This window comes from Taudactylus pleione, unplaced genomic scaffold, assembly GCF_031769625.1.
Source record: "Taudactylus pleione unplaced genomic scaffold, aTauple2 ptg000435l, whole genome shotgun sequence".
Lineage (NCBI taxonomy): Eukaryota > Metazoa > Chordata > Amphibia > Anura > Myobatrachidae > Taudactylus > Taudactylus pleione.
The window spans coordinates 989,334-1,061,422 of NW_028284837.1; the positions used below are offsets into that span (position 1 = coordinate 989,334).

The 72,089-nt window shown below is 43.6% G+C and overlaps 1 protein-coding gene across 1 annotated transcript; it reads right to left on the reverse strand.

Moving 5' to 3' along the window:
• Positions 1-9,336: 9,336 nt before the first annotated feature.
• On the reverse strand, positions 9,337-50,094 carry LOC148505879 (extracellular calcium-sensing receptor-like). The gene is made up of 6 exons (XM_088447597.1): positions 50,003-50,094; positions 45,808-46,099; positions 24,391-25,218; positions 22,737-22,964; positions 16,256-16,379; positions 9,337-10,271 (listed from the first exon to the last, which is right to left on the reverse strand). The coding sequence occupies exons 3-6, from the start codon at positions 25,174-25,176 to the stop codon at positions 9,337-9,339; spliced, it is 2,073 nt and encodes a 690-aa protein (XP_088303723.1). The 5' UTR covers positions 25,177-25,218; positions 45,808-46,099; positions 50,003-50,094.
• Between the last annotated feature and the right edge of the window lie 21,995 nt (positions 50,095-72,089).

Below are 72,089 nucleotides of genomic sequence, written 5' to 3' on the forward strand. Positions count from 1 at the left end.
AACTGTGAGAGACAGAATCAGAACAAATAATTCCAGAAATCACATTGTATGATTTTGAAAAAATGTATTTGTATATTCTTCGGAAAAAATATTTGGAGAGTCAAAAACTTTAACTCAATACTTTGTAAAGTAACTTTGGTTGGCAATTACAGACATCAAATGTTTCCTGTAGTTCTTGACCAGGTTTGCACACACTGCAGCAGGTATATTGGCCCACTCTTCAATGGAAATCTTCTCTAGATGTGTAATTTTTGGGGGCTGTTGCCAAGCAACACGGAATTTCAACTCCCTCCATAGATTTTCTATTGGGTTGAGGTCTGGAGACTGGCTAGGCCAATCCAGGACCTTGAAATGCATCTTACAGAGCCACTCCTTAGTTGCCCAGGCGGTGTGTTTGGGGTCATTGTCATGCTGCAAGACCCAGCCACAATGCACCTTCAATTCTCTTACTAAGGGAAGGAGGTTTTTGCCCAAAACGTCACAATACATGGCCCCATTCATCCTCTCCGTAATACGGATCAATCGTCCTGTCCCCTTTGCAAAAAAGCATCCCCAAAGCATGATGTTTCCACCCCCATGATTCACAGTGTATGGTGTTTTTGCAATGCCACTCATCATTCTTCTCCCTCCAAACACAGCGTGTGGAGTTTATACCAAAAGGTTCTATTTTGGTCTCAACTGACCACATGACATTCTCCCAATCCTCCTCTGGATCATCCAGATGGTCATGGGCAAACTTTAGATGGGCCTGGACATGTGCTGGCTTAAGCAGGGGGACCTTTTGGGTGCTGCAGGATTTGAATCCATGACGACGCAGTGTGTTACTAATAGTAACCTTTGTGACTGTGGTCCCAGCTCTGTTGAGGTCATTGACCAGGTCCCCTTGTGTAGTTCTGGGCTGATCCCTCACCATTCTCAAGATCATTGATAACCCCACGAGGTGAGATCTTGCATGGAGAAGGTCAGTGTTCTTGTATTTCTACCATTTTTTAATAATTGTGCCACAGTTGATCTCTTCTCACCAAGCTGCTTGCCTATTGTCGAGTAGCTCATCCCAGCCTTGTGCAGGTATACAATTTTGTCCCTGGTGTCCTTACACAGCTCTCTGGTCTTGGCCATGGTGGAGAGGTTGCAGTCTGACTGTTTGAGGGTGTGGACAGGCGTCTTTTATACAGTTAACCAGTTCAAACAGGTGCCATTAATACAGGTAACGAGTGGAGGATAGATGAGCTTCCTGAAGAAGTAGTAACAGGTCTGTGAAAGCCAGAATTCTTGCTGGTTGGTAGGTATCCAAATATTTTTTTCCGCAAAAATATACAAATAAATTGTTTAAAAAACATACAATGTGATTTCTGGAATTTTTTGTTCTGATTCTGTCTCTCACAGTTGAAGTGTGCCTATGATGGAAATTACAGACCTCTCTCATCTTTTAAAGTGCAAAAACTTGCACAATTGGTTTCTGTCTAAATAGTTTTTTGCAACACTGTATATATATATATATATATATATATATATATATATATATAGTGTCAGTTACATATGTCTATATATGGGCCTATCTGAGAGAAAACAGTTGTTTCATGGACAAATAAAAAAACTAAGGAAATTATAACAGATAAATGAATAACAATCACATTGTCTGTATACGCCTATATTAAATAGGAATATCTATGTTGTTGGTAAAAGAACACTAGATATAGTATTATTACTACATGAGGGGAGGGAAGAGCCTATATATAGAGAATTAGAATTATTAAGGAAACATCTTATACAGAAAATACGTGAACGATTCAACTCTGTTATCTCACAAAGGAAAATTCTTCAGTTTAACAGTCGTATTGTAGTTAAACCTATTGTTCTTATCTTTATCTTGAATAAGTCAAACTATATATAGAGAATGACATGAATCAATAATTAGCAGGATCAAATATTTTATCTTGGAAGATGTAATGCAGATGAAGAGTGGATCAGAAATCAGATAGTGAGGCCGGACAGCCTCTAAGATCTAAAATGTGAAACCTTTCCCTATCTAATAGACTTGAGTTCTACAGCCTCATTAAGGCCATCTGGAAAGATGGTGTTCAATTTGTACATCCAGAATAGTTCTTGTTGGCAAAGGCGTAGATATCTATCTCCACCTCTGTCGGTACTAGAGATGTATTCAGTTCCTACCAATTTCAAATGTCTAGGATCACTTGAATGTACTTCCAGAAAATGTCTTGAGACACTATGATTGGTCACCTGATTTGTGATGTCCCTACGGTGTTCTAGGAATCTCTTTTTGAGAGGGCGTGTAGTTCTGCCAACATAGAGGCAGGGACAGCTACAGGATAACACATAAATAACAAATTTTGTCTCAAAGTTAATAAATTATTTAATTTGAATGTGTTTCATCACTAGAAGCTTTAAAGTTTTTTATGAAGTTTTGTACATGAGAACATGTGATGCGTCGTTGTTTTCTGCATTTAAAGAAGCATTTTGGTCTGGTTGTTAGCAAAGAGTTAGATTCAGACTGACATGATAAAGTTTTTATATGACTTGGGGCTAATAGATTTCTTAAATTGATGTTCTTTTTATAAATAACTGTTGGGATCATTGGTATACAGTTGGTTAATAATGGATCATTCTTAAGGATGGAATATTTTTTTCTGTATAACTTTCTTTATATCTATTGATTTCCTATTATATTTAGATACAAAGATTAGTGAATCTTCTGATAAGGCTTTTTCTTTGTAGATTTTTGGTTTCATCTCTAGGAGTTCTGATGAATGTAGAGCTCTAACTTCTTCCATTTCTCTTTCTAAAAGTGGTTCTGGATAATTTATGTCCCTAAAATTGTTAATCATCTCTGTTGCCTGAATTTCAGAGGTGTCTTGTAATGAACAGTTCCTTTTAATTCTACATAGCTGTCCTTTCAGAATATTAGATTTCCATGGATGATGGTGTCCACTATGATAATGTAAGTAATTGTTTGCATCTGTAGGTTAATGAATATTTGAAGTTATGATTTTATTATCTATAATTTCTAAAGTTACATCCAAAAAATGAATAGTTGAGGTACTATAAGAATGGGTGAATGATAAATTATACATGTTGTTATTAAAATAATCAACAAATAATAGTGCCGAATCATGATCTCCGTTCCAGACTATGAAGAGGTCATCTATATACCATCCGTAGAGCACCAGGCTTGCAGTGAAAGGGCCAACCCCCACGTGGCGAGACTCAAAGTCCCCCATGTAGAGGCTGGCATAACTCAGTGCGCATCGCAGTCCCCATGGTTTATAAATAAAAAATGTTTTGAAATAAAAAATTATTATTTTCCAATATAAATTGTATTCAATCTAAAATTAAACTTCTGTGTGATTCGGTTAGATCACCATCCTCATCTAGTCTGGAATGGATGGTGGACAAACCTAAATGGTGAGGTATATTAGTGTACAGTGCTGTGACATCTAAAGTCAAAAACGCATAACAGTCTAACCAAACTATATTGTGAATTTTATTAAGAAAGTGAGTTGTGTCTATAATATGTGAATTGAGAGTGGATACTCATGTTTGTAAAAAAAAATATCAACATAATAAGAAAGTTTAGTGGTAAGTGAATTAACTCCAGAAATAATAAGTCGACCTGGGGGTACAGTGAGGGATTTGTGTAGTTTAGATAAGTGATAAAAAATTGGGATTATGGGGAACGGGTTAAATAGGAATCTTCTCTCTTCTTTGGTTATAATGCCTTTGCTCATAACAACGTCAAGGATCTTTAACAAATCATCCAGGAAAACTCTGGTAGGGTTAGAATCAAGTACTCTGTAGAAATGATTATCTTTTAATTCTCTTAATGCTTCATTTATATAGTGTTCCCTATTCATCACCACCAAACCTCCACCTTTGTCAGCTTCTCTGATGACAATTGAGCTGTCTTTAGATAACTTTTTCAAGGCTTTTGTTTCCCATTTGTTAAGATTTCTTTTAGATTTTTCTTTTTTTGAAAACATAGCCCTAAAATCCTCTAAAGTTGTTTTATAGAATAAATTAATATTATTTGTCTAAGCAAACATGGGAAAGAATTCAGATTTGTTCCGGAATTTATTTGTATTTCTCGTTTCATATTTGGGGCTTATAGAATCGTGAAATGGGGAATGTATGTCTTCATGTAAATTTGATTCTCTTTGTAGTTCTTTTAAAATCCCTAGAGATTCTGTATCTATTGAATCTAGACATATAGGTCTCCCTACTTCTTTATTCTGTTTTAATGATTTGTTACATAAATATCTCCTGTGGCAGAGGGATCTTGTAAATCTATTGAGCTCTACAAATAGGTCAAATATATTAGGTTCTGCCATTGGAGAGATTTAAAGCCCCTTGCCCAGGACTGAAATTTCCTCTACACTTAGTTTCCTGGATGACAGATTAAAGATACCTGTTTTTTTTTATTTTTCTGTTGTATATATCGTCCTCCTCTACATCCTCTAAACTTTCTATTCTTGATCTTTTTTGGTTGTATTGATGTGGATGCCCCTTCCAATGTGTGGCCCTGGTGTGGTATAAAAAATGTTGTTTAGTCTCTCCTGTTCTTTCTTTATTTTCTCTTTGATATAGAGATTCCTTATGGTGGGCACCCAATCCTGAATTTGATCCTGAATAGGGGGATTAGAGTAACTAATTTTCCTTTTTGAATGGTGTGTCTGTATAGGAGATTAGTTCAAGTGGCGAATTTTGAATTGTTCACTGTGATCCCTAGATCTTGTTCTTTTGGAGTATGGTCTGTGGTCAGGTTTGGAGAATGATCTGGATCTCATCCCTTTACGGAAGGATCTGACTTCTCCCCTTTTATAATCTTCACGATCTCTATTAATTTTTTTCTTTTTATTTTCTACTAAAACTCTCTCATATTCCTCTACCCTGTTGTTAATAATATGATCATTTTCCTCATAGTTTTCTTGGTCCTTGTATGTCTAGTTTATTTTTGAGTAAGTCTATTTCCTTTTCCAATTCTTTAGCTTTATTACGTCTATACTTTACTAAAAGGTTCATTAGTTTAAATGAACAATTATCTAAAATACTGTTCCATTCCTCTAGTAAGGTTGCATCATTTTCAAAAATAGATTATTTAACTACTCTCAGACCTCTTGGAATCATGTGACTATCTATATACCTTTGGAGGTGAATACTAACAAACCAGTGTCGCATTTCTGCTTTTAAAGGTTCTCTAATGTATAAAAATCTCTGGTAAGGTCTGGAGAGATTGTTCTGTATTCTGTTGAAATCTTTGGATCTAACATGGACATATAGGATTGTCTATGATTGTTTCTATCTTCTACACACCTAAACTGGGTCATGGTTGCTGACAATCTATTACCAATACAAAACAGAAAGAAAACCCAATAAATGAGATGGCGCTAGCCAATCAAACCAGTGAGAGTGTGTAACAATAGCAAATAATGTGACTTCATATTTTCTTCCGATTTACTCTTATCTATGGACCCTGGCTCTGGTCATGGGACATTATGGTTAATTATGTGAATTTTAGAAATGTGATACTATTACCTGCTTATTAAATAACAAAGAACGTGAGATCACGTGACACTTAGTAACGTGACATCACCACGTGATATAATTTGTCCCTATAGCGTCTGGTTGCTCAGTAACATATGATGAAGGGTCACGTGACACTTGGTAACATGATATTATCACATGATTAAATAGCTCCTAGAGCATCCGATTGCCAAGCAACACATGACGCGAGATCATGTGACATTTAACACTCCAACTAACGTGACTGATAGATTACTATCAGCTGATAAACATTTCTCAATTATATATGGAGCCAGCGAATAAACTAAATAATGTTAATTGGATAACCTGAAGGTAATGTTTAATGTGTGTGAAAGATATGTAACATAGACCCGAAACAAAGGTATTTTCTATCGATATCAGAGATCCACTTCAAGTGACTGTAGAATGTACTGACATAATATTATGCATTTACAGATTTTATTCATGTTTTAAACATTTTTGTTTATTCTTTTAATAAATATACAGATTTATCATTACGTGCAGTAATAATTCTTATACACTCACTATCGTTGCACTGTTCCTCAACCCATTTCTTTTACATTCACCACTATCAGACACCACAGATAATTTAAACAGCAGCAGCGATACTTTGTGTAATCAGTCACATTATTTACTATTGGTGCACACTCTCACTGGTTTGATTGGCTGGCACCATCTCATTTATTGGACTTTCTAATCGCTTTCTATTAGCGCCTTCTAACAGTGGTGAAGAATGGCATTAAGCCGTATTTTGTGGTGAAAATAATTAGTCCTGTCAAATTTGGGGTACTTGAAATGGGTGCAAGCATGTTTTAAAGTATCTAAAGTGAAGTTGAAAAAAACATGAAAAACATACCAGTTGCAGGCACCTGCAATCCTAAAAACACCTGACCCATCCTTGCAGACCCCCTTTGTACTTTTTCACCCCCTAAAAAGCAAAGTACTTTTTTGGGGTTTTCCTTTATTTTTTTGTCCTTGGGGGGGGTTTTCAAGGGTTCTGAATGGTTTCCCCACCTTTGCACACCAAAATAAAAATATTGCACCTCTTTTCATCTGCTATTCAGAGGCAAATCTTTTTCACCTATTACATTACATTGACATCCCGTGTACGCGAAAAGCATTTGGAATTGAATACGGAGATAAGTTTCCGCCACACGAAAAAGTCATGACCGGCAAAATTTTTTTGCGGATCTTGGCTTTTCGCGTCTAATTAAATCGGGCCCATAGTTTTACATACGCTGACTTCAAGTTCTCAAGGGAAGTTTACAGAGAAGTTTTCAATTAAAATCCATTACAGTATCATTAAACTGTTTGCAAAAATGATGACTAAAACATTGACAAAAATGAAAATTGAGGTCCGTTGACTAAATCTTGACAAAAACAAAGAAAAAAGGAGAAACTAAAATGTGACTTTAAACCAACTACAATTTTAAATAAGCGACTAAAACTAAATTTAAAATCCTTGTCAAAATTAACACTGGTCAAAATCGACTGGAAATGACTGAAAATTTATGTTATTGAGGTTAATAATACTGTAAGGAGAAAACAGGCCCAAATTGCATGATTTTAACAGATTTTATGATTTTTTAAAGATATCCTAAACCAAAACACGATGATTTATAACCAAATGCCAATTGCCATGGGGGATAAAATACAGTACCACCTCTGTGGAGTTCCTTTGCTAAGGGTGTTAGTATCTTTGGTCTCTGGACTGTGATATTAGAGTCTGCATACATCTTTTTGTGTGCTACCAATTCTAAAGTCTCTTGAGCATTACCTTACCGGTAGACAACACAAGTTGCATACACAGCTGTGTCCACAGGACCAGTCCTTAACACCAGTCCAGTAGAGAGATTGCTAACAAGTAAGCCGACTGTTTATACATTTATTGTGGCCTCTTACCATCCAGCTGCGATTCCAACTGGGCTCATACTGCATTCAACTGCCTCATGATATCAGAGTCACCTATGAGGTGGGCTACATGATTTAATCACTAGTGTCTGGAAGCACTCAGAGCACACTTGATTGCTGAGTTCATTTACTGCCTTATTTAAACCATATATATTATATACTGCTGATGTGTTATACTCCACTGTTCTATATGTTGGACTTGCTGAAGATCAAATACTACACTGATTCGTATACTGTGTGTTTTTAACTGTATAATCAGTAGATTTGTGTAGCTCGGTTCTCTGGAAATCCGAAACCATCCAAATTTCATCAATCCAGGTTAATCCAAGTCGCAGTTCTGATCTCCTAAGTAGATCCGGGTGAATCAAATTCGAGGTTCTGATCTTTTCATGGTTCGGAATTCAGATTTTAAATCTGAATTTTCGGGTTCTGTTTTGCATAATTACATGATTTTAGCTGTTTTAAAAAAAAAAAATTATTTTAAATAAAATCCAGAACCAAAACCAAAACACAAAGATGAATCCAGAATCAAAACCAAAACAAAGGGATCAGAATACTTCTCTAATAATTAGATATTTCATCTGCAACATTTTTTGATACAATTTCCTATTATTGTATCTATATGTGCACATGATTGGTGAGCACAGCTACATTGTTGTTTAGTTACATTTTAGGTAGATTTTACATCTGCTGCTCTTATTTTCTTAGGTATTTATTGTTTGTGTGCATTTTTTATTTATATTAGTACTTAATACTTAGGGCCAACTGTAATAAGGTGCAGGTTTTAGGGTCCCATTTTGACTTACCGGTGGGAAAACTCACACATCGGGCCTGATTTGGAGCTGAATGTTATTCCGAAGTTAATGTAGTTGAACAGTTATCAATGGTATGCACATGCATCACAGCTGCATTGAGCATGCCCTGCAAATTAATTGTGAGATTCACTTGCAATTGATTGAACTCTTAATCATAAAGTTTATTGGTCAGGTCATAAACCCCAGAGAGCTGGCAAAGGAAAGAGATACTGGCAAGTTATTACTATGCAACAGCTCAGGATTGGCCCCAGGCATACTTCTCCCAAATAAAAAACACCATCAACCGATGCATGGGCTCACCTCCACAACCCTCCAGGGCACAAAAACTCCACCACACCACCCAGGCTGATCATTATGATTGAAGAGTTGCAGGAGCAACAGAGCAAGCTCCTAGTTCTTCCATGCTGGCTGGCAAACATAAGCAGGACATTTTTCATTAATCAACACCACATGAGGAGCCAGCATTCTAAATCTAATTCAGTTAAACCTAGAGAGGGCATCAACAATAGAATTATATACACCCAACATGTACCATGCCTAAAAAGAGACTTGACAGGACAGACATTGCGAGATGCAAAACCAAGTGTAAGGCAATCAGGGAAGAGGCTCTTTGGCCTTTGATGGTATGTACCATGTAGAAGTTGTCACACCATGAAGACAATGAATGCATCATGGAGGCAATTATACCACAATTCCATTGCCATGACAATAGGAAACAGCTCAAGCAGGACATCAAATTAATTCCTTTATGTGTTTTCTATTTGCAGCTATGGCTTCCATGTAGAAATATACTGGTGTATTTGGTCTTCCAATAAACTACAGCATTGTGTCTATGATATTTTTAGATTCTTGCATGAAATATATAGTCACTCAGATCTGAACTGTTGTAGATTTGTTAGTTTTGTCAAAAAATTAACAGGTGACCTTGTTAACCTCAAATTTTATTTTGCCTGTGGATAATGACAAGAGCTATTCATTAACACACCAATATAACATTTTTGATAAGGATTTTGAATTTTTTTATTATTATATACTATTAGAATGTTTCTCTTTATTCTATGTACACTCTGTTAGTCTTATCTTGTTCTCTGCTTTTCTTCATAAGATATTCTCTGGTGTTCATCTCTGGCCGGTACACTATAATAAAACATTTAGGAAGAAACATAAAGATCACCAGGGCCCAACTGGAGGCTAAGATGGCAAATATCTCCATGGCCACAGTGTATTTTCCCTGAGCACTGAGGGAGGCTGGGATAAAGGAGACCCAGACACTGAGGAAGGCCAACATGCTGAAAGTGATAAACTGGGCCTCATTGAAGCTGTCAGGAAGTTTTCGAGCCAGGAAGGCAACAATGAAACTAATGGTGGCCAGAAGAAACAGATAACCCAGCATGGTCCAAAAGGCAAAGGGAGAACCCTCATTACACTCAACAATGATGAGCTCAGGGGTAGTTTGAGTGTTGTATTGTGGGAATGGAGGAGCTACAAACAGCCAAGTGAGACACAGGATGAACTGCTTTAGAAAACAAATCAGAATGAGCATATAGGACACTCGAGGTGTGGTCCATTTCTTCAGACTGCTGCCTGGCCTGGTGGCCATAAAAGCAAACACCACTATGATTGTCTTGGCCAAGATACATGAAACGCAAACAGTGAAAACCAGGCCAAATGACGCCTGACGCAGGAGACATTTCTCAGGCTGAGGATAACCTATAAAGACTAAAGAGCATAGGAAACAGCAGAATAGAGAGACCAGGAGAAGACAGCTTAGAGAATAATTGTTGGCTTTGACTATCGGAGTGTGCTTATGATGACTGAAAACTTTCAAAATAAAACACGGTGTGAAGGAGGATATGATGCTGACAGCTGCCAAACTTGTTCCCATTAAATCTTCATAGGAGAGAAACTCTACATCCTTAGGCAGGCAGATTGTTTTCTGAGAGTTTGGCCACTGATCCCATGGACACTTAAAGCAATCAATGGAATCTAGAAGATAAAAGCAAAGTATTGTTAGACCTATATGTTTTTAATAATTTCAAGTACTTTGATTTGTTCTATTGATATTGAACAAATGTGCAGTGATTATTAGAATAATGAAATAAAAAAATATCTGAACAAATGCATAAAACTGTCCTAATCAGGGACCACCTTGAGAACCTTTGTGCCCCATTACTTAGGGTGAAGTGGGCACAACATCTTGTGAATATTGGGCCTCATTGCAGATGTTGCACTGTCATGATTCATTAGAATGTTACAGAATGGATATGGGTGCTTGTATTTTGCAGGCATGGGACCCTCCCCAGAGCCGCCAGAGAGTCCTGAGTACAGGTACTCTGATCCAACACCACTCATCACCCCTGTTTGTCATTGTATATTAAGTGAAAGTATTTTTACAATTCTTAAATAAAACCCCTCCATATATGCTGCATGATCATATTACTTTAAATCTGCTTTAAACACTTTACCAACTATTTTTTTTCACTGAACATGACTCAGACATTAACATCTTATGTACTTAATTAAGTTTTGAACTTGGCAGTAGTTTCCCCAGGGACAATAGATACCAGTGGCATTACCCACAACCCCCCTATGGATAACAGATCCCTAGTGGCATCAGCCCCATCCACCAGTTATGAAAGATCCCAACTGTAGCACTACGCGACCCCATGTTTCATCATATGTATGAAGATGAAGATCACATGGTAGTGAGGGTGATAATAACAAAGAAGTGAGCAAGATGGTCACAGGGTAGCGAGGGAAATGATCAGAGGGTAGCAAGGGAGATGATCACAGGGTAGTGAGGGAGATGATCACAGGGTAGTGAGGGAGATGATCACAGGGTAGCGAGGGAGATGATCACAGGATAGTGAGGGACATGGTCACAGGGTAGTGAGGGAGATGGTCCCATGGTAGTGAGGGAGATGGTCACAGGGTAGTGAGGGAGATGATAAAAGGATAGTGAGGGAGGTGATCACAGGGTAGTGAGGGAGATGATCACAGGGAAGTGAGAGAGATGATCACAGGGTAATGAGGGAGATGATCACAGGGTACTGAGGGAGATGATCACAGGGTAGTGAGTGAAATGGTCACAGGGTAGTAAGGTAGATGGTCACCTGGTAGTGAGGGAGATGGTCAAAGGATAGAGAGGGAGATGATCACAAGTATTGATGGTGACTATCACAGGGTAGTGAGGGAGATGATCACAGGGTAGTGAGGGAGATGGTCACAGGGTAATGAGGGAGATGATCACAGGGTACTGAGGGAGATGATCACAGGGTAGTGAGTGAAATGGTCACAGGGTAGTAAGGTAGATGGTCACCTGGTAGTGAGGGAGATGGTCAAAGGATAGAGAGGGAGATGATCACAAGTATTGATGGTGACTATCACAGGGTAGTGAGGGAGATGATCACAGGGTAGTGAGGGAGATGATCACATGGTAGTGAGGGAGATGATCACAAGTATTGATGGTGACTATCACAGGGTAGTGAGGGAGATGGTCACAGGGTAGTGAGGGAGATGATCACTGGCAAGTGAGGGAGATGGTCACAGGGTAGTGAGGGAGATGATCACAAGGTAGTGAGGGAGATGATCACTGGCTAGTGAGGGAGATGGTCACAGGATAGTGAGGGAGATGGTCACAGGGTAGTGAGGGAGATGGTCACAGGAAAGTTAGGGAGATGGTCACAGGATAGTGAGGGAGATGATCATAGGTATTGATGGTGATTATCAAAGGATAGTGACGGAGATGATCAAAGGGTAGTGATGGAGGTGATCACAGGGTAGTGGGGGAGATGATCACAGGGTAGTGATGAAGGTGATCACAGGGTAGTGAGGGAGATGATAAGAAGGTAGTGAGGGAGATGATCACTGGCTAGTGAGGGAGATGGTCACAGGGTAGTGAGGGAGATGATCACAAGGTAGTGAGGGAGATGATCACTGGCTAGTGAGGGAGATGGTCACAGGATAGTGAGGGAGATGGTCACAGGGTAGTGAGGGAGATGATCACAGGGTAGTGAGGGAGATGATCACAGGCTAGTGAGGGAGATGATCACAGGGTAGTGAGGGAGATGATCACAGGGTAGTGAGGGAGATGATCACTGGATAGTGAGGGAGATGGTCACAGGATAGTGAGGGAGATGATCACAGGTAGGATGGTGATTATCACAGGGTAGTGATGGAGGTGATCACAGGGTAGTGAGGGAGATGATCACAGGGTAGTGAGGGAGATGATCACAGGGTAGCGAGGGAGATGATCACAGGATAGTGAGGGACATGGTCACAGGGTAGTGAGGGAGATGGTCCCATGGTAGTGAGGGAGATGGTCACAGGGTAGTGAGGGAGATGATAAAAGGATAGTGAGGGAGTTGATCACAGGGTAGTGAGGGAGATGATCACAGGGAAGTGAGAGAGATGATCACAGGGAAATGAGGGAGATGATCACAGGGTACTGAGGGAGATGATCACAGGGTAGTGAGTGAAATGGTCACAGGGTAGTAAGGTAGATGGTCACCTGGTAGTGAGGGAGATGGTCAAAGGATAGAGAGGGAGATGATCACAAGTATTGATGGTGACTATCACAGGGTAGTGAGGGAGATGATCACAGGGTAGTGGGGGAGATGGTCACAGGGTAATGAGGGAGATGATCACAGGGTACTGAGGGAGATGAGAGTGAAATGGTCACAGGGTAGTAAGGTAGATGGTCACCTGGTAGTGAGGGAGATGATCACAGGGTAGTGAGGGAGATGATCACAGGGTAGTGAGGGAGATGATCACTGGATAGTGAGGGAGATGGTCAAACGATAGTGAGGGAGATGATCACAGGTAGGATGGTGATTATCACAGGGTAGTGATGGAGGTGATCACAGGGTAGTGAGGGAGTTGATAAGAAGGTAGTGAAGGAGATTGTCACAGGATAGTGAGGGAGATGATCACTGGGTAGTGAGGGAGATGATCACAGGGTAGTGAGGGAGATGATCATAGGGTAGTGATGAAGGTGATCACAGGGTAGTGAGGGAGTTGATAAGAAGGTAGTGAAGGAGATTGTCACAGGATAGTGAGGGAGATGATCACAGGGTAGTGAGGGAGATGATCACAGGGTAGTGAGGGAGATGATCATAGGGTAGTGAGGGAGATGGTCACAGGGTAGTGAGGGAGATGATCACAGGTTAGTGAGGGAGATGATCACAGGGTAGTGAGGGAGATTATCACAGGGTAGTGAGGGAGATGATCACAGGTTAGTGAGGGAGATGATCACAGGATAGTGAGGGAGATGATCACAGGGGAGTGATGGAGATTATCACAGGGTAGTGGGGGAGATGATCACAGGGTAGTGATGAAGGTGATCACAGGGTAGTGAGGGAGTTGATAAGAAGGTAGTGAAGGAGATTGTCACAGGATAGTGAGGGAGATGATCACAGGGTAGTGAGGGAGATGATCACTGGATAGTGAGGGAGATGGTCACAGGATAGTGAGGGAGATGATCACAGGTATGATGGTGATTATCACAGGGTAGTGAGGGAGATTATCACAGGGTAGTGACGGAGATGATCACAGGGTAGTGAGGGAGATTATCACAGGGTAGTGAGGGAGATGATCTTAGGATAGTGAAGGAGATGATCACAGGGTAGTGAGGGAGATGATCTTAGGATAGTGAAGGAGATGATCACAGGGTAGTGAGGGAGATGGTCACAGGGTAGTGAGGGAGATGATCACTGGGTAGTGAAGGAGATGATCACAGGGTAGTGAGGGAGATGATAATAGGGTAGTGAGGGAGATTTCACAGGTTAGTGAGGGAGATGATCACAGGATAGTGAGGGAGATGATCACAGGATAGTGAGGGAGATGATCACAGGGTAATGAGGGAGATGATCATAGGGTAGTGAGGGAGATGGTCACAGGGTAATGAGGGAGAAGGTCACAGGGTAGTGAAGGAGGTGATCACAGGTTAGTGAGGGTGATTGTCACAGGGTACTGAGGAAGATGATCTCAGGGTAGTGAGGGAGATGATCACAGGGAAGTGAGGGAGATGATCACAGGGTTGCGAGGGAGAAGGTCACAGGGCAGTGAGGGAGATATTCACAGAGTAGTGATGGAGATGATCACAGGGTAGTGAGGGAGATGATGACATGTTAATTATACTTTGACCAAAGCTTTACCAGCCTCTCACTCACACGCAGTACTGATGTTCACAGATTTTTTTGCTACTGCGCATACGTGTAAATCCCTAAAATCTAATTTGGTGCATGCGTTACACTGTGTGTATGCCTTGAGGGGAAGCTTCTTTGGTAGTGAGTTTGCTAAAGAGTCGCACGGAGATGGTCCTTGTTATAAGCGTATTGTGGACGTGTCACTGTAGCTTAATGGCTCTCATTGGCGGCCATACTCAGGTGATGCTGTTGCAAGTTTCGATGGTGTGACTGATGGTGGCATCTAAACACGCAATAATTGGTATAATAGCATCTACAGATGCATAAAGTGGGCATCTCAGTCCTTGCACAGTCAGATGCACAACTTTACACCAGTGAAGGATACGGCAGGAGAAGCTAAAGCGCTCAAAGCAGCATGCGAAACAGCCCCTAAGAGAATTCTCCAGTCAAGTTGTATTTTCTCAAAACCCTCAACAATACCCAGATCATCCAGAAGCAGCACAATACAAACATACATAAGGCATTGCTAAGAATCTATTGTCCCAGAGTGGGAATCTTCAGCCACTATATAATCGAATGGAAATAAAATAATAATAAAAAAAAACATTCTAATTCCCTTTCTGTTACTCATATCCAGTGTCTGGGCCTGATTTAGCAGCAAGGATCACTGATGCAATCGCGGCAGCAAGCACTTACTCATTTCTGCTGTGAAATGATGCAAATTACTATGAGTGCAATGCCGCCACACATAAAGATGCCCACTTCCCTTTACTCACACCCATAATACCCTGCAAGTCTGCAAAAACATCAGTACCATCGAGCAAGACCGAAGCCTCATGCACAAATAAGGCCGTTCAGACCTCACTCGCAAACTGCTAAACTTCCTGTTGGTTTCTAGAGCTGCCGTCTCAGGAGCTAAATTATACGCACCTCTGTAACGGCGTTCAAATGCACTGACATGCCTGCATTCGCTCGACCAACCCCCCCCCATCACCACCCACAAACGGTACTTCCTGTCAATCACTCTGCGATGGATCTGTGTACACACTGCGATCTCATTGCTGATCGCAATGACTAGTTTGTGCATGCTCACTGTGATGCATACGCACGTGTAGATTGTGAAAATTGTCCGACTGTGTGCATCTTAGCCCCTGCGATCCGCGCTGAATCATGCCCTCCGTCTCTCTGTCTTGGTCTCTCTCTGGGGGTAATTCAGACCTGGTTGCAAGCGCCGAGCACTCGCAACCGGGTAAATGTTGCCCCACTGGGCATGCGCACGATGGAGCCGGCTCCGTCGCACGCATGCGTGAGACCCGGCTAGCGACAGGCGCTCCGTCGCTAGGGGTCTCGCAGCAGACGGGGTGAGCTGTCGATGGTGAGTGACATCTCGCCCCATTTGGGAGGCGGGCAGTTGGCGTGCCTGCCCAAATGGAGGTGTTCCCGCTGGAACGCTTGCCGTTTGGGGGTGGTCCCACTGACATCATCAATGATGTCAGTGGGGAGCTTCCTGCTTATTCAGAGCAGGAAGCTCCCTGGGGCTTACGAGTGCTGAGACCCAACCTTAGGGTCTCGTCGTAAGCCCCGATGGTCGCGATTGTCTTGACCATCGCAACCATCACCCTTGTCGGTCGCTAGAGCTGTGGGTGGTAACCCACAGCTTAGCGATCGACCAAGAGGCAGCACTACAAGATGCAAGCAGCCACCCTCATTCAGAGTGACCGCTTGCATCTTACGACCGCCTCTGAATGAGGTCCTCTGTCCCTCTGTATCATATTATCATTCTCGCTGTCTCTGCTGAAGTTGAACCACAATGCACTGACTTACCTGTCTTATTGGAGATTTCTCCTTGTAGACACTGGACACATGCGAAGCAGCAGACAGGTTTTCCTGGTATAGCCGCCTTCCTGAATCCAGGAGAACAGCTCTCACTGCAGACTGATCTAGGGACCTGTGGACATGTATTGAGAGAATCACTTTGCATGCTCAGGTTACATTGCATTTATGGGTACGTTTACTAAAGGTCGATTTTAATAAATTAAAATTCCATGAAAATCGATCAAAATCAATCAACATCGATGTTTTGTATCTGAGGCTAAATCACACATTTACTAATATTTACAAAAACAAATCAAAAATTGTCAGTTAGCAATTAAGTTATTTAGCCCCAGAAATACAACATCGATGTCGATTGAACTGATTCATTTTCATCAATTTTAAATCGATTAAAAATTTACCTTTTGTAAATATATCCCCTAGAATAGAGGCGTCCAATTAGCGGCCCCCCCAACTTTTGTAGAACTACACATCACAGCATGCCCTGACACATTTTTTGCTATTTGGCCATGCTAAACAATTTCAGGGCATGATGGGATGTGTAGTTCAACAACAGCTGGAGTGCTGCTTATTGCCCACCCCTGGCCTAGAATGACGATCTCCAGATTTTTATCTTCCTTTCAATTGAAGAACAAGTTGCCACGTTTTCTGGTTGACTCAGCAGCAGAAGACATAACTGGCTGGTGGAAGCATGAGAACCAATCACGACCAAACAATTCAACTTTTATCCAATCTTCATTGGCCAGGTACAACCCCCAGCTCTGTGTCGCATTGCCAGTCATGATGATTCTTGTATGAGGCTTCCATCCATTTTAATTTTCTTACTGAACATAGAACATTCTAATATAGCAACAAGCTAGTGATGTGTTTTCTGCATAGAATCCTACAGTAGGTGACTAATATATCTCTAAAAAAAACGAATTTAGGTTCACCTATCAATAAATGGCAAGTTTGTTTCATATCTTTATCAACAATTAATTATGAGCACCATATAGAGAATTTCAGAACAGGAACCCAAACTCTAAACTTAACTGTGACGGCCAAGACTGGGTTGTTGGTTACATCTAGTATTGGCACTATTAATACCTTTCTCAGCATTAATCAAATACTTCTATAAAGGTTCCAGCTCCTCATCTACCTTAAATGAGGAAAATGTACTTGATATACAATACTGTATTTATTACATTTGATTCCTACAGTGCAATTGCATTTTGTTATTTTGTACCTCTGTTTTTGGTCCAATTCACCCACTTACTCAGGGAAGTGCTGATTTGTATGTTTGAAAGGGGCACATACATCTTTTAGGATGTGAGGGGCTGTTCCGAATAGTAACTACGGGCCTAAGTAGGCCTATGCCATTATATATAAAAACCGGCAAAAACAAGATTTGTATTTTCTGGATGTGATTATTAAATGGATTTAAAGGAGTGAAGAAGGTGAATCTATGGGAGGTTGAAATGAAAGGAGGTACTGACAAAAAATTTAATAAAGGTCAAGATCTATTATTACTCCCTTTGTCATAGGATGTGATTGCAGTTTGTTTTCATACACCATTCCCACATATGTATCACAGAGGACTATGTTGTGTATGATATTGCATTCTTTTTTTCTCCTTGTGTACTGCGAGTCTCCATGATGTGACGACTGGAGAATTTGATGTATCTAGACTGGAATCTGAGGATGGAGATAGTTTGGAGGTGAAGGGAATGAAGCTGGGAGGCTTAATAAAGTTTCTACTCATGCGTTGTTGAATAGGGCAGAAGAATAGCACACAGTAGGAACAACTTGTTAAAGCTACTGGGATTTGAGGTGAGAGCAATGAGAACTAAGATTGTCTTAGCACCTGGATCCCAGTATTAGGGTTAGGAGCTGGTACTTAGGACTTCATTCAGAGTCGGTCATTGCGGCCGCACGGTCATATATAGGAAAAGGGGCCAGATATGCAAATGATGCACACGCATGTTGCGTCCCTAAGGTCGGATCGTTAGCTGGCCGACCAAGGGGTGGATGCGATCGGACCGCTAAAAATACGCCCACATCTCGTACGCATAGCACGTCATCTCCAGCTATTTAAGGATTAATCGCGAGCATTGGTAACCATCGGAACTGGTCGTAGAGCTTAAGGTTGACCATACCCTCTCTTAAGCTCTACGATCATGTCAGTGTAAAACCTCCCCTGTCACGTGTGCCATGACACTACTTTGTTAATTATGCACACCCATAAAACGCCGTTCACATAATTAGGCACGCCTGCATTCGGATCTCCACACCCCCGTTTTCAAGCACCTTCCCCTGTTACCACCCACAAACGCCGCAATCTGTCACTCAAACTACCGACCTGGTGGTGTTCAAGGAGAGAGAAATTTCTGATCATAGCCGCTAGTTCGCGCACGCGCATTGCGAACTGTACGCATGCGCAGTTAAGCGAACATCGGCTGCGTACGACCGTGCGGCCGCTTCGACCGACTCTGAATGAGGTCCTGAGTCTCTTGAAATCCAGGCTGGAACCAGAATTATAGGAAATTGTACTGTAATCAGTAATGACTGAATCCGGGCTGGAACCAGAACTGCAGGGAAATGGACTGGAATCAGTCATGACTAAAATCGGTCTGTAACCTGAACTGCAGGGAATCAGACTGGGACCAGTGTTGGCTGAATCTGGGCTGGGTCGGTAATTGCAAGGTACCAGACTGGGACCTACAGTATATTGATTAAATCCGGGCTGAAATCGGAATTGCAGGAAACCAGACTGAGACCAGTATTGGTTGATTCCAGTCTGGAACTGGAATTGCAAGGACCCAGACTGAGACTAGTTTTGGTTGAATCTGGGCTGGAACCAGAATTGCAGGAAACTTGACTGGGACAGTTATTGGCTGAATACGGGCTGGAACTGGAATTGCGAGGAATCAGACTGGGACCGTATTGGTTGAATCTGGGCTGGAACCGGAATTGCAAGGACCCAGACTGAGACTAGTTTTGGTTGAATCTGGGCTGGAACCAGAATTGCAGGAAACTTGACTGGGACAGTTATTGGCTGAATACGGGCTGGAACTGGAATTGCGAGGAATCAGACTGGGACCGTATTGGTTGAATCTGGTCTGGAACTGGAATTGCAAGGACCCAGACTGAGACTAGTTTTGGTTGAATCTGGGCTGGAACCAGAATTGCAGGAAACTTGACTGGGACAGTTATTGGCTGAATACGGGCTGGAACTGGAATTGCGAGGAATCAGACTGGGACCGTATTGGTTGAATCTGGGCTGGAACCGGAATTGCAGGAAACTGAACTGAGACTAGTAATGGCTGAATGTGGACTGGAACAAGAATTTCAGGTTACAATTGAAGACAGTAGGATCACAAAAGTAGAAGCTAAGAGCAAACTCTGAGAAGCACACAGCTTAGTATGTGACTGGGATCACACAGGCTACTTGCAGTAGCGCCTGGTGTCCTTTGGTAATAGATGCTGGCTGGAGATTGGCTGCTGGAGTCTGGTGGCCATAAAGCGAGCTCTGATTGGAGTATTTTCAATCACCTTATCAGGACCAATGTGGCAGTGCCCAGTAACTGTAGACAGCAGGCACCACTGCACATGGAATGCCAGAGGAGGCAGCAAACCCTGCACACTGACACTGGGAAGGAAAATGGGGAGCAGCAGAGAGCTGCCTGGTGTCTGAACACTTGGAGTCACAGGTAATGGAGCCTGTGGCAGGCAACCACAGGTAAATTTGTGACATTTGAGGCTTAGCAGTTTTGTGTATGTCTTGAATTATCATCATATAGTGGGTTACTTTAATATACTGTACACCTACTTTTTGGGTTGTATCTCCTAACTAAGGTCCATATGTGCTGTATGCTTAAGCCCAAGCTCTTTCTCCAAGTCCTGTGAACCAGACTTCGTACACCGGTTCCCAGCCAGAGGCACAGGTGGAATTGTGACATTATCCCTGTACTTAATCAAAGAAGGTCTCTAACACCTGGCCAATAAAAGCCTTGACTTTTTTAATAAAGTAGGTTCAGCTTCCTTATTTTGTTTTGTTTGGTTGTTCCTTGTATGTACCTATCGTATAACTGTAAAAAATATTTAAGGTTTTGGGTGTTCTACCATTTAATAATTATAATTGAGCATTTTCCACTGCATAAAAGCATTTATACTGTATCTTACTCAATCTCCAAAATGGTTAAAATTGGCCCTTGTCCTATTCTTTCAATGGGACACTTTTCTATTCTACCTTCCAAGCACACTTTTATGAGGAAAAGGGAATTTATACTGTACGCCAAGCCATGTTAACAAGAGTTCAGAATTTATTTTTTTGTTCAACCATTAACATGCAACAAACATTGTGGAATAAATATGACAGTGATCAGTACTTCTTTAAATCCATAATATAAAATAGCATGGATAATTAATAGAGAATATTATTAGATTGTACACTCTTACAACATAAGGAGAGACTACACAGTGATGATTCGAGACACATCTCCAACTCCTGTCCCTCTAGTAGACCTTCTCAAGTCACCTGCAGCCGATTCTACAGTACACTCCAGTACTCAGCAGCTGTAGCTTAGTCCACTGAACCTACTATTATTGGAAGCTTGTGATATCTGTACCCAGGTGGATGCTATAAACTGCCTATTTTGCTCTCAACCTTGCATCATCTCCTATGTCTTGACCAATTCACCAGAGTTGTGATACTGACTACAGAATTCCATTGATATGCTTATGCATGTACTTTCCTTTCAAGGTCACTGATTCTGCAATAGAAACAGCTTATGGCTTATAACAGATATTTCATGCAGTTTCTGTAATGCCTTTGTGACAGTCTCATATGATATGTGAATTACAGTATCTGGTCACCTGCTACTAATAAAGGTGTGGTTTTTCATGCCTGTCTGATATTCTTATCTCATCCTTTAGTATTAATCTCTATTCTGTCTGCAGTGATAACCTCCCACAAGTTGAGGCACTGCTAGTTTAAGCTACCATATGAGCTGTAAGATTCCTTGTATTCTTCTGTTTTGTTGTTACTATGAAGAGCTAGATGACTCAGTGACCAAACAATACACAGCGCCACCTACTGTACTTCCAGTATAACTTTTCAAGTTAATCTCATCCGGTATGTGTCACTATGCTACAATAAAATGGACATCATCATGTATTATTGTTACACATGAAATAAAGTCAGTCTTGACTTCTCCTCACTCTAATGACTAATGTTGGGCAATAAACGCCCTATCGTCAGATGCCTAGATTGCTAATCCACCACCGTTAAAACACAATTTAACATAATTTATCTAAAAATATTGACACGGGCATCAATATGCCAATTAAAACTTGATCCACTTTTTATCTAAATATTGTAAAATAAAAAATCCTAAACTATGGATGGCAGTAAGAAAAAATGGACAGTTGAGATGGCTAATTCGTCTTAAGCCAATATCCTCCACGATACTTGCAGGCCAATTGCCCTCCCGTAAACGTTGTCACCCTTACCTACTATAGGCTGACAAACCTAAAAATTATTTACACAATAATTCCTACATGGAGTTACAAGCAATACAGCCGACTACCTAGAGATTTAAGGATGTTCCTGCACATAAAGTGCACTCTCTCTTCAATATTAGGGTACACCTAAAAAAAGGGAAGTTCATAGTAATAAAAGTGAAGGACTGAAAGTGGTATTAAGCTTTCTAGCATACCAGTTCCATCTGGAACTCAAAACTCACAAAACTAGGTGGCAGCAGTTTGTTCTGTGGGTTACAGTAATAAAGAATGTAGGCAGGGTTCTCACATTTAAACATCATAAAATCCTATGCACTGCAGACCTGCGTATTTTGCAATTCTAAATTACCTTCAATGTTGTTTAAAGAAATTGGAAACAGACATTTTACCCATAAGAAGTACCCATAACACAACAAAAATTACATGACTTCAGACTGCTGTTGACTGCTGTGGTTTGATAAAAATTTTGGACTACACTACTTCACCACTTAAACCTAGACTTTAATTCACAACTCCAGACCAGTCATCAGTGACCCCTAACAGTGCAGGTTTTACAGGTCTCCTCAATTTCACAAGTAAAATATTTAGGGGTCTATTTAGTAAGCAGTGTTAGGAGACAGAGTGAAAAGTGATAAGGTACCAGCCAATCAGCTCTCAACTGCCATCTCACAGGCTGTGTTTGAAAAATGACAGTTGGGAGCTGATTGGCTGGCACCTTATCGCTTTTCACTCTGTCTCCTAACACTGCTTAGTAAATAGACCCCTTTAGCACCATTTGCTTTAAAAATATGTCAGCCAATAATAACTACACCTGTGCTCCAACACGGAGAAACATGCACCATTAGGGGTTCCTGGGGGCTATAATTGATTATACAATGTCTCATATAATATGGTAGAGCTAATGCAATGCTCTTCCAGTAAGTGAGAAGTAAATATTGTATTGTGTAATATTAAGCTCAACTGGAGGTTTCACCTGTTTATCTCCCATTGCCCACAGCAACAAGCTTGAGTTAATGTTCAGTGCTTGACCAAAAGATGTTGCGGTGTCATAACTTCCGACTTTAACACTTTGCATGGAGCCTCCTGCCCCCATCTGCCAATTCACAATATCATATACTGCCGGTATACCGCCATTTTCATCAAAGTAAATTTCTCTCCCGCTGGAAAGTGTAAACCTGACATGTCTGATATAATATTGGAGCTGTAAAGAAAAAGTTTAATTAGTTTACATGATAAATAAAACATAATTTTGTCATTATGTGTTATTATGGGCAGAATTATTTGTTAACAAATAGAATAAGATATAATTTTACTACTGTATCTCACACATACAATGGTATGTCAGTACTACAAGCTAGTCCTCCATTAAGCCTTATGTATCATGTATGTTATACTGTTTGAATTTGTTCAATAACTATTTTTGTTGGCTAATGAATAAATGTGCTAGAATGATAATCTCAGTCAAGATAGTACAAAAACTTAAATAAAACCTTTCAATGACTGTTTGACCCTTCGTTTAATAAAAACATGAATGTGCATTATGTTACACTCTGTCATATCACAATACTTTGTCAGTGGATCCCAAGAAAGTTGAAAAACAAATAGATTTGACAAACTTTAAAGGTATCACTTCAATGCGTTTCAGCATTTTTTTTTATTCAATTAATTTTGTCAACATTATCAACACCAAAACATTTCACATTATATCACGGCAAAAAAATATATATATATAGTTTTTCCTTCCAAATTTACAATTGGATTTTTAAGCAATTTACTATTTTACTAGTTTAGATTTGTAATGTACTTGCAGTGGAAAAATATATTCAGACTATTGGGCAAATTTCAAGTGCTAAACAAACAACATCCCAGAATAGTCCTAGTCATATATAATCATGGTTAGTATGATTGCACAAGGATCTATACATTCTCTGAGACTAAGTCCAAGCAGGTCTCCTGTGTGGTTTATTAAAACACATAGGGCCTGATTCTGCAGCAATCGCTAATGCAATCGCAGCTGCGATTTCATATGGAATGCAGCTGCGAACATATGCTAATGCCTGCCACAGCTCAGCCAACATAGAGAAACCCACTGCTGCTTTCTCACATCGGTCCAACCTCACACTCCTGCATATACATCGGTACCATTGACGCGCATCGGCCTATCATGCACATTTACAGCAGGTCTGACCAGAAACTGCATGAGTACCCATGCAGTGGGTAATCAAGCTGCATATGCAATCACAGTGGCTAACTCCAAAGTTTTGACTATAAAAATTATAAGAAAAATGTAAAGAAAATATTATATCTTCTTTGTATTATTCTAATAATTTTTATAGTCAAAACTCTGGAGTAAAAAGTGTTTGGCAGGTGAGGCACTGCCTCCCTTGTCCACCATTTCAGCACATCCCTGATCAAAACTCACCAAATTTCACAAACATTTGTTATTGTATTATTATTATTATATTATTATTATTTTTATTATTATTATACTGTGCTAGCTTGTTATTACAGTATATACAAAATAACTTTATGAAAAAGCTGTATTTATTGTATTTCTATATTTTATATTCTCTCTCTCTTGTATAGATTGTATTAATCCTTCTTTTTAGTACTCAAAATTAAATTACCTGCCATGGGTTGAAATTCCAAATGTTTGTGCATTTCACTAAAGAAAATGAACCTTTTCCCATGTTGCACTGTTTCAGATCTTCCAAAGCTTTGGCCACGACATTGACTGCAGCGTAGAAACTGTGGGTGTATTTTAGGCTAGTGACGTAGGTAGGGCTGTTCTTGATGCTCTCTATAGTTTCTTCTCCCGTGCACTCTTTCACCAAACTCCCCAGTGCACTTGTACTGTTTCTCTCAAAGAACTTGCAACTGAAAACCTTCTCCCAAAATAGCTTCACCCAGTTCTGACCCAAAGATGTGGAAGGGTGGGTCTTATTGAGAAAGTCACTAAATCCTGGAATCACCCGATAGCTGGTGCCTAAACCAACAGTGCCAGAGAGAGCCTGAAAATATCTTCCCATTAAGAACAAGGTTGTCTTGGACCAGCCTGCGTTGGCGATGAAAACTTTCCCTTTCACATTCTGAATCAACATCTCATTCATGAAAGGAACCAAGTCAACATCAAGGGAGAAGACAACTATCACCTTAACGGTTGACTCTTTAATGACCTTGACTATCTGTGGAGCATTGCGGTCTGATTGACCTAAAATTATGTATTCTGTGAAGGCCACACATGCTCTAGCTTTGATGATCTCTTGTCTGATTGGTAGAATTCCCTGTTGACCATAATCATTGTTTGCAGCCAACAGACCCACCAAGGTACAACCAAAATGCAGAACAAGCTTTGCTAGTTCCTTAGACTGTGCCATATCACTAGCAACTGTCCTAAAGAAGGTGGGAAACATTATTCGGTTACTCAAGAGAGATACACTTGACAATGGACTGATCTGAAAATAAATAAATGTAATATTTTATTTACAATAGCGTGTTACTGTTCATATCACATGCAAATGCATTGTAAAGAGAATTTTGCTGTTATAGATGTCATACAGAATGTTTATAAATATATCCCCCAATAATTTGTAGGGTACATTCACATGCAGTTACAGAACACTTCATACCTTTAAATCAGGAAAAACACATATAAAAAACAGTGCAGTATAATTAGGTAGACCCTGTAAGGGTTAAGTACAGGATGCCAGAGTTTGAGATACCGGCAGGCAAAATCCTAACGCCAGCATCCTGACAGGGTTAGGATACCGACACCTGTTGGTTGGTATCCTAACCCTCCCCCTGTTCCAACCCTAACTCTAACTGTCCCTCCCTGGTGCCTGAACCTAATCTCTTCCTAACCCTAACCCTCCCCCTGTCCCAACCCTAACTCTAACCGTCCCTTCCTGGTGCCTGAACCTAATCCCTCCCTAACCGTAACCCTCCCCCTGTCCCAACCCTAACCCTCCCTCCCTGGTGCCTGAACCTAACCTCTCCCTAACCCTTCCCCTGTCCGAACCCTAACCCTCCCTCCCCGGTGCCTGAACCTAACCTTTCCTTAATCATAACCCTCCCCCTGTCCCAACCCTAACCGTCCCTCCCCGGTGCCTGAACCAAACCTCCCCCCTAAACTGTCCCCTGTCCCAACCCTAACTCTTCTCTCCCTCCCTGGTGCATGAACCTAACCTCCCCCCTAACCCTTCCCCTATCACAACCCTAACTCTAACCCTCCCTCCCTGGTGCCTGAACCTAACCTCCCCCCAACGCTCCCCTCAACCCTGCTAATTACCTTCGATATCCAGGTGGTCAGGATGCCAGTGCCGGGATTCTGACAACAAGTGTCAGGATTCCAGCGCCGGAATTGCAGGTGCCGGCATCACGCACGCCAAGATACTGAACGTATCCCCCTGTAATAATAGGAGTTCCCACTTGAAGTTGGGGAAATGACATACAGTTTTAATCTACATTTAACATAAAATGAAATGATGCATCAGTCAATATATTATTTCTTCCAGTCATACTTCAGGAGTCCAATCCGGAACTTGCAGTCACAAAAGAACTTAAATAAATAATAATATTGATTATTGAAACAAGTTTTAAAAAGCAGAATGTCCTTTATTTAATAGGGAAATGACCACTAGAAGCCACTGACATGAGTGTTGGGTCTGCTCGGAGGTATTAGTTGCATGCCAGCAGCCTGAAACAACTTGTCCTAGATCCCATTGTCATTGAAATGTTTGAGTTTGCAGGTCACATACAATGTTTGTCATGAGATATTGTTCCTCCAAGTGTACGTCTCAGGTCCTGGCACTGAAAATTATATTTTGTGTCTCTGCTGTACATGAGTACACTGCAAAAATTCAACAGCTCTCTCTTTTTCTCCGTTATTCACCAACTCCTTCCAGCACTAAATGTTTTTGAAATGATTCTGCTATCAGTACATGCATACAGAATCATTTTTGTAGTTTGGTTTAAGGTGAGTCCTTAAAGATACATTAGCTCCCGATCCAATTGTTTAGTAGAAAACCACAATATTTTACATATATATTTCTTCATTATTGTTTTAAATATTAAATGAACTTTGCAATAGTTAAAGAAGCCTCAACGTGTTTAAGAACCATTACAAAGTTTTTTTATTTTTTTATTTTAGTGAAATGTGCATATCTACATTTTTGCTCCTGCCTGTTATCTTCTGGGTGTAAGCAGAGCATGTTGTAAAATATTCATAATAGGTTGTTGCATACATTGCACTGTGTTCGTTACCCAGTTGGCTATGTTCCAATGCTTTATTTTGTCTTCCCTACTTTCTGCTCACTACGTAAAAAAAACAAGAGCACAGCCCTGTAGTGTGCAAGCTGTCTTCTTCAGATAACACCTCAGCACTATTTCTGCTAAACTTATCGGTAATTCACATAGCTACTGGTTGCTACTGGTTACCAGGGATTGGGTATAAGATGCCAGTGGTTGGGATGCCGCTGGTCAGTATACCGACAGTGACATCCCGACAGGCAGAATCCTAACACCCATATGTAAGCATAGTACAATTAACCCTAACCTCTACCCTAACCCTAACCTTCCCTCCCCGGTGCCTAAACCTAACCTTCCCCCCTAGTGTCTAAACCTAAACTCCCCCTCCCCGCACCCTAAACCTAAGTCTCTCCCCTTAGTGCCTAACCCTAGCCCCTAAACCAGTGGTGGAACTCCCGGAGACAATGGAGCCATTTGCCACAGGGCGCCAGCCCTGAAGGGGGCACCTGGCTCCATTGTCACCCAGAGCTGCATGGAGAAGGAGCGCCGCTGATCAGTGCTCCACCTCCAGTGGCGTAACTACAGAGGGTGCAGGGGGTGCGGTCGAACCCCCAGCACCCTCCATTTGCCGGGCGCCTGCTGAGTGTGTTACCAGCGGGCACCCGGCTACTTCTCTCCCCCCGACGGTAGTCGGAGGACAGAGATCACTCCTGAGCTCCGGCTTCCGAGTCCCACAGTGCACTATGGGAGTGACGTCATGACGTCACTCCCATAGTTCCGAGGAGCAGGCACCGGGGAAGGACGGCAGCAGGCACTGGAGCAAGGTTATTTATTTGTTATGTATTAACAGTTTCTTATATAGCGCAGCAAATTCCATTGCGCTTTACAATTTGAATCAACATTAACATTTTACTGGGTTGTAAAAGACATACATACATAAAAGACATACATACATACATACAAGACATATGTAAAAGACATACATAAGGGTAAGAGGGCCCTGCTCGTAAGCTTACAATCTATAGGGAAATAGGTGTTGATACACAAGGAGAGGTGCTACATATTGCAAATTGGTCCAGCCCGATTGCAGTTGTTCTTGGTGGGCTGTATAATCCATCACACTGGAAAGTGGGCCTAGGGTTAGGAGGAAGTTAAATTGAAGAAAAAGAAGATGTGATAGGTGTTTACTATGAGAAGAGAGTTAGATAGGTAAGTATTTTTATTTTTTTTGTATGTGTGTGTGTGCTTGCGTTCTTGGGGGTGGCACTACAGGGGGCTTACTACTGGGGGCATTACAGGGGGCTTACTACAGGGGGTATTATATGGGGCTTACTTCTGGGGGCACTACAGGGGGGCTTACTACTGGGGGCACTGCAGGGGGCTTACTACTGGAGGCACTACAGGGGGATTACTACTGGGGGCACTACAGGGGGGCTTATTACAGGAGCTTACTACTGGGGGCACTACAGGGGGCATTATATGGGCCTTATTACTGGGGGCATCATATGCGGGCACTGCAGGGGGCATTACAGGGGTCTTACTACTGGGGGCATCAACTGGGGGCACTACATAAGGCATTACAGGGGACTTACTACTGGAGGCACTACAGGGGGCTTACTACTGGAGGCACTACAGGGGGATTACTACTGGGTGCACTACAGGGGGGCTTATTACAGGGGCTTACTACTGGGGGCACTACAGGGGCATTATATGGGCCTTATTACTGGGGGCATCATATGCGGGCACTGCAGGGGGCATTACAGGGGTCTTACTACTGGGGGCATCATATGGGGGCACTACAGCAGCATTACTACTGGGGGCACTACAGGGGCCTTACTACTGGGGGCACTGCATAGGGGGACCTCTACTGGGGGCATTGTATGAAAGGAACTGCATAGGGAGGCAGCGGCAGCTGGGGCTGGCATAGGTGCTGGGGGGAGGTATATTTAATTTGGGGGGGTGGAACCAACATTTATCTTGCCTCCAGGCACCTGGGATGAAGTTACACCTCTGCCCTAAACCTAAACCTAACCCCCGATACATAACTTCGGGATGCCGGCGGTCAAAATACTGGTGCCGGGATCCCAGCACTATCAAGATTACAGCGCTGGTATTTAGATCGTCTGCATCCCGCATGCTGACTACATCCCGGTTACTAGATAATACTAAACATGTTTCAAAGTGCTAAAACAAAAAACACATTTCTATGTTTCAAAAATGTAAATGTGCAAAACTTAGAATTCATAGAACTGAGGCAGTTTGATCTTATTTAGAAACGGTCTGAAATAATTTTAGCATCTTTTACTATTTGGAGTGTCAGCTATATCTGTGTCATTAAGTCTTTAGGGGTCCATATACTAAGCCTTAGGGAAAGATAAAGTGGACGGAGATAAAGTATCAACTAGGGGTGTGCACCGGCCACTTTTCGTGTTTTGTGTTTTGGTTTTGGATCTGGATCTTTCTTCGTGTTTTGGATCTGGATTGGTTTTGCCAAAACCACCCTTCCGTGTTTTGGGTTCTGGGTTTTGTGTTTTGGATCTGTATTTTTTTTTTTAAAAAGCATAAAAACAGTTAAAATCACAGAATTTGTTGGCTTCTCTGCTCCTATGCTATTATTAACCTCAATAACCTTAATTTCCACTCATTTCCAGTCTATTCTGAACACCTCACACCTCACAATAGTGTTTTCATGTCCAAAAGGTTGCACCGAGGTAGCTGGATGACTATGCTAAGCGACACGAGTGGGCGGCACAAACACGTGACCCATCTAGGAGTGACACTGCAGTGGCAGACAGGATGGCAGTTAGAAAAACTAGGCCCCAAACTGTACATAATGCAAAGAAAAAAAAGAGGTGCAAGATGGAATTGTCCTTGGGCCCTCCCACCCACCCTTATGTTGTATAAACAGGACATGCACACTTTAACAAACCAATCATTTCAGCGCCAGGGTCTGCCACACAACTGTGGCTGAAATGATTGGTTCGTTTGGGCCCCCACAAAACAATCTGGCAATTAATGTGTCCCTGCACAAACTGGCTCTACGGAGGCAAGATGTCATCCTCATCCTCCTCATCCACTGATTCCTCACCCTCTTCAGTGTGTACATCCTCATCCTCACAAAGTATTAACTCGTCCCCACTTGAATCCACCACCACAGGTCCCTCTGTACGTTCTGGAGGCTGGTTCCCGGCTGCACTAAACACTCTTTCGGAGTACACACTGGAGGGGGGGCAACTCAGGTAAAATAGAGCCAGTTTGTACAGGGGCCTCCAAATTGCCTCTTTTTCCTGCCAGTACAGGTATGGACTGTCTGACATGCCTACTTGGATGCTGTCACCGATGTAATCCTCCACCATTCTGTCAATGGTGACAGTATCATATGCAGTGACAGTAGACATGTCAGAAATTGTTGCCAGGTCCTTCAGTCCGGACCAGATGTCCAAACTTGGTCCTGCCTGCCCTGCATCACCGCCAGCGGGTTGCTTAGGATACCTAAGTTTTTTCCTGGCAGCCCCAGTTGCGGGAGAAAATGAAGAAGGAGCCGTTGGCGTGTCACGTTCCGCTTCAGCTGACAGTGTGTTCACCAGCAGGTCTTTGCACCTCTGCAGGCTTGTGTCGGCCGGAAAGAGAGACACCACATAGGCTTTAAACCTAGGATCGAGCACGGTGGCCAAAATGTAGTGGTCTGATTTCAACAGATTGACCACCCTGGAATCCTGGCAAAGCGAATGAAGGGCTTCATCCACAAGTCCCACATGCCGAGCGGAATCGCTCCATCTTAGCTCCTCCATCACTTTCTCCAGCTGCTTCTGCAAAAGCCTGATGAGGGGAATGACCTGACTCAAGCTGGCAGTGTCTGAACTGACTTCACGTGTGGCAAGTTCGAAGGGCTGGAGAACCTTGCACAACACGGAAATCATTCTCCACTGCGCTTGAGTCAGGTGCATACCCCCTCCTTTGCCTATGTCATACGTGGATGTATAGGCTTGTATGGCCTTTTGCTGCTCCTCCATCCTCTGAAGCATATAGAGGGTTGAGATCCACCGCGTCACAACCTCTTGCTTCAGGTGATGGCGGGGCAGGTTCAAGAGTGTTTGCTGGCGCTCCAGTCTTCGGCACGCAGACGCTGAATGGCGAAAGTGGGCAGAAATTTTTCGGGCCACCCAAAGCGTCTCCTGCACGCCCCTGTCGCTTTTCAGAAAATTCTGCACCACCAAGTTTATTGTGTGAGCAAAACATGGGACGTGCTGGAATTTGCCCAGATGTAATGCCCGCACAATATTGGTGGCGTTATCAGATATCACAAATCCCCAGGAGAGTCTAAGTGGGGTAAGCCACTGGGCGATGATTTCCCTCAGTTTCTCTAAGAGGTTGTCGGCGGTGTGCCTCTTACTGAAACCGGTGATACACAGCGTAGCCTGCCTTGTAACGAGCTGGCATTTCTGAGATGCTGCTACTGGTGACGCTGCTGCTGTTGCTGCGTAAGGTGATACATCTACCCAGTGGGCTGTCACAGTCATATAGTCCTTAGTCTGCCCTGTTCCACTTGTCCACATGTCTGTGGTTAAGTGGACATTGTGTACAACGGCATTTTTCAGGACACTGAGGACACTTTTTCTGACGTTTCTGTACAGTCTCGGTATCGCCTGCCTAGTGAAGTGGAATCTAGACGGGATTTGGAACCGGGGACACACTACCTCCATCAATTGTCTAAATCCCACTGCACTAATGGCGGATACCAGACACACGTCTAACACCAACATAGCAGTCAAGGCCTCAGTTATACGTTTTGCTTCAGGATTACTGCTGTCGTACTTCATCCTCCTCGCTAAGGACTGTTGGAGGGTCAATTGTTTAGTAAAAGTAGTGGTGTTCCTACTTCCTCTCTGGGATGATGAACGACTCTCAGCAGCAGCAACAGCAGCAGCGGCAGCAGTAGGCGTAGCAATGCAGGATCCTCCGGAGGAATCCAGGATAGGAGAGTCAGTCATGCCAGTGACATGGCCTGCAGGACTACTTCCGATCCTGACTAAGGAGGAAATTGACGAGGAGGGAGTTGACGGTGTGGTTTGCAGGTGCTTGGATACAACAGGACAACGGGATTTAGGTGTCCCTGGACTGCTTACGGTCTTAGCCAAAGTTTCTGAACTTGACAGTAACTTTTTATGAACGCGCTGCAGGTGCCGTATAAGGGAGGATGTTCCTAGGTGGTTGACGTCTCTACCCCTACTTATTTCACCTTTACATATGGTACATATGGCAAGACAGTTGTTGTCCGGATTTGGATAGAAATATTGCCAGACCAAAGAGGTGGAATGTTTGGTCTTCTGCCCAGGCATGACCGTGATGGGCTTTTTCATCCCACGGACAACAACTGTCTCCCCTGGAGCCTGATTTAAACAAACCACATCACCATCAGAATCCTCCTCGCCAACTTCCGCCTCAGCGCCAGCTACACCAGTATCCTCATCCTGTTGTATTTCAACAGTGACATCTTCAATTTGCATATCAGCAAGTGGACTGTGGGTGCTCCTTTCAGCACTTGCAGGGGGCGTGCAAATGGTGGAAAGAGCCACCTCTTCCCGTCCAGTGCTGGGAAGGTCAGGCATCGCAACCACCACCACACTTGGACTCTCCTTGGGGATTTGTGATATCTTCTTAGAAAGCACAGTTCTTCGCTGTGCTTTTGCCAGCTTAACTCTTTTGATTTTTTTAGTGGGAGGAGGGCTTCCATCGTCATGTGAAGCTGAACCACTAGTCATGAACATACTAGGGATCGACCTTAGCCGTTCCTTGCCACTCCGTGTCGTAAATGGCATATTGGCAAGTTTACGTTTCTCTTCAGCTGATTTAAATGTCTTTTTCAAGGTCATTTTCCTGAACTTTGCCATTTGGGATTGTATGTGCCCTCTACTATGACATTGGGCATCGGCCTTGGCAGACGACGTTGATGGCATGTTATCGTCTATGTCAAGACTAGTGGCAGCAGCTTCAGCACTAGGAGGAAGTGGTTCTTGATCTTTCTCTATTTTATTTTTATCGGAGAAAGTTTGGTCCTCCATTTATGTTATATCGATTTGATATATACGTGCGGCTAAACACAGAAAATTATTTTTTTTTTGGTTTGGACTGGAGTGTACTTTCGGGGGTTACAGCACCCTTAACGGTCAAGCCAGCCGGCCCTTTACTTATGACACAGACGCACGCTTGGCACTACTATGTTGATGCACGTGCGGCTACTGCGCACACAATTCACAAACACAGAAAATAATTTTTTTTTTGGTTTGGACTGGAGTGTACTTTCGGGGGTTACAGCACCCTTAACGGTCAAGCCAGCCGGCCCTTTACTTATGACACAGGCGCACGCTTGACACTACTTTGTTGATGCACGTGCGGCTACTGCGCACACAATTCACAAACACAGAAAATATTTTTTTTTTTGGTTTGGACTGGAGTGTACTTTGTGGGTTACAGCACCCTTTAACGGTCAAGCCAGCCGGCCCTTTACTTATGACACAGGCGCACGCTTGGCACTACTTTGTTGATGCACGTGCGGCTACTGCGCACACAATTCACAAACACAGAAAATAATTTTTTTTTTGGTTTGGGCTGGAGTGTACTTTGGGGGTTACAGCACCCTTTAACGGTCAAGCCAGCCGGCCCTTTACTTATGACACAGGCGCACGCTTGGCACTACTTTGTTGATGCACGTGCGGCTACTGCGCACACAATTCACAAACACAGAAAATTATTTTTTTTTGGTTTGGACTGGAGTGTACTTTCGGGGGTTACAGCACCCTTTAACGGTCAAGCCAGCCGGCCCTTTACTTATGACACAGGCGCACGCTTGGCCCTACTTTGTTGATGCACGTGCGGCTACTGCGCACACAATTCACAAACACAGAAAATAATTTTTTTTTGGTTTGGACTGGAGTGTACTTTCGGGGGTTACAGCACCCTTTAACGGTCAAGCCAGCCGGCCCTTTACTTATGACACAGGCGCACGCTTGGCACTACTTTGTTGATGCACGTGCGGCTACTGCGCACACAATTCACAAACACAGAAAATAATTTTTTTTTTGGTTTGGACTGAAGTGTACTTTGGGGGTTACAGCACCCTTTAACGGTCAAGCCATCCGGCCCTTTACTTATGACACAGGCGCACTCTTGGCACTACTTTGTTGATGCACGTGCGGCTACTGCGCACACAATTCACAAACACAGAAAATAATTTTTTTTTTGGTTTGGACTGGAGTGTACTTTCGGGGGTTACAGCACCCTTAACGGTCAAGCTAGCCGGCCCTTTACTAATGACACAGGCGCACGCTTGGCACTACTTTGTTGATGCACGTGCGGCTACTGCGCACACAATTCACAAACACAGAAAATAATTTTTTTTTTGGTTTGGACTGGAGTGTACTTTCGGGGGTTACAGCACCCTTAACGGTCAAGCCAGCCGGCCCTTTACTTATGACACAGGCGCACGCTTGGCACTACTTTGTTGATGCACGTGCGGCTACTGCGCACACAATTCACAAACACAGAAAATAAATTTTTTTTGGTTTGGATTGGAGTGTACTTTCGGGGGTTACAGCACCCTTTAACGGTCAAGCCAGCCAGCCCTTTACTTCTGACACAGGCGCACGCTTGGCACTACTTTGTTGATGCACGTGCGGCTACTGCGCACACAATTCACAAACACAGAAAATAATTTTTTTTTGGTTTGGACTGGAGAGTACTTTCGGGGGTTACAGCACCCTTTAACGGTCAAGCCAGCCGGCCCTTTACTTATGACACAGGCGCACGCTTGGCACTACTTTGTTGATGCACGTGCGGCTACTGCGCACACAATTCACAAACACAGAAAATAATTTTTTTTTTGGTTTGGACTGGAGTGTACTTTGGGGGTTACAGCACCCTTTAACGGTCAAGCCAGCCGGCCCTTTACTTATGACACAGGCGCACGCTTGGCACTACTTTGTTGATGCACGTGCGGCTACTGCGCACACAATTCACAAACACAGAAAATAATTTTTTTTTTGGTTTGGACTGGAGTGTACTTTCGGGGGTTACAGCACCCTAAACGGTCAAGCCAGCCAGCCCTTTACTTATGACACAGGCGCACGCTTGGCACTACTTTGTTGATGCACGTGCGGCTACTGCGCACACAATTCAAAAACACAGAAAATAATTTTTTTTTGGTTTGGACTGGAGTGTACTTTCGGTGGTTACAGCACCCTTTAACGGTCAAGCCAGCCGGCCCTTTACTTATGACACAGGCGCACGCTTGGCACTACTTTGTTGATGCACGTGCGGCTACTGCGCACACAATTCACAAACACAGAAAATATATTATTTTTTTAGCACTTGGGGGGAGCACCCCTGATGGACAGAGCACCCCCTGGACAACACTACAGCACCCCTTTAGGACTGGGACACTGCACAGGACTTTGGAGTGGACACAGCCCCTATGGAGAACTGACTGCACAACACAGTCCAGCCAGCCCCTATGGACTTTGAAGTAGTGGACACAGCCCCTATTAACAACAGCAGCACAGCACAACACAGCCAGCCCCTATGGACTTTGAAGTAGTGGACAACAGCAGCACTACACTACACTACACTACACAGCCCTAACTCCCACCCTCCCTCTTCACTGTCCACAGCCGAGTGAGAAAATGGCGCCGACGCGGGTACCTTATATAGGATCCAAAACCCGCGAGACTCGGAAGGCGGGATGATGACGTTTTGCCTCGATTTCAGATCCGAGTCAGGCGGGAAAAGTCGAGCCTGACTCGGATTGGACTCGGATCGGGGGGGCTCGGGGGGTTCGGATTTCAGAAATCCGAACCCGCTCACCCCAAGTATCAACCAATCAGCTCATAACTGTCAGTTTACAGGCTGTGTTTGAAAAATGACAGTTGGGAGCTGGTTGGCTGTGACTATGGGCCAAATGTAATAGGTTGTCTGTTTTAATAACAGTACAAACTCGCACCTTCTCGACTTTTTTAAAGGTGCGAGTTTGTGCCCTTACTCGCACATTCAATGGTCTGCGAACTTTTCAGCTCGAGGCTACTCCATTTGCGAGTTTAGGTGAGTTGTTCCCTAGTTAAACTGACACCTTTTAATGCGACTAGCATTAAAAGGTGAGAGTTTTAGAGAAGCCATCACAGATCAGTGAGATCCGTGATGGCTTCTGTCTGTATATTTAAAAAAAAATTATGTGCACCCCCTCCCCAAAAGCTTAACCAGCCCCGGGCATTAAAAGCCTGTTCTGGTTGTAAAATTACAGGGGACAAAATGCGTAGGGGTCCCCTGTATATTAAGAACCAGCACAGGGCTATGCAGAGCCTGTCCTTGTTATGGAAAAACCAGGGACAAAACGAGTAGTGGTCCCCTGTTAATTCAATAACTAGCACTAGACTCTTTCTAGCGCGGGGGGGGGATGCCACAGCCAAGGAGAACCTTTCACGGGTTTCCCTGGCCAAACCATCATGCCTGACCGCTAGTCAGCACAGGCCGGGGATCCCTGGGGATTCGGGCACCCCAGGTGTAGACTGATAGCCCGGGGCTATCCCCGGCACCCTAGGGCGGTGGGTCCCGGGTTGATAGTGTTAGTGTTTTGTGTAAAATAAAGGTTTAAATATTGTCTTTAGTTGTAGAACCACAAGTACCAGCAAGCCTCCCCTGCATGCTGGTATTTGGAGAACCACAAATACCAGCATGCAGGGCATTACGGGCCCACTGGCACTTGTAGTTCCTCAACTAAAGAAATATGTAAAAAAACAAACACACACTGTGAAAGTAAAAGTTCAATAAAACATACCTGCACACTCACACATACTCACCTAGTATCCAAAGTAATCCATAGGGGTACCTGGAAAAAAATTCCATACTCACCTCTCCTGTGCTTAGTACCAAACTCGCAATTTAGCAAACCTGACACCTTTTACATTTGGCCCTATATCTCCGTCGACTTTATCTCCATCCAAGGCTTAGTAAATAGACCTCTAATTCTGCTATCACTTCATTGATGCTGTTCGTTAATCTCTTTGTGGGGCTCATTCTCTGTATATACTGTAAGACTGTAAAGGATGAGCTCCACTTGTCCTCAGCAGCGAGGGGCATAAGAGAACCATTATCTAACTTACTTGTTTCCTACTGTTCGCAATGGGGATTGGTATGAAATACCACCAGACATGCGTCTGGCGGTTCAAATCCCGACGCCAGAAGACCGACAGTGACGATCCTGACAGGTAAGTATTTAAACTATTACTAACCTAACCCCCCCTAACCCTAACCTCCCCCCAGGTGCCCAACCATTACCCCCTGTAAGTGCCTAACATAACCCCCTCTTCCCCGCAGCCTAAACCTAAATCTCCCGGGGGAGTGCCTAACCCTAACCTCCCCCCGGGAGTGCCTAATCCTTACACTCCCCTTCCCCTAGTCTGACCCTAACCCTCCCAGGGGGGTGCCTAACCCTAAGTCTCCCCCGGGAGCCCCTAACCTAACCCTCCCCCCCACAGCTGTCCGTGCCCGGCGCCCAGCTTACCTTTGATCGGTATGCCAGGCGTCGGGCTCCCGGCAGAGGTAAAATGACAGGTGTCGGGATCTCGACGCCTGTCATCAGACCACTGCTGGGATTAGAAAGTCAGGAAGCCAGCAGTTGGCATTTCGACTGTTGGCTTCCAGACTGCATTCCTTCCAATGATCGGTGGGGAACCTAAGCAGCCCCTTGTTCAGATTAAGTGATGCCAGCATGAAAATGGTGGTGGGAGGTAAGTTAAGTCACTCTAACTCCGCAGCCCCACTACCTAGAAAGATGTCGGCTCCCTGGAATGAAAGAGGGATATTTTGAATGGTGTGCTCATATAAAAGCTAAGGTTGGGTGATCACACTGATCACCAGACATTGAGCCCCTGCACTACAGAAAAACAATGTGGTCCAGGCATTGGGGAAAGAGCTCCCACAACCTGAGTACAAATACTTAAAGGGCACACAATCTAGAATGAGTGTGGTCCCCTAATTTCCAATAATGGGGCTCCTTTTTATGTATTGCTTATAACCAGGAAATGTTACTCCACGTTACAGAAAACGTACATTTTCCGTACATGGGGGCACTAAATGCCCTATCCATGGGCGTTTCTAGAGAGGAGGGGGCCTGTGTGCAGTCTCCAACATGGGCTCCCTCCTCTCCACCCTGCGGCGGCAGGCAGTGCACTGAGCTGCGCGCAGCCAGCGCCAGAGTAATAGCGTTATAGAGCACAAGTGACTTAATTAGTACCTGAGTTAATTTGATTTAACCATCTGTGCACAATCATGGATATAACTAAAACCAGGACTGTTAGTGTGCCTTGGAGACCGAGGTTGGAAATCACTGCTATAGTGTATGCACAGGTCACCAGTAAAATGACCATGGCGGCCATTTTCCCTGTACTGCGCATGAGCAAATGACGGGAAAATGGCTGCCACTGCCATTTTCTAATCATTTTACAGAGCCGGACTCCGGAGAGGTAAGTATTATTATGGGTGCAGGGTGTGCGGTGCAGGGCCCCCCTGGACCCAGGGGCCGATGTTCCTCGCACACCTTGCACCCATTATAGATACGCCCCTGGCCCTATTACCACTCATAATGATAACTGCAAACAAGTGCACAGTCCCCTCTTTCATTATGTAGCCCCATAAGCAGCTTTCACCTGTGGTCATTAGATAATATTGTCTATAAATAGTTTTCCAAAGATAGGGAAGTGCACAGTGTGCCCTATGTCCCCCTTATTGGCCCACACACATGGGGGCACCATGCCTTGAAATAGGGGGATTCTACTTTTTAAGTTATGTGCCTCCTTATTAGTTATTGTTTGGTGATCGACAGGCAATAACTTAGACAATACACACAAAATACAATTTTCCACAGAAGGGGGGGATCTAAAGCCCAGATGTCCCCCAACTTGTTGTTGGTCTACAAAAATCTTCCTACACACATTTAGGGCTATATTCAATTAGGCTGCGAAAAGCCGTTCTCGGCTAAACTTTTTCGCCGACGGCGTCATTTTCACCGATTCCACTTTCCCCTGTATTTAATTTGTCCTACTTTCTCCGGTGCGGAAAAATCAATGCATGAACAGGTGGCGAGAAAAAGTGCAGAATTGGGGTTTTGGGGTGCAGACTTCCCAAAACCACCCTGCACCCCATGGACAGTTCCCTAAAGGTACTGTAATCTGTGTCAAACATTTTTTTAAAAGTACCTTAGGAGACCCCAAAATAGTACTTTGGCTTTGGGGGCAAAAACCAAGGTTGGGGGACAAACTTTAAAACTAGCAAAATAGACTCAGGGTGGGGTCCCAAAGTATGCCCCAGGTGTTTTTTTTTATTGCAGGTGGTTGCGTCAGGTGGATTTTTTACATTTTTTAAAACTTCATATTAGCAACTTAAACATATGCTAGCACCCATTTTCATGTACCCCAAATTTGATGGGACTTATTTTGGTAAAAAAACAACAGCTCCTAAATGCAATTCTTCACCACCTTCTTAAAAACACAAAAAAACACCTATTGAGACCATTTAAAGACCCCACATACCTTCAGCAGGGCTATTCGGGGTTACCTATAGTAAACCCCCATGTCAGAGCATCTTTTGGGGGGTGTCAGGCTGATTGCGTTCTCGCCGGGGCCCGTTTTCACCAATTTGGAATTGAATACGGGGACAAGCGGGGATGCGCACTATACTTTTTCGCACCCAAAACCTCCGATGACGGCGAAAAGTCCGGCCTCAGACTTTTCGCTCCTAATTGAATACGGGCCTAAGCATTTAAATGAAGACAACAGAAATATAAAAATATACAGTATATACATTTTCATTTCATGTGCAGAATTTTAGATTTTGTCAAAACCTAAATATACTGTAGAATCCTGCTTTTTTACTGTTTTAGAAAGGTGTATTATTGTTGAAACATGAACCGCAAAGTATATATTTGTGGTGTTTATGAGATAAAAATATAAATCATGTTAGCTTTTGGTTACCTTTTATTGAAATTTTAAAATAAACACTTTTTTGGCCCATTAGGATAAAATAAATTGTTGACATGTCAGAATAATGAAAAAATACTAAATGGCATTGTCTGCAAATAGAAAATCTTCTGAAAAAACAAACAAAAGATGTACTGTGTAAATTGTTTGGGCTCCATATAAAAAAAATCAGTAATATTGGTGTTGGCATGTGACGAGTGCAAATGTGAAAAAATGTCCTCAGCACAAAAGTGAGAAAACCCTCAGCAGCAAAGGGGTTAATAGTGAACAAGGCGTGCGTTATCTGAGGTTGAGGGTATCATGAGCTATAGTCATGGAAATAATCTATGCAAATTGTTTTTATCCGGTTCAAAAACAACTTTTTTAATTATAAATATGGTATTTTTTAAAAGAGAATCTACAAAAAGGAGAAAGACTGATGTTGTAACCTTATTCAAATTTGCAGAATTTATACATTTGTAGAATTTATTAAAGTGAAAATGTATTATTTTTTATTGTTCCTTCCAAGTCTGTGGCACATTTATGCAAAGTATTGGGAAATAAAAAAAATATATATTCAGTTTGACCAGCATTATGTTATTATTACAATGACTACAGTGGAGAGGAACAGGGGAAATAATGTTTGTTAAGGTACTGTATAAATAGCATAACCTTCATTAAATGCATATTTCCTATATTTCCGGAATGGCTGGGAGGCTCTAGAAAATGTTGTGCTGCTCTCGGCCTCCCGGAAAGGCTTACAAGTATCCCACAGTGCCCCCCTGTCCACCCAAGCGAACCCACTTCCTAGAATAAAGTGGACAGGACAGACGGCCAATGACACAATTTATGATGAATCGCATCATTGTAGCCATGCCCTTCACTTTACAATACCGTATACCGTCATTATTGGCATTGTAAATTGGGGGGGCGCGATTCTGGCATGCATCCTGCACTGCCCACCTATGCTGCACCATGTCTCCTCACTCCCCACCATTCTGCCAACCTTGCTGCCCCTAGCGTGTAGAGTTTTGCTCTTCATGGGGTAGATGTATTAAACCATTGAGAAAGAAAACCTGGTGAAATGAGCCATAACAACCAATCAGCTTTTAACTGGATCATACAGCCTTCCTATAGAGTGTAAGCTCTCTTATCTCTAATGCTGGGTACATACTTGGCGATATTTCACACTAATGATGAGTGATATATCACAACTGTATCCGCGGATGTGTACACCCCATATGTCTGTGAATGATGTTGTTCATAGACATGTCAGGACACGCCTGGAGCACAGCCAATGCCGACTTATCTGAAAGACATATCGGTGCATCTGGCCAAGTGTACCGGTGACCCGTTGACTGCCGTACACTTGCTGCAGGGACCTGCCGACACTGACATCTCAACCAGGTGGGCAAATTTAAATGCCCATCTAGTTGTGATGTCAACCCAGACACATTGAGTGGCCGTTTGGTTACTGTGTATAGCTTACTAATTGGCCACTCTAATATCCGATTGGTCTACTGACTGAACCAGTTTGTACTCAGCCTTAGTCTGTCTGTTATTATTACCCAGTCTCATTTCATTACTGTATTGTTCCCAATTAGAAAATGCAATTGGTTATGCTGGCACAATATAAGTAAATAATTATTTGGCTATGGGATGCCGGTGCTCAGGATCCCGGCAGTCAGAATCCCATTGCTTGCATCCCAACATAGTTAGGATATAGACACCAGTCGGTCAGAATCCTAACCCTCCCCCTCTCCCTATCTCTAACCCTAACTTTCTCTCCCTGGTGTCTACACCTAAGCTCCCCTGTAGTGCATAAATCTAACCTCTCCCGCAGTGATGTCCCTACCTCAATTTGCAGCCGTTGTGGGCAGGGACGAGAAGCTTTTACTGCGTGCAGCAAAGCCGCACATTGGCAAATAAGGGGGTGTGGTCTCAGGTGGGGGAGTGGTCTTACAGATGGAGCGTGGTCTTGCAGCCGAACTACTGTTATTCATCAAAGCGGGGGTGCTGGAGGTGCAGGCTCCCTCCGGGGACCAGCCTGTGTGAAGTGCCGGCTCCCTCACTGTGCTAGGAGCCGAGTGCTGCACGTAATACAGCACCCGACTCCTGTCACTGATGACACTCGGTGCGGATCGCACCCCCCTTGTGATGCCAGTGCTCTCCCTCCCCACACCATAAACCTAACCCTTCCCCTAGTGTCTAACCCCGAACCCTAACCCTTACCCTTCCCCTAACCCCTAACCCTCATCCTACCCCCACTACTTACCGTTGGGAAGCCAGTGCAGGGATTCTAACAGGTGCCGGGATTCTGACTCCAACATTCTAAGCACAGGCATCCCAACTGCCGGGATATTGACAGCATCCCAAATAATAATAATAATAATAATCATAATAATAATCATAATAATAATCATAATAATAATCATAATAATAATCATAATAATAATAATAACTGACATTTTATAGACTGTGCTAGATAAATAGAAGCTGATTGGATGCTATAGACAGCATTTAAACTTTATCTCTCTCCAAGGTTTGATACATCTCCCCTTAAAATGTTTCATTTATGTATTAATTAATTTCAAAGGACAAAGCCGACAAACCACCAGGCAAGCTGGGCCCTTACATGTTCAGATCCAATTGAATATATGGGATAGTTATGAATCACTAATAAGAAAAAAATGACTACTCTCACCATGACTCCTTATGGAATTTATGTACCCAGTGCATTCTACCTGGAGAGTGTCAGCAGTAGGAAATCCCTGTCACATCTGTATTTGTTTGTTGGCTCAAAGTCGAGTAGATGTCTGTTTGAGAAGTAAGAGGTATGTATGCAAAGCTGGCAGGTCGGAGGAGGCCTCTTGACATGTGAATTAGAGCTTCCCTGACTGGGATTCGAACCCGAGTCTCTGCAGAGAGATGCCAGATCTCACCCACTAGACCACCAGGGACTTCAGTGTTGTAGATGATATGTAGCAGAGAAGAGTGTGGCAGTAGATTTACTAGGCTGGACTGGGTTGTTACTTGATAATAAGAAGCACTCTTCTAACTTGGTTCTGTAGTGCATGACACTTGAGTGGCAGATCTTGGCAGAAGTACTGTATTTACCAGGCTTGGACTTGGTTTTCTTTGTAGTCTGGGAACACTCTAATGATGACAGGACCAAATACAGACCAAACACCGGCATGGATGGTAGCTGTGGAATAGTTTGGCTTGGAACCAGAGAAGCAGGAATGGCTGATAAACCTGAGCAGACTGGTGGATGCTTGCACAAGTGTAGCATAGATTCAGCACACTGGAATGGAACCAGGGAAGCAGGAACAGCTGATATACCTGAGCCGACAGGTGGATGCTTTGCAGAGGTGTAGCACAGGTTCAGCGCACTGGTACAAGCTGGGATTACCTGTGCAACTTGAGATACTGGTATACATTAATGGAATAACATGGTGAGTTAGTGCAGTAAATACAAACGGAACTGCACCAGCAGGAAAACAAACAAATGTAACCGGAGCACAGTTAGCTTCACTCAGTAGGGACTGAGCTAGACATTGTACTGGCAATGAATGAGAGCCAGAAGCTATAATATATACCCCAGGGTTAGACAGGATTGGACAAGCAGTGTCAGATGGTCCATGCTGAATCAGACTGGTTAGGGATTGGCTGGATTGATCAGATGATTGGGGACAGCAGTACCTCGGGGCTAGCTGTATGTAAGCTGCAGCCTAGCAGGCCAGTAACAGTGAAGCTTCAGTCTCACTGGGATGGCAGTGGAGGAACACCACCAGTTCAGGGAGCGAGACGGTTGGCCACAGGAGCAGGTGTAACAAGCCTGGTTTGGGACAATCCAAACCAACAGCTATTTCCCAGAGGAATTATCATGCTGAGTACTTTGATTTTCCAATAATAAGGTTAAGAAATTCAGTTTTGTCATTTTATACACAGTATTCACCTAATAATTTCTTAGCAAATGGCAACAGGTGAAACTGGCAGGAAGAATCTATTCTAAATTAAACACTTGTCGAGAGTTTTACATACATAAAGTGGCCAACATTTCAGTAGACCATTATTGTTTCAGAGTGCCTTCTGGTTTGTATAAATATATTTATCAAGCTTATAACTGGAAAATGTACAGATTTTTGTGGAGGTAGTTTTTAGATTTGATTGCTGACCCTTTGTTGTTTGAGGAGGATGTTAGGGGAGGGGTAGATTCAGTGTGGACACCTGGTTTCAGCCATACTTATTACTTATCTATAAGGCTGCTATAGCCAAGGCTGCTTTTGCAAGAGTGCTTAGATTTTAAGTGCTTAGTTTAAAGTGTAATTAGAATTTTTAAATTGAAGCTGGAGTTATTCAGGAGTTAAACAGGAGGAGAACAAAAGGAGAAATTAACTAATCAACTATTCCTGCTATTAAGGACTGTTTTTATCTACCATCACATTTCCATCATGCCTATGGATTGTGCCTGTACCTGGATCTCCAATGCTGCCCGCATCCCTCCTGATCTCCCCATGCAATCTGCTTATCCACTCCAACTATGTCATATCAAATGATGCAGCAAGATGACCCCTCAAATGGACCATGGTTGCGGCCCCCAAATCATGAGGCTTGGTGCAATTTTGCTCAACTCATTGTCTTTTCCTCTTAAGTTTAGACTAACCTTTCCATAGATGTTATATTACTGTGACCCTTGTATCCAGCCCATCTGTGTCACCGGTGTCTGTCTGCCCCCTTCTATTAGAGTAGATGTAAGCTCTCACGAGCAGGGCCCTCTTCCTTCATGTGCTTCTCCTTCACTTAATTATACTTTAATATACAACAGCACCTAAATCTTGGTTGCAGACACCATGCTGCCTATCTAAGTGTTATGCAGCAATGTATTAATCATGTATCTGTCCTGCATTGTTTGTATGTTAATAACTGTTTTATTGTGTGCTCATTTGTTTATGTACTATGTAAGGCGCTGCGGAACATTTGTGGCACCATATAAATAAAGGACAATTATAATAATAATAGATTTTTTTTTATTTTTTTCTAATCTACTAAAATGCATTATTTATTTCGTTACAATATTTAGCTTTTTAAGGAAAGCTGGTTGTGCTTGGCAGCATTTTAATACATATACATTTATATATTTAACCCTTTTTCACAATATTAATCTCCCATATAGAATCATCTAATGTATATTGTGAAATATCAAGTACTGCATGTGAACTTTAGGTCTTTTATCCGTTTTCTTTTTCTTTTTTTTGTCCTTTCTTGTGCTAAAATTATTGCAACTCACACAAATGTGCACAATCCCTTTATCCTCCCAAGACCAGTGATATATTCTATATCCGTGGCCTCACCACATGTATAACAGGTTAACTATTTGACTGGTAAACCAAGAAAGTTTCTCAAATACATTGTATTCGATTACGAATTTATTTTTGTAGAGAGAGGCATAACATTTTTTTTGTTTTTTTTAGGTACAATCATATGATATTGAATTAACTGTTTTTTTTTGTTTTTTTTTCATTTTAAAAGCATTTTGCATGAACAACTTCAAAAACAAAACTAACATCTTGATAATTTTTCAGTAGACATACTGTAGTGACAAAGTGTAGGAAGAACAAACACACTGTATGAAGTTTATAGCAGATATGACTCTGTTATAAGTCCTAAACAAAGCTACGTTAACTTATGATTTTGTTTTTTAAACTTTGCAGCTGTCTTTTATTTTTACTTATTTACATTTTTAACTCCAAAAGGTAAAAATACATTTACAAAAATTCCTTGTCTGCATACCTGAGGGTATCTGAGGACCCCCAAAACATGGGCCAAAGTTATTGAGTTTGAGGAATATGCAGATCCAATAACTGCGGCAAGAGATGGCGTAGGGTGGCATCGGTAGTTGGGTATGGCGGTGCTGGATTCCGATAGAAACTGTAAAGCTCCATCTAATTCATAATGAGGAACGCTGCAAGTGTCATATACCTGGAACCCTAAAGTAATGTTGGACAGAATATTAGGATTCCGGTTGATCTCCTCAACAGCAAATATAAGAGTCTGAAATAAATGATAGTAGTCCAAGCTGAACCTTCAAACAAGAGATCATGAAACAATTAGACTTTATTTATTTTATTTATTTATTACCAGTTATTTATATAGCGCACACATATTCCGCAGCACTGTACAGAGAATATTTGGCCATTCACATCAGTCCCTGCCCCAGTGGAGCTTACACTCTATATCCCCTATCACATGCTCACACACATACACACTAGGGGTAATTTTTTGTGTTGGGAGCCAATTAACCTATCAGTATATTTTTGGAGTGTGGGAGGAAACCGGAGTACACGGAGGAAACCCACGCAAGCACAGGGAGAATATACAAACTCCACAAAGTTAGGGCCATGGTGAGAATCTAACCCATGACCTCAGTGCTGTGAGGCAGTAATGCTAACCATTACACCATCTGTGCTGCCCCAGACTCGAATGAACCTATTTAAAACTTTGTATATGACACCTTTTTTTGAAGGGGTCGTGCAAAATTTCAAAATTAATACTTCATTAAAAAGTTTGCATATTGTATTGCTATTGATCACTGATTCACGTTTCATACGAGGGTCAGGATATCCATAATGAATATATATCTCTCTGTAAGCGACATTACTCTAACCACAAACTGCTTTGGAGACCAAATGGTCTCACAGATTATGTCAATGTTAAATAGCATTGGCTAACGAGATTTCCATCATTCCTATGTATCATTTAGTCTGTATTAATTCAAAAGACTCATAAATAATCAACCAATATCTCATAGCCTAAGAACGGGCAGAAATATCACGCTGATTATTGTGTAGTATTGTGAGGATATTTACAAAGTTCCACAACCACAAAACAAAATCAAAACACTAAAGTTATGATGAAATACATTGTGTTAATTAGAGGTGAGCAGTTCGGTTCTACCTGGTTCTTTTCGCCAAAATTAGGGCAAGTTTGGGTTTATCTTATTGGCTATCCAAAAGACGAGAGATGGGCACCAATAAGATTCGGTTTTCAGATCTGAACAAAAGCGAGGAAAAACCGATTAACCCGTCTCTAGTATTAATCAATTATGGCTCTTATGAGTCTCAAGGTCAGGATTGTTCAAGTCTTGTCCTTTAGGATACGAGTAAGACCAAAGTTTTATGTTATAGAGCAGGGGTTCCCAACCACGGTCCTCAAGGCACACTAACAGTCCAGGTTTTAAGGCTAGCCATAGCTGGGCACAGGTGACTTAATTAGTACCTCAGTTATTTTGATTTAATCAACTGTGCTTAAGCATGGATATCACTAAAACCAGGACTGTTAGTGTGCCTTGAGGACCGTGGTTGGGAATCACTGCTATAGAGTATATACAATTTCTGTGTGCAGTAATGTAGAAGATATATAACTATTTGTATAATGGTTGCTGAAAGCCTGCAAGACTGAAAGGATTTCAGACCTTAATGGACATCTATGTGTAATTGCATAGTGTTTCAGAAGTGTTCAAAGTAGTTTAAGCCATAAGTATACATGTACTTTTGTACTACACCAGCTAATTGATGAGGTGAGTGGACGAAGGTGTTATTTAACAATGGCCCTCATTCAGAGCCGTTCGCTATTTGCGTTCGTTCGTTCAAAAACAAGGGGTGGCTATTCAAATGATCCGTTCGCACATTGCAGTCTGTTCACACCTCTAAGTCTGAACGAGCAAGCAAAACATACACTCGTTTATTTGTAAAAAACGCCCCCTGGCCGCTCGCACCATACGTCATGTCCGCTATTTATTAGATTAATCGAGTACATCGACCAGCGTATGAACTGCTCGCTATTCTTGTGGTTGGTTTTTTCAACCGCTATTTTGCGAGCAGTTCTGAGTTAAAAAAAACCAAGTGACGTGGTCAATGACGCTGCTATATTAATTATGCACACCCATAAAACGCCCGTTTTGACCTTTAAGCACGCCAGCGTTCTTATCTCCACTCCCCGTTTTCAAGCACCTTCCCCTGTTACCACCCACATACGCCTCATTCTGTCACTCAAAATAGCAGGCACTCGCTATATTGCGTACAAACGATTTTCAGCCGCACTGACTGGCTCGCGCATGCGTACTAAAAACCGTACGCATGCGCAGATGTGCGAACATCGCTCGGAACGAGCGTACTGCCGCTAGCGAGTGGCTCTGAATGAGGGCCAATGTTTTGAAAAATTACTTTTTTTTAATGGATGAAGGTGTTATGACCTAGGGATCATAGTAACAATGTTTAATGTTGGTAGTCTATTGCTTTGTGCAATTTCTGTGAAATGTCACATTTATAAATGCTCCGTTTTTACACAATCAAATGCCATAACATCTGAAGACTGAATATCTGTAAGGATGTATTATTATTTATTATAATACTATTAATAGTTATTTGTATAGCATAGATTTGTTTGCAGCACTTTACAAGGAATAGTAGTTCAAATCGGTCTCTACCCAGTGCATGCTCACTATCTATTCATTTCCACTATGACGCACACATACACACTAGGACAGTGGTTCTCAGACTCGGTCCTCAGGACCCCACACAGGTCACGCTTTGCAGGTCACCCAGCAGGAGCACATGTGTGTTCATTACTCACTGACACATTTTAAAAAGATCCACAGGTGGAGCTAATTATTTAATTTGCGATTCTGTGAGGAGAACTGGAAAACATGCACTGTGTGGGGGACCGAGTTTGAGAACCTGTGCACTAGGATATTTTCTTTTGGGATTATGGGAAGACAATTGTGAACCTATAGGAAGCCCACCCAAACACAGGAGAACATACAAACACCACACAAACAGGGTCTCGTTTGGAATCTAAACCATGGGGAAAAACAATATGTTGCTCCCTTGGTGGATAAAGAAACAGCTTTAGTGTTGTTATCAAAACATCCTCTCTTATTGCTTGATCTATATAGTCCATGTTTCTTTGGTCTTATAAGACATGCCTTGACTAGATGTGTGTCATCTTTAACAGAGTACTATAGGCATAAGCCTGCACAGTAGCCGGCACAGGGAATGCCGCTTTGGAACTTCCCCCTCCGCCGAGTCATGGATTACCCCATTTCCTCCTCCCACTGGTATATAGAATACTCATGTGGGAGGCCAGGTAAGTCACAGTGATTAGTGTTATGTCCCGGAGGGAGGGGGGGCAGCATAATCCATGACCCAGGGGAGGGGGTAGTACTGAAGCAGCACGCCCTGTGTATCATATATGTAATATAAGATGCTACAACACGATAGAATGATAACATATTGCTAACTTGGTGGATTCTGCTTGTACTAGCTGAGCAGGACTGCAGTCTAATACAAGGTTGGATAGAGGCATAATTATAAAGCAGACAAAGTGGTTACTTTGCAATAGGAAAAATGGTAACACCATATTCTGTAATATAGAACGGCATGCGATGCTTACATGGGGTGTATGAGGACATTTACCCATAAGCACATACTGTATCTACTGTATGTCATCACACTGCAAAGCTATAATTATTATCAAGTTTCACTTGCACCAGTCCTGCCCTTGCTGCACCAACCCCATCCATTCTGCACCAGCCCCGAACTTGCTGCACCAGCCCCGTCCATTCTGCACCAGCCCCGACCTTACTGTTCCTGCCCTGTCCTTGCATATACAGCCCTGTACTTGCTGATATAGCCCTGTCCTTGCTGATACAGCCCTGTACTTGCTGATACAGCCCTGTACTTGCTGATACAGCCCTGTCATTGCTGTTCCAGTCCTGTCCTTGTTGGAAGAGATAAATCAGATGGATATTTACATATGAATCATAGCCTGCAGCTCCATCTACAACACATGTGTCGAAAAGGTCTCACTAAACCTACTCTACAATCATTTTTGCATTCCATGCTTTATCAGCCCGAAATTGTTCAATTCAAACACAGTAGCACTACACTTTTCAACCAGTTCTAATACTACAGCAGTTATATCTTACAGTGTACAGATGGTCCTTGGAGGTCTCTTATTGAAGGAAATTTTTTGGTAAATCTTGTCCACATGAACAGGTAATACAACTCCTACTGTGATATTCCCAGGTTGCGTTATCCCCTCAAGTTCTGAGATAATGGGGAGTCTGCAATTCTGATCCATGGAACAAACATGTGCAATCGGGTAGAGCAAAATGAGGGTCCAGATGGCTATGTGGCTGTTCATACTTTTTTGATGATCTACTGTAAGAAGTGACCTGAGGAAATGATAAACAAATAACAAGTTTTAAACTAGTTCACCAAAAATTCCATCAATTTTTTTTCTACAAGTTTACCACATCTGATAGTATAATGCATCACTACAAATGCTCAAACATTGCAGTTGACAAATTAAATTAAATATCTTTCAAATGAAGACAATTAATAGTTTATGGACTAAGGAATGTGATGTTAGTGTAGTGAGATTGATTTGTGTATAAATGAAGGTGTATGATGGACAGGGGTGAAGATAGGTTTTCTGTTACTCACGGCAAAGACTGAGCTTTGCACCCCCTCCACAACACACACACACCTCAGTGATAAATTGTCACTGCTGGTCAGGGGTGTAACTAGGTTATTGAAGGACTCATAGCAAAAGTTTGAAAGGGCAATACCTCACTCCACACCAAAGCGTCACAGTGACCACCAAGCACTACAGAAAGCAACACATCATATAATACAGAGAGAATTGTAGTGACCACCATATATTATAGAGAGCATCACAGTGACCACCATATATTATCAGAGAGCATGGCAGTGGCCACAATGTAATACAGAGAACTTCACAATCATGCCATATAATGCACATAACTTTTACCAAATAATGCATACCAGTGACTACCATAATACAGAAAGCATCTTAGTGAATGCTGTATAATATTGAAAACATCACAGTGACTACTTTATAATACAGAAAACATCACAGAGACTACAATATAATATAAAAAACATCATAGTTACTTGAATATAATACAGAGAGCATCACAGTGACTGCCATGCTATACAGAAATCATATTACTGACCACCATGTAATGCAGAGAACATCCCAGTGACAGCCAAATAATATCAATAGCAATAAAGTTCCCACCATAAATTCAGAGAACATCACAGTGACTGCCAAATAATACAAAAAGCATGACAGTGAAAGCTGTATAATGCAGAGAGCATCAGAGTGACAGCCATATTGCTGCTCCTCTGCTGTTGCACACTGCCTATTCATCACTCAGAGCATGTGCCCTGTCAGCCCCTCTAAAAATGGAGGTGTAGTGACAGAAATGTGTATAGATGAGGGTGTATGATGCAGATGTATTGACATTGATGTGTATAGATGAGGGTGTATGATGGAGGTGTAGTGACATTGATGTGTACAGATGAGGGTGTATGATGGAGGGGTAGTGACAGTGATGTGTATAGATGAGGGTGTATGATGGAGGTGTAGTGACAGTGATGTGTATAGATGAGGGTGTATGATGGAGGTGTAGTGACAGTGATGTGTATAGATGAGGGTGTATGATGGAGGTGTAGTGACTGTGATGTATATAGATGAGAGTGTATGATTGAGGTGTAGTGACAGTGATGTGTGTAGATGAGGGTGTATGATGGAGGTGTAGTGACAATGATGAGTATAGATGAGGGTGTATGATGCAGATGTAGTGACATTGATGTGTATAGATGAGGGTGTATGATGGAGATGTAGTGACATTGATGTGTACAGATGAGGGTGTATGATGGTGGTGTAGTGACAGTGATGTGTATAGATGAGGGTGTATGATGGAGGTGTAGTGACAGTGATGTATATAGATGAGAGTGTATGATGGAGGTGTAGTGACAGTGATGTGTGTAGATGAGGGTGTATGATGGAGGTGTAGTGACAATGATGTGTATAGATGAGGGTTTATGATGGAGGTGTAGTGACAGTTATGTATATAGATGAGGGTGTATGATGGAGGTGTAGTGACAGTGATGTGTATAGATGAGGGTGTATGATGGAGGTGTAGTGACAGTGATGTATATAGATGAGAGTGTATGATGGAGGTGTAGTGACAGTGATGTGTGTAGATGAGGGTGTATGATGGAGGTGTAGTGACAATGATGTGTATAGATGAGGGTTTATGATGGAGGTGTAGTGACAGTGATGTATATAGATGAGGGTGTATGATGGAGGTGTAGTGACAGTGATGTGTATAGATGAGGGTGTATGACGGAGGTGTAGTGACAGTGATGTGTATAGATGATGGTGTATGATGGAGATGTAGTGACAGTGATGTGTATAGATGAGGGTGTATGATGGTAGTGTAGTGACAGTGATATGTATAGATGAGGGTGTATGATGGAGGTGTAGTGACAGTGATGTGTATAGATGAGAGTGTATGATGGAGATGTAGTGATAGTGATGTATATAGATAAGGGTGTATGATGGAGGTGTAGTGACAGTGATGTGTATAGATGAGGGTGTATGATGGAGGTGTAGTGAAAGTGATGTGTAAAGATGAGGGTGTATGATGAAGGTGTGGTGACAGTGATGTGTATATATGAGGGTGTAAGATGGAGGTGTAGTGACAGTGATGTTTATAGATGAGGGTGTATGATGGAGGTGTAGTGACAGTGATGTGTATAGATGAGGGTGTATGATGGAGATATAGTGACTGTGATGTGTATAGATGAGGTGTTTGATGGAGGTGTAGTGACAGTGATGTGTATAGATGAGGGTGTATGATGGAGGTGTAGTGACAGTGATGTTTATAGATGAGGGTGTATGAAGGAGGTGTAGTGACAATGATGTGTATAGATGAGGGTGTATGATGGAGGTGCTGTGACAATGATGTGTATAGATGAGGGTGTTTGATGGAGGTGTAGTGACATTGATGTGTACAGATGAGGGTGTATGATGGAGGGGTAGTGACAGTGATGTGTATAGATGAGGGTGTATGATGGAGGTGTAGTGACAGTGATGTGTATAGATGAGGGTGTATGATGGAGGTGTAGTGACAGTGATGTGTATAGATGAGGGTGTATGATGGAGGTGTAGTGACTGTGATGTATATAGATGAGAGTGTATGATTGAGGTGTAGTGACAGTGATGTGTGTAGATGAGGGTGTATGATGGAGGTGTAGTGACAATGATGAGTATAGATGAGGGTGTATGATGCAGATGTAGTGACATTGATGTGTATAGATGAGGGTGTATGATGGAGATGTAGTGACATTGATGTGTACAGATGAGGGTGTATGATGGTGGTGTAGTGACAGTGATGTGTATAGATGAGGGTGTATGATGGAGGTGTAGTGACAGTGATGTATATAGATGAGAGTGTATGATGGAGGTGTAGTGACAGTGATGTGTGTAGATGAGGGTGTATGATGGAGGTGTAGTGACAATGATGTGTATAGATGAGGGTTTATGATGGAGGTGTAGTGACAGTTATGTATATAGATGAGGGTGTATGATGGAGGTGTAGTGACAGTGATGTGTATAGATGAGGGTGTATGATGGAGGTGTAGTGACAGTGATGTATATAGATGAGAGTGTATGATGGAGGTGTAGTGACAGTGATGTGTGTAGATGAGGGTGTATGATGGAGGTGTAGTGACAATGATGTGTATAGATGAGGGTTTATGATGGAGGTGTAGTGACAGTGATGTATATAGATGAGGGTGTATGATGGAGGTGTAGTGACAGTGATGTGTATAGATGAGGGTGTATGACGGAGGTGTAGTGACAGTGATGTGTATAGATGATGGTGTATGATGGAGATGTAGTGACAGTGATGTGTATAGATGAGGGTGTATGATGGTAGTGTAGTGACAGTGATATGTATAGATGAGGGTGTATGATGGAGGTGTAGTGACAGTGATGTGTATAGATGAGAGTGTATGATGGAGATGTAGTGATAGTGATGTATATAGATAAGGGTGTATGATGGAGGTGTAGTGACAGTGATGTGTATAGATGAGGGTGTATGATGGAGGTGTAGTGAAAGTGATGTGTAAAGATGAGGGTGTATGATGAAGGTGTGGTGACAGTGATGTGTATATATGAGGGTGTAAGATGGAGGTGTAGTGACAGTGATGTTTATAGATGAGGGTGTATGATGGAGGTGTAGTGACAGTGATGTGTATAGATGAGGGTGTATGATGGAGATATAGTGACTGTGATGTGTATAGATGAGGTGTTTGATGGAGGTGTAGTGACAGTGATGTGTATAGATGAGGGTGTATGATGGAGGTGTAGTGACAGTGATGTTTATAGATGAGGGTGTATGAAGGAGGTGTAGTGACAATGATGTGTATAGATGAGGGTGTATGATGGAGGTGCTGTGACAATGATGTGTATAGATGAGGGTGTTTGATGGAGGTATAGTGACAGTGATGTGTATAGATGAGGGTGTATGATGGAGGTATAGTGACAGTCATGTGTATAGATGAGGGTGTATGATGGAGATGTAGTGACAGTGAAGTGTATAGATAAGGGTGTATGATGGAGGTGTAGTGACAGTGATGTGTATGGATGAAGGTGTATGATATAGGTGTAGTGACAGTGATGCGTGTGGATGAGGTGTATGATGGAGGTGTAGTGACAGTGATGTGTACAGATGAGGGTGTATAATGGAGGTGTAGTGACAGTGATATGTATAGATGAAGGTGTATGATGGAGGTGTAGTGACAGTGATGTGTGTAGATGAGTGTGTATGATGGAGGTGTAGTGACAGTGATGTGTATAGATGAGGTGTATGATGGAGGTGTAGTGACAGTGATGTGTATAGATGAGGGGTGAGCGGGTTCGGATTTCTGAAATCCGAACCCCCCCGAGCCCCCCCGATCCGAGTCCGATCCGAATCAGGCTCGACTTTTCCCGCCTGACTCGGATCTGAAATCGAGGCAAAACGTCATCATCCCGCCTTCCGAGTCTCGCGGGTTTTGGATCCTATATAAGGTACCCACGTCGGCGCCATTTTCTCACTCGGCTGTGGACAGTGAAGAGGGAGGGTGGGCGTTAGGGCTGTGTAGTGTAGTGTAGTGTAGTGCTGCTGTTGTCCACTACTTCAAAGTCCATAGGGGCTGGCTGTGTTGTGCTGTGCTGCTGTTGTTAATAGGGGCTGTGTCCACTACTTCAAAGACCATAGGGGCTGGCTGGACTGTGTTGTGCAGTCAGTTCTCCATAGGGGCTGTGTCCACTCCAAAGTCCTGTGCAGTGTCCCAGTCCTAAAGGAGTGCTGCAGTGTTGTCCAGGGGGTGCTCTGTCCATCAGGGGTGCTCCCCCCAAGTGCTAAAAAAATAATATATTTTCTGTGTTTGTGAATTGTGTGCGCAGTAGCCGCACGTGCATCAACAAAGTAGTGCCAAGCGTGCGCCTGTGTCATAAGTAAAGGGCCGGCTGGCTTGACCGTTAAAGGGTGCTGTAACCCCCGAAAGTACACTCCAGTCCAAACCAAAAAAAAATTATTTTCTGTGTTTGTGAATTGTGTGCGCGGTAGCCGCACGTGCATCAACAAAGTAGTGCCAAGCGTGCGCCTGTGTCATAAGTAAATGGCCGGCTGGCTTGACCGTTAAGGGTGCTGTAACCCCCGAAAGTACACTCCAGTCCAAACCAAAAAAAAAATTATTTTCTGTGTTTGTGAATTGTGTGCGCAGTAGCCGCACGTGCATCAACAAAGTAGTGCCAAGCGTGCGCCTGTGTCATAAGTAAAGGGCCGGCTGGCTTGACCGTTAAGGGTGCTGTAACCCCCGAAAGTACACTCCAGTCCAAACCAAAAAAAAAATTATTTTCTGTGTTTGTGAATTGTGTGCGCAGTAGCCGCATGTGCATCAACAAAGTAGTGCCAAGCGTGCGCCTGTGTCATAAGTAAAGGGCCGGCTGGCTTGACCGTTAAGGGTACTGTAACCCCCGAAAGTACACTCCAGTCCAAACCAAAAAAAAAAATATTTTCTGTGTTTGTGAATTGTGTGCGCAGTAGCCGCACGTGCATCAACAAAGTAGTGCCAAGCGTGCGCCTGTGTCATAAGTAAAGGGCCGGCTGGCTTGACCGTTAAGGGTGCTGTAACCCCCGAAAGTACACTCCAGTCCAAACCAAAAAAAAAAATATTTTCTGTGTTTGTGAATTGTGTGCGCAGTAGCCGCACGTGCATCAACAAAGTAGTGCCAAGCGTGCGCCTGTGTCATAAGTAAAGGGCCGGCTGGCTTGACCGTTAAGGGTGCTGTAACCCCCGAAAGTACACTCCAGTCCAAACCAAAAAAAAAATTATTTTCTGTGTTTGTGAATTGTGTGCGCAGTAGCCGCACGTGCATCAACAAAGTAGTGCCAAGCGTGCACCTGTGTCATAAGTAAAGGGCCGGCTGGCTTGACCGTTAAGGGTGCTGTAACCCCCGAAAGTACACTCCAGTCCAAACCAAAAAAAAAATTATTTTCTGTGTTTGTGAATTGTGTGCGCAATAGCCGCACGTGCATCAACAAAGTAGTGCCAAGCGTGCGCCTGTGTCATAAGTAAAGGGCCGGCTGGCTTGACCGTTAAGGGTGCTGTAACCCCCGAAAGTACACTCCAGTCCAAACCAAAAAAAAAATAATTTTCTGTGTTTGTGAATTGTGTGCGCAGTAGCCGCACGTGCATCAACAAAGTAGTGCCAAGCGTGCGCCTGTGTCATAAGTAAAGGGCCGGCTGGCTTGACCGTTAAGGGTGCTGTAACCCCCGAAAGTACACTCCAGTCCAAACCAAAAAAAAAATTATTTTCTGTGTTTGTGAATTGTGTGCGCAGTAGCCGCACGTGCATCAACAAAGTAGTGCCAAGCGTGCGCCTGTGTCATAAGTAAAGGGCCGGCTGGCTTGACCGTTAAGGGTGCTGTAACCCCCGAAAGTACACTCCAGTCCAAACCAAAAAAAAAATAATTTTCTGTGTTTGTGAATTGTGTGCGCAGTAGCCGCACGTGCATCAACAAAGTAGTGCCAAGCGTGCGCCTGTGTCATAAGTAAAGGGCCGGCTGGCTTGACCGTTAAGGGTGCTGTAACCCCCGAAAGTACACTCCAGTCCAAACCAAAAAAAAAATTATTTTCTGTGTTTGTGAATTGTGTGCGCAATAGCCGCACGTGCATCAACAAAGTAGTGCCAAGCGTGCGCCTGTGTCATAAGTAAAGGGCCGGCTGGCTTGACCGTTAAGGGTGCTGTAACCCCCGAAAGTACACTCCAGTCCAAACCAAAAAAAAAATTATTTTCTGTGTTTGTGAATTGTGTGCGCAGTAGCCGCACGTGCATCAACAAAGTAGTGCCAAGCGTGCGCCTGTGTCATAAGTAAAGGGCCGGCTGGCTTGACCGTTAAGGGTGCTGTAACCCCCGAAAGTACACTCCAGTCCAAACCAAAAAAAAAATTATTTTCTGTGTTTGTGAATTGTGTGCGCAGTAGCCGCACGTGCATCAACAAAGTAGTGCCAAGCGTGCGCCTGTGTCATAAGTAAAGGGCCGGCTGGCTTGACCGTTAAGGGTGCTGTAACCCCCGAAAGTACACTCCAGTCCAAACCAAAAAAAAAATTATTTTCTGTGTTTGTGAATTGTGTGCGCAGTAGCGCACGTGCATCAACAAAGTAGTGCCAAGCGTGCGCCTGTGTCATAAGTAAAGGGCCGGCTGGCTTGACCGTTAAGGGTGCTGTAACCCCCGAAAGTACACTCCAGTCCAAACCAAAAAAAAAATTATTTTCTGTGTTTGTGAATTGTGTGCACTGTGGCTGCACGTGCATCAACAAAGGAGCAGCGCCAAGCGTGCTCCTGTGTCCCATAAGTAAAGAGCCGGCTGGCTCATTTCTTAAAGGGTGGTGTAACCCACAAAGTGCACTACTCTCCAGCAAAAATAAAATAATATTTTCTGTGTTTGTGTGCGCTTTAGCCGCACGTATATATATCAATATAACATAAATGGAGGACCAAACTTTCTCCGATAAAAATAAAATAGGGAAAGATCAAGAACCACTTCCTCCTAGTGCTGTTGCTGCTGCTGGGAGTTGTTCATCATCCCAGAGAGGAAGTAGGAACATCACTACTTTTACTAAACAATTGACCCTCCAACAGTCCCTAGCGATGAGGATGAAGTACGACAGCAGTCATCCTGAAGCAAAACGTATAACTGAGGCCTTGACTGCTATGTTGGTGTTAGACGTGCGTCCGGTATCCGACATTAGTGCAGTGGGATTTAGACAATTGATGGAGGTAGTGTGTCCTCGGTTCCAAATCCCGTCTAGATTCCACCTGCATCCTCAAAGCAGCAGCGACAAGCGTGCGTCTGTCTGTTAAAGGGTGGTGACACCTCAAAGTGTTCTACACAAACAATTAAAATATTCTTCTTCTTTTTTCTGTCTTTGTGAATTGTGTGGGCTGTAGCCGCCCTTGCATCCTCAAAGCAGCAGCGACAAGCGTGCGTCTGTCTGTTAAAGGGTGGTGTAACCCTCAAAGTGTGCTCCACAAACAATAAAAATATTCTTTTTTTTTTCTGTCTTTGTGAATTGTGTGGGCTGTAGCCGCACTTGAATCCTCAAAGCAGCAGCGACAAGCGTGCGTCTGTCTGTTAAAGGATTACATCGGTGACAGCATCCAAGTAGGCATGTCAGACAGTCCGTACCTGTACTGGCAGGAAAAAGAAGCAATTTGGAGGTCCCTGTACAAACTGGCTCTATTTTACCTGAGTTGCCCCCCCTCCAGTGTGCACTCCGAAAGAGTGTTTAGTGCAGCCGGGAACCTTGTCAGCGAAAGGCGTAGGAGGTTGCTTCCACAAAATGTGGAGAAGATGATGTTCATAAAATGAATTATCAACTCTTCCAGGGAGACCAGCCTCCAGAACGTACAGAGGGACCTGTGGTTCCAGCAGGGACGAATTAATACTCTGTGAGGATGAGGATGTACACACTGAAGAGGGTGAGGAATCGGTGGATGAGGAGGATGAGGATGACATCTTGCCTCCGTAGAGCCAGTTTGTGCAGGGACAGATAAATTGCCAGCTTGTTTTGTGGGGGCCCAAACGAACCAATCATTTCAGCCACAGTTGTGTGGCAGACCCTGGCGCTGAAATGATTGGTTTGTTAAAGTGTGCATGTCCTGTTTATACAACATAAGGGTGGGTGGGAGGGCCCAAGGACAATTCCATCTTGCACCTCTTTTTTTTCTTTGCATTATGTACAGTTTGGGGCCTAGTTTTTCAATGCCATCCTGTCTGCCACTGCAGTTTCACGCCTAGATGGGTCACGTGTTTGTGCCGCCCACTTGTGTCGCTTAGCATAGTCATCCAGCTACCTCGGTGCAACCTTTTGGACATAAAAACACTATTGTGAGGTGTGAGGTATTCAGAATAGACTGGAAATGAGTGGAAATTAAGGTTATTGAGGTTAATAATAGCATAGGAGCAGAAAAACCTACAAATTCTGTGATTTTAGCTGTTTTTATGCTTTTTTTCAAAAAAATACAGATCCAAAACACAAAACCCAGAACCCAAAACACGCAAGGGTGGTTTTGGCAAAACCAATCCAGATCCAAAACACGAAGAAAGATCCAGATCCAAAACCAAAACACAAAACACGAAAAGTGGCCGGTGCACACCCCTAGTATAGATGAGGGTGTATGATGGAGGTGTAGTGACAGAGATGTGTATAGATGAGTGTGTATGATGGAGGTGTCGTGACAGTGATGTGTATAAATGAGGGTGTATGATGGAGGTGTAGTGACTGTAATGTGTATTGATGAGGGTGTATGATGGGGGTGTAGTGACAGTGATGTGTATAGATGAAGGTGTATGATATAGGTGTAGTGACAGTGATGCGTGTGGATGAGGTGTATGATGGAGGTGTAGTGACAGTGATGTGTACAGATGAGGGTGTATAATGGAGGTGTAGTGACAGTGATATGTATAGATGAAGGTGTATGATGGAGGTGTAGTGACAGTGATGTGTGTAGATGAGTGTGTATGATGGAGGTGTAGTGACAGTGATGTGTATAGATGAGGTGTATGATGGAGGTGTAGTGACAGTGATGTGTATAGATGAGGGTGTATGATGGAGGTGTAGTGACAGAGATGTGTATAGATGAGTGTGTATGATGGAGGTGTAGTGACAGTGAAGTGTATAGATGATGGTGTATGATGGAGATGTAGTGACAGTTATGTGTATAGATGAGGGTGTATGATGGAGGTGTAGTGACAGTGATGTGTATAGATGAGGTGTATGATGGAGGTGTAGTGACAGTGATGTGTATAGATGAGTGGGTATGATGGAGGTGTAGTGACAGTGATGTATATAAATGAGGGTGTATGATGGAGGTGTAGTGACAGTAATGTGTATAGATGAGGGTGTATGATGGAGGTGTAGTGACAGTGATGTGTATAGATGAGGGTGTATGATGGAGGTGTAGTGACAGAGATGTGTATAGATGAGGTGTATGATGGAGGTGTAGTGACGGGATGTGTATAGATGAGGGAGTATGATGGAGGAGTAGTGACAGTGATGTACAGTATAAAGATGAGGGTGTATGATGGAGGTGTAGTGACAGTGATGTGTATAGATGAGGGTGTATGATGGAGGTGTAGTGACAGTAATGTGTATATATGTGGGTGTATGATGGAGGTGTAGTGACAGTGATGTGTATAGATGAGGGTATATGATGGAGATGTAGTGACAGTGATGTATATAGATGAGGGTGTATGATGGAGGTGTAGTGACAGTGATGTGTATAGATGGAGGTGTATGATGGAGGTGTAGTGACAGTGATGTGTATAGATGAGGGTGTATGATGAAGGTGTAGTAACAGTTATGTGTATAAATGTGGGTGTATGATGGAGATGTAGTGACAGTGATGTGTATGGATGAGGGCGTATGATGTAGGTGTAGTGACAGTGATGTTTATAGATGAGGGTGTATGATGTAGGTGTAGTGACAGTGATGTGTATAGATGTGGGTGTATGATGGAGGTGTAGTGACAGTGATGTGTATAGATAAGGGTGTATGATGGAGATGTAGTGACAGTGATGTGTATAGATGAGGGTGTATGATGGAGGTGTAGTGACAGTGATATGTATAGATGAGGGTGTATGATGGTTGTGTAGTGACAGTGATGTGTATAGATGAGGGTGTATGATGGAGGTGTAGTGACAGTGATATGTATAGATGAGGGTGTATGATGGAGGTGTAGTGACAGTGATGTGTATAGATGAGGGTGTATGATGGAGGTGTAGTGACAGTGATGTGTATAGATGAGGGTGTATGATGGAGATGTAGTGACAGTGATGTGTATAGATGAGGGTGTATGATGGAGGTGTAGTGACAGTGATGTGTATAGATGAGGGTGTATGATGGAGATGTAGTGACAGTGATGTGTATAGATGAGGGTATATAATGGAGGTGTAGTGACAGTGATGTGTATAGATGAGGGTGTATGATGGAGGTGTAGTGACAGTGATGTGTATAGATGAGGGTGTATGATGGAGGTGTAGTGACAGTGATGTGTATATATGAGGGTATATGATGGAGGTGTAGTGACAGTGATGTGTATAGATGAGGGTGTATGATGGAGGTGTAGTGACAGTGATGTGTATAGATGAGGGTGTATGATGGAGGTATAGTGACAGTGATGTGTATATATGAGGGTATATGATGGAGGTGTAGTGACAGTGATGTGTATAGATGAGGGTGTATGATGGAGGTGTAGTGACAGTGATGTGTATAGATGAGGGTGTATGATGGAGGTGTAGTGACAGTGATGTGTATAGATGAGGGTATATAATGGAGGTGTAGTGACAGTGATGTGTATAGATGAGGGTGTATGATGGAGGTGTAGTGACAGTGATGTGTATAGATGAGGGTGTATGATGGAGGTGTAGTGACAGTGATGTGTATATATGAGGGTATATGATGGAGGTGTAGTGACAGTGATGTGTATAGATGAGGGTGTATGATGGAGGTGTAGTGACAGTGATGTGTATAGATGAGGGTGTATGATGGTGGTGTAGTGACAGTGATGTGTATAGCTGAGGGTGTATGATGGAGATGTAGTGACAGTGATCTGTATAGATGTGGGTGTATGATATTAGGGTAGATGTACGAAGCCCAGAAACGGTATCAGCGCACGTTATGTGCGCTGATACCGCTTCTCCCCGATGTATGATCGTTGGTCTGGGCGGTAAATGACAGGGGCGCTATGCGCCCCTGTCATTATCGGCGCTGCTTTCTACAAGATAGCAGTACCGACGGCAGGACCATGTACGAACGGTCATAACGCATGACCGTTCGGCTGGCTGTAGCTGTCGTTATCGACATCTACAACCTGGCGCTGCCCTATCTCCACAGCAGGGACAGCGCTGTCCCTGCTGCGGCGGCTTCCGGCTCCAGGGCTCCCCGTGGGGATCTTGCGATACTTGCGAGATCCCACGCATGCTCAGTGGAGCCTGCCGGGACAGAGACACAGCGCATTAGCACTAGGCTGATGCGCTGCTGTCTCTAGCGGGTAGCGCCGAAGGGGGGAGTTAACGCTCCCCCTCTCCGGCCGATGAGATGTTTATACATCTCATCGGTAGTGCTTACTGCTTCGCCTCGGTAAAGAGGCGAAGCGGGAAGCGTTATAGCGGCATGGTAAGTGCCGCTATAATACATCTACCCCAATGTATGATGACGGTGTAGAGAGAGATGACTATGGGGGAGGATGTGATGTGGACTTACATTGATAGTAATGTGTGCACGGAGTTAGATCCTGTGATAGTGGCAGTGACAGGGCTCTGTGTGTGGATGTCGGTGTGACCTGGAGGTGATGGCACAGTGACGCGTCATACTCACAGGGCAGAGATTGTCTCCTGTGCTCACACACTGAGCTCTTCCACTTATATACCGGCAGCTATTTGTTGTGAATGTTGCATTAACTTCATATGTTCTGGATCTTAACAACATTCCAGTAAATGACATAAGTTATATATAATTGCACCATCTGCTTACCGTCATTTTTAATCCATTCTCAATGGACCTTACTAAATTAGGTTCTATTTTCAAGTCATTCATTATAGTTATAATTATGCAGATGTGATCTCCCTACTGTATAATAGTTGGAATGTTAGTACATGACATACAGAGACTACACATGTGTATGGTCTGTACTTTATGTCCATGATACAGTATAGTCTATGACTAAGTTCAAATTAAATTTAAAAATATAAAAATTACAATATTATTATTATTATTATTATTATTATTATTATTATTATTATTATTATTATTATTATTATGTTTCTACATATAAAAAAATGATTACTACCTACCTAACTAGCTGAATGGATAAATACAGTATGTAACACTCTTATTAACTGACGGGAATTGATCCCAATAATTATATTTTCTTATTTCTGCTTATCACATCAATAAGAAATTAAGGATCACTGGAATGTACCATTAATGATATCAGATAGCAGCCAATCCTTGTAATGTGTAAGAAGTAAAGTAACCACCAATGCTATCACTGCAAATCCAGGTTTGGAACCTGGTCTCGTTACGTCTGACTGCACACGTGTGAGCGGACTAAACCACGGAGGGCGTTTTGTGGTGTGTTGCCCATAGACTGCATTGGACAATGATAGTGGCTATCTCCAATATCTGCTGCCACCCCCTGGCCGGGATGCACTACACGGAAAATGCAGTGAAACCCGTTTACCGCATTTTCCGTGTGCATCAACCTCCTAGCCGCCAGGCTTCGATGCAGAGGATAACGCCAGCTTTTGCTGGCATTACCCTATAGAAGCCTATGCGCTTCTACCGCATCGTGCTGCTCTCTGATCGGATCCCTCCCAGCATGCCCCGCAGCCGTCGCGTCAACCTGCGCATGCGCAGATGGACTACCGGGTCATAAACCCAGAAGTCCATGGCGCAGGGCACCGGGCACCGGCAATTACTTACCAGGTACGGCAGCACTGGAATCTCCGTCGGCGGTGGGCAGCGGGTGGAGAGTCCCCGGGGCATGCGCCTGCTGCCGCGACATCAGCTCCGAGTCTCCCTCTCAAGTACAGGCGGCCGCTGCTCTCCTAGAAGTGCGCGCGTCGACCTTCAAGAAATTTAAAGGGACAGGCGCCAAATGTGAAGTCACGTTTAGCGCGAGATTTGGAATTCTCCCTATAAGAGGGAGTCTCTGGCACCAGACAGGTGCCAGAGTATAGGCTCCATACCATACTCCAGCGTTCCAGTACTTACCTGTTATCCTTATCTTGTTTGTGACTCTGATTTCGTCTGACCCCTTGTACTGCTCCTGATATCTGGTTCTGACCTCGGATACTCCCTGTGACCCATTTACATCTGCTCCCTGGTACCGGCCTGTCGACTACGTTATTCTACTGCACTACATCCAGTATTCACCAGCACCTATATAGCGGAACCTAACCTGAGGGCCGCGACCTGTGCTTTCGGACGCAGCCAAGTCCATACCTTCTTGCGAGGGTCCCTGGTGAACATCACCGGCACATTAGACTCGGCACCTCAGGCAGAGTTCTGGCCAATTCCCTAAATAAGGGCCACATCCACAATCCGTCCGAGAGTTGTGACACTGGGGAAGGAGTTTGTTAGCGGTACTTGCATAAACCCACGGATGATCGGCTGCTACTAGACGCTGCTGCGTGCGCTTTTGTGTGTGATTTGTAATCAGGCCCTATAATTAATACCAATTTTCTATGCTACTGCCTTTTGTTTTTGTGTAATGACGATAGACATACTCACCCTACATTTTAAAGGCATCCCATATTTAACAAAAAATTTTTATGTCATATTGCACCCATTAGTGGTGTATCCTGGCTGTGTACTATTGGATATGCAATAACAATCTTAAACTCTAATTAATAACCACCCAGACTAAAGAGCTGGCATTATGTTTGGTCTTCAATTTGTTGATAGCATAATAATCATAACTATGATGGTAGCAAAGGAGAAAGTGAGCAGACCAGACTATAATAATTAGGGGTGAGCGGGTTCGGATTTCTGAAATCCGAACCCCCCCGAGCACCCCCGATCCGAGGCAGATCCGAGTCAGGCTCGACTTTTCCCGCCTGACTCGGCTGTGGACAGTGAAGAGGGAGGGTGGGAGTTAGGGCTGGCTGGGCTGTGTAATGTAGTGTAGTGCAGAGTAGTGTTGTGCTGTGCTGTGCTGCGCTGTGCTGCTGTTGTCCACTACTTCAAAGTCCATAGGGGCTGGCTGTGTTGTGCTGTGTTGCTGTTGTTAATAGGGGCTGTGTCCACTACTTCAAAGTCCATAGGGACTGGCTGGACTGTGTTGTGCAGTCAGTTCTCCATAGGGGCTGTGTCCACTCCAAAGTCCTGTGCAGTGTCCCAGTCCTAAAGGGGTGCTGTAGTGTTGTCCAGGGGGTGCTCTGTCCATCAGGGGTGCTCCCCCCAAGTGCTAAAAAAATAATATTTTTTGTGTGTTTGTGAATTGTGTGCGCAGTAGCCGCACGTGCATCAACAAAGTAGTGCCAAGCGTGCGCCTGTGTCATAAGTAAAGGGCCAGCTGGCTTGACCGTTAAAGGGTGCTGTAACCCCCAAAGTACACTCCAAACCAAAAAAATATATATTTTCTGTGTTTGTGAATTGTGTGCGCAGTAGCCGCACGTGCATCAACAAAGGAGCAGCGCCAAGCGTGCGCCTGTGTCCCATAAGTAAAGAGCCGGCTGGCTCATTTCTTAAAGGCTGGTGTAACCCACAAAGTGTACTACTCTCCAGCAAAAATAAAAAAATATTTTCTGTGTTTAGCCGCACGTATATATCAAATCAATATAACATAAATGGAGGACCAAACTTTCTCCGATAAAAATAAAATAGAGAAAGATCAAGAACCACTTCCTCCTAGTGCTGAAGCTGCTGCCACTAGTCATGACATAGACGATAACATGCCATCAACGTCGTCTGCCAAGGCCGATGCCCAATGTCATAATAGAGGGCACATACAATCCCAAATGACAAAGTTCAGGAAAATGACCTTGAAAAAAACATTTAAATCAGCTGAAGAGAAACGTAAACTTGCCAATATGCCATTTACGACACGGAGTGGCAAGGAACGGCTAAGGTCGATCCCTAGTATGTTCATGACTAGTGGTTCAGCTTCACATGACGATGGAAGCCCTCCTCCCACTAAAAAAATCAAAAGAGTTAAGCTGGCAAAAGCACAGCGAAGAACTGTGCTTTCTAAGAAGATATCACAAATCCCCAAGGAGAGTCCAAGTGTGGTGGTGGTTGCGATGCCTGACCTTCCCAGCACTGGACGGGAAGAGGTGGCTCTTTCCACCATTTGCACGCCCCCTGCAAGTGCTGAAAGGAGCACCCACAGTCCACTTGCTGATATGCAAATTGAAGATGTCACTGTTGAAGTACAACAGGATGAGGATACTGGTGTAGCTGGCGCTGAGGAGGAAGTTGGCGAGGAGGATTCTGATGGTGATGTGGTTTGTTTAAATCAGGCTCCGGGGGAGACAGTTGTTGTCCGTGGGATGAAAAAGCCCATCACGGTCATGCCTGGGCAGAAGACCAAACATTCCACCTCTTTGGTCTGGCAATATTTCTATCCAAATCCGGACAACAACTGTCTTGCCATATGTACCTTATGTAAAGGTGGAATAAGTAGGGGTAGGGACGTTAACCACCTAGGAACATCCTCCCTTATACGGCACCTGCAGCGCGTTCATAATAAGTTACTGTCAAGTTCAGAAACTTTGGCTAAGACCGTAAGCAGTCCAGGGACACCTAAATCCCGTTGTCCTGTTGTATCCAAGCGCCTGCAAACCACACCGTCAACTCCCTCCTCATCAATTTCCTCCTTAGTCAGGATCGGAAGTAGTCCTGCAGGCCATGTCACTGGCATGACTGACTCTCCTATCGGGGATTCCTCCGGAGGATCCTGCATTGCTACGCCTCCTGCTGCCGCTGCTACTGTTGCTGCTGCTGGGAGTCGTTCATCATCCCAGAGAGGAAGTAGGAACACCACTACTTTTACTAAACAATTGACCCTCCAACAGTCCTTAGCGAGGAGGATGAAGTACGACAGCAGTCATCCTGAAGCAAAACGTATAACTGAGGCCTTGACTGCTATGTTGGTGTTAGACGTGCGTCCGGTATCCGCCATTAGTGCAGTGGGATTTAGACAATTGATGGAGGTAGTGTGTTCCCGGTTCCAAATCCCGTCTAGATTCCACTTCACTAGGCAGGCGATACCGGGACTGTACAGAAACGTCAGAAAAAGAGTCCTCAGTGTCCTGAAAAATGCCGTTGTACCCAATGTCCACTTAACCACGGACATGTGGACAAGTGGAACAGGGCAGACTAAGGACTATATGACTGTGACAGCCCACTGGGTAGATGTATCACCTTACGCAGCAACAGCAGCAGCGTCACCAGTCGCAGCATCTCAGAAACGCCAGCTCGTTCCAAGGCAGGCTACGCTGTGTATCACCGGTTTCAGTAAGAGGCACACCGCCGACAACCTCTTAGAGAAACTGAGGCAAATCATCACCCAGTGGCTTACCCCACTTAGACTCTCCTGGGGATTTGTGATATCTGACAACGCCACCAATATTGTGCGGGCATTACATCTGGGCAAATTCCAGCACGTCCCATGTTTTGCTCACACAATAAACTTGGTGGTGCAGAATTTTCTGAAAAGCGACAGGGGCGTGCAGGAGACACTTTGTGGCCCGAAAAATTTCTGGCCACTTTCGCCATTCAGCGACTGCGTGCCGAAGACTGGAGCGCCAGCAAACACTCTTGAACCTGCCCCGCCATCACCTGAAGCAAGAGGTTGTGACGCGGTGGAACTCAATCCTCTATATGCTTCAGAAGATGGAGGAGCAGCAATAGGCCATTCAAGCCTATACATCCACCTATGACATAGGCAAAGGAGGGGGTATGCACCTGACTCAAGCGCAGTGGAGAATGATTTCCGTGTTGTGCAAGGTTCTCCAGCCCTTCGAACTTGCCACACGTGAAGTCAGTTCAGACACTGCCAGCTTGAGTCAGGTCATTCCCCTCATCAGGCTTTTGCAGAAGCAGCTGGAGAAAGTGAAGGAGGAGCTAAGACCGAGCGATTCCGCTCGGCATGTGGGACTTGTGGATGAAGCCCTTCATTCGCTTTGCCAGTATTCCAGGGTGGTCAATCTGTTGAAATCAGACCACTACATTTTGGCCACCGTGCTCGATCCTAGGTTTAAAGCCTATGTGGTGTCTCTCTTTCTGGCCGACACAAGCCTGCAGAGGTGCAAAGACATGCTGGTGAACACAGTGGCAGCTGAAGCGGAACGTGACACGTCAACAGCTCCTTCTTCATTTTCTCCCGCAACTGGGGCTGCCAGGAAAAAACTTAGGTTTCCTAAGCAACCCGCTGGCGGTGATGCAGGGCAGGCAGGACCAAGTTTGGACATCTGGTCCAGACTGAAGGACCTGGCAACAATTTCTGACATGTCTACTGTCACTGCATATGATACTGTCACCATTGACAGAATGGTGGAGGATTACATCGGTGACAGCATCCAAGTAGGCATGTCAGACAGTCCATACCTGTACTGGCAGGAAAAAGAGGCAATTTGGAGGCCCCTGTACAAACTGGCTCTATTTTACCTGAGTTGCCCCCCCTCCAGTGTGTACTCCGAAAGAGTGTTTAGTGCAGCCGGGAACCTTGTCAGCGAAAGGCGTAGGAGGTTGCTTCCACAGAATGTGGAGAAGATGATGTTCATCAAAATGAATTATCAGCTCTTCCAGAGAGACCAGCCTCCAGAACGTACAGAGGGACCTGTGGTGGTGGATTCAAGTGGGGACGAGTTAATACTTTGTGAGGATGAGGATGTACACACTGAAGAGGGTGAGGAATCGGTGGATGAGGAGGATGAGGATGACATCTTGCCTCCGTAGAGCCAGTTTGTGCAGGGACACATTAATTGCCAGCTTGTTTTGTGGGGGCCCAAACGAACCAATCATTTCAGCCACAGTTGTGTGGCAGACCCTGGCGCTGAAATGATTGGTTTGTTAAAGTGTGCATGTCCTGTTTATACAACATAAGGGTGGGTGGGAGGGCCCAAGGACAATTCCATCTTGCACCTCTTTTTTTTCTTTGCATTATGTACAGTTTGGGGCCTAGTTTTTCAAACTGCCATCCTGTCTGCCACTGCAGTATCACGCCTAGATGGGTCACGTGTTTGTGCCGCCCACTCGTGTCGCTTAGCATAGTCATCCGGCTACCTCGGTGCAACCTTTTGGACATAAAAACACTATTGTGAGGTGTGAGGTGTTCAGAATAGACTGGAAATTAGTGGAAATTAAGGTTATTGAGGTTAATAATAGCACAGGAGCAGAAAAACCTACAAATTCTGTGATTTTAGCTGTTTTTATGCTTTTTTTCAAAAAAATACAGATCCAAAACACAAAACCCAGAACCCAAAACACGGAAGGGTGGTTTTGGCAAAACCAATCCAGATCCAAAACACGAAGAAAGATCCAGATCCAAAACCAAAACACAAAACACGAAAAGTGGCCGGTGCACACCCCTAATAATAATGAGACCTTGCAATCTCTATGCCCAATGGAACGGTGCCTACAATGGTTTCTGCCTACTCCCTGTTATCATGCCTAATGCATGACCAATTCAGAAAAGTGGTATCTCCAAGCCCCGGATAAATGCTACTAGTGGCCGGAGGCCGACCACACGTGATTGAAATGGCTGCCACGGCACTGAAGAGATTCACCCTCATGCCGCGGCACCATTTTTAAAAGGACCTTTAGGCGCAGTGTGCCACGTATTGCGAATGTATAAGTAATGTGTTTGAACATGTCATTCAATGTGTTGTGCGCAGTTGTGGAAATGTACTTTTTAAGTGTTTAGCCTATGCACTTATAAGGAATGTATAAGTTGTTTTGTTTTAGAAGGCTGCAACATTTAAGTCAAATGGTTATGAGATATTCTCACCTCCTAGTGACATGTTAATTATCCTGATGTAGTGACCAAACCTTCGTTTAGCACTTTCATTGAAATGCAATGCAGAGGTCTCTGGTGGGTCTCTATGTACAATACCCAAGCCAGTGTGGGAAAAACAATTTGTTTGTTTTTTAAGGAGCTCCTATTGGGTGTAACTTCCTAAGAATTCAGAAGGTGTTAAGACTGGGAAATCCAAAACTGGTTTCAGTTGTAGATATGTAAAAGGACGAATGCCCTTGAAATTTGCATTATATTTACCTTTTCAGAAACAGTATATGCTAACTCAATTTATGCTTAGGAAACCAAATGTTTTTGAGTGGTATCAAGGAAATTGATTTAATTCCTGTGAAATGTAAGACATATTTATTTATGTTTTGTGAGACAGTCTGATTGGATTAGAAAGGAGGAAATTTGGTGACTCCTTTGAAATGTAATATGTTGTTAAATTATATTATGTGAGGAATCATGATTGGTTGAGTGGAACCCAGGGCAGATTTACCCCCCTGTGATATTGTGTGTAAGAATGATATAAAAAGAGGGCCTGTGAGCCCTGTATGTTGTACATCTCTGACAATCCTTTGTGGAGGATAACTGCTGTTAAGATTCCTGTAACATCTTGTACTGTATGCTATTATTCCCCTTAAAGACCATTGAGCAGTTAACAACTTGCCTTTACTTCGACTACATCTGTACCCTGCGACCAATAGAATTGCGCCAAAACTCTATTCCGTTCTCAGACTGTTCTGGGTAAGAGCTCAGCATCTCCAAGTTCAAGCCCTCTGCCAAGCTACCGTGCAGACCTGGTCCATTGCGAGGGCTCAGGAGGAATCAGCTGACACCAATCAGGGGGTGTGGCCACAGCTAATCAAACGCATACACAGCAGAAGCAGTTCCAGGTGCCAAGGTAGGAGCCTGATTGTATGTAAAAAGCGGTTCCAAGTGCCGCTGAAAGGGGCTTGGTGGTGGCAGCTTCAGTGAATGCCCATGGCGCAGTGGGCAGAGTCAGTGACAGGTGGTCACTGATGGCGAGTGGGCGTCCGAAAGCGCTAACCCGTGACCAGGGCCGGCCTAGACGAAAGGAGTCTGGTCACACTACTGTATGCCAGCCATGCCCATCTGTGAAGGAGAGGATACCATTGTATGGCATGGATCACTTCTCATCACTCCTACCATCATCAAACTAAAAGAGGAGAGAGGGATGGAGGTTGTCTTGAAGAAGAAACCTCAGTCAGGGGGCAAAGCTCCTAACATTAGCAAATTAGTCCAAAGCAACAGCCCATGGTCTGACATATATACACAGCAAAGTGATGCTTGAATGGATTGAACCCCCATTAGGTTGCATGGTCATCCATCAGCCTTTTAGTCAAACTCATGGTTCTCCAAGCTGTTAAACTTTGCCCCCCCCTAGGACATTTTCAAGAGGTGTCGGTCAATGGATCAAGGCACACTGAGTGCACTGCTTAAGTGTATTGCTGGGAGCTGAGAAAGTCCCATGAGACTTAGCACAAACGATCAGCGAGGCATGTGCTGAGCTCTGATTGGTGGAGCTTATCACATGCTTCTCTAACCCATTCAGGAGATCAGCAGCATCATTGGAGGGATGCATCAGAGTGAGGTAGCAGTGCCTGCTGGGCGGGATACATTTAGCATCCAAACCAGTGGCATATCTATAATGGGTGCAGTGTGTGCAGGCACTTGGGCCCGGCACTGTCCACCCTGCACCCATACCCATGTCAGGTATCAGCACTGCTCAGAACACCGGAAAATGGCCGCTGCGGACATTTTTCCGGTGTTCTGCGCATGCGCAGTAGACTCCGGGCACATTCTAGTGCCCAGAGTCTACTAATGCTCTAGTGGCTGGCCAGCCACGTCAGTCAGCTGCCGTCCACCAGGGAGAGAGGAGGGGGCCCAGCACGGGGAGTGCACACAGGCCAAAGATGCCCCTGATCCCAACAGTCAGGATGCCGGCTCTAAAAATACCAGTGCTGGAATCCAGACACCTGTAAGAATCCCAACTCCTGCATCCCAACCTCCGGCATCCCGAAGTTAAGCAGTGGGGTTAGGGGTTTGGGTTAGTCACTAGGGGGAGGGTTCTGATTAGGCAATAAGGGGGGAGG

Coding starts and splice junctions, on each gene's coding strand:
- LOC148505879 (XM_088447597.1), bottom strand. CDS start 25,176: ATGTTTCCCACCTTCTTTAGGACAGTTGCTAGTGATATGGCACAGTCT. Junction 22,965..24,390: donor GGAATTTCAACCCATGGCAG/GTAATTTAATTT, acceptor TTTTCTTTACAG/CTCCAATATTATATCAGACA. Junction 16,380..22,736: donor GGGCAATGGGAGATAAACAG/GTGAAACCTCCA, acceptor ACATGTCCACAG/GTCCCTAGATCAGTCTGCAG.